This window comes from Camellia sinensis, chromosome 8, assembly GCF_055761805.1.
Source record: "Camellia sinensis isolate YWXY chromosome 8, ASM5576180v1, whole genome shotgun sequence".
NCBI lineage: Eukaryota > Viridiplantae > Streptophyta > Magnoliopsida > Ericales > Theaceae > Camellia > Camellia sinensis.
Genome location: NC_138968.1, coordinates 9,700,037 through 9,772,125, shown reverse-complemented (window position 1 = coordinate 9,772,125; position 72,089 = coordinate 9,700,037). Strand labels below are relative to the sequence as shown.

Below are 72,089 nucleotides of genomic sequence, written 5' to 3'. Positions count from 1 at the left end.
GAGCATGCAAGGCCCGACATGGGCCCAGCCCGGCCAAAATTACACCCCTAATGAAATGATATGATAAACTTTGTTTTCTGAAATACTATTTTATAAATCATGAATGAATGTCCATGTTTTTTTTGAAATGTATTTGTGGTATCCTTAATTCACATGGCCCTCACCCGGGGGAAATAATACCGTGACTTATGTGTATATGGCCCTTGTCCAGGAGAAACAATACCGTGGCTTATGATTATATGGCCCTTGCCTGGGGGAAACAATACCGTGGTCTATGTTCACATGGCCCTCGCTTGGGAGAAACAATACCATGGCTACTTGTGCACAAGATATGGACCTTTGGGGTCGTCGGTACCGACTATGCCTATAGGTCCCAGGACCAAGATGATATAATAGCTAATTGATGTACCACATATAACTACTTATGACTTTTGGTTACGTATATGAATTTGAATTTGTTTCTGATATGAACTTTGATTTCTGAATCTGTTTGGGCATCATTCATAAACCCTTTACCCTGTTATTATTCTCTGGGCTTCAGCTCATCGTATGATTATGTATGTAGGTGACCAGACACGTCTGAGCTGATTGCTTGGAGTTTCGTTCTGTTAACTAGCTACAGTGTCTCTCGAGGAGGTTCCCGTTTTGCAGCGGTCAAGTTTTTTTGAACCATGTTTCTGACATGAACTTTGATTTCTGAAACTGTTTGGGCATCATTCATAAAACCTTTACCCTGTTGTTATTTACTGGGCTCCAGCTCATCATATTATTATGTATGTAGGTGACCAGACGCATCTGAGCTGATTCTTTGGACTTTCCTTTTGTCAGCCAGCCATAGTGCCTTCCGAGGAGGTTTCTATTTTGCAGCGGTCTAGTTTTTCTGAACCATGTTAAAGATCTTTTTTTTTTTTTTTTTTCTGTTGTTAAGTTTGAACAAGCCTTTTGTTTGTCTATATGTATGGATGGTGACGTGGATATGGCGTCTTAATTATGTAACTTAAGTTTTAAATTTTCTGTCTCATGTATGTCTACACAGCTCTATGGACACTGTATGTTTGTATTTGTTTCCACTAGCCCTTGTATTTGTTTATCATGTTTAGAGGCCTTTGGTAATCCTAGGATTACTGACCGGTTATGACATTAAACCTATAGGGGCAGGTTTGGGTCGTGACAGCCTTGTACGGACAACCTTGTCGATCGCCAATATGTTGGATAAAAGTTAGAGAAACACCTCTTTTAGGGCCAGAGTTAGTTTAAGAAACTATTGAGAAGGCGAAATTAATTAGATAAAGACTTGAGACCGTTCAGAGTAGATAAAAAAGCTATGCAGATCAAAGAAGAATACGTTTAGCATTTCAAGTTAGAGATCATGTGTTTCTAAAAATATAACCTCGTTAACGAGTTTTTTGTTTCGAAAAGAAGGGAAAGCTGTCAGCTCGCTTCATTGGGTCTTTTGAAATTTTGGATAAAGTAGGAGAGGTGGTTTACCGTTTGGCTTTACCACCTCAACTGACTGGGGTACATAACGTTTTCCACATCTCTATGCTACGAAAATACGAGCCGCACCCTTCTCACATCATCGATTGAGAGGAAATGAATCTTGATGAAGATGTGACATTTAAAGAAAAGTCTATCAAAATTTTAGATTGTCGCAAGAAGAATTTACGAGGTAAAACCATACTATTAGTTCAAGTTCTCTAGAGACATCGTGGGATAGAGGAGTCAACGTGGGAACGAGAAGATATGCTACGTGCCAATTACCCCCAATGTTTCAAATCTAAAGGAATGAATTAAGTTCGAGGACGAAATTTTTTTTTAGGGGGGCAGGTTGTGAGAATCCGCATTTAATTATTCTTAGAAGAAAATAAATAAATTAATTAATTAATTTTATCCAAAGTCTATCTAAAATATATATATATATATATATATATTAGTGTATAAGTTAGTTTTAAATTAAACCATAACAAAAATATTGTTAAGAATAATAATTTTGTGGGTATTCAATATTTATTGTTTATAATTTATTTTAATAAGGATTCAACATAATAATTATCCTTACTAAATAGCTTAGTTAAAAATTTTAGTTAATTAATTTTAAGAAATCCATACAAATACACAAAAAAAAAAAAAAAAATTAGATTTTCAGTAATAGTGTTGGGTGACACTTGTATGCATGCATGTTATTGTAGGATATAGGCTCTCATTATATCTCTTGGGTTTAGAAAATTCGATGGGACTCAATAGAATGATCAGAGAGAGAGAGAGCGCCTCAGGTAAGAGCCTTTATATATACAAACAATTTGAACCTTCTCCTTAAACTGATCGGATAAAAGTTTAAAAAAAAAATAAAAAATTCCTGTGAGTTAAGCTGAGAAGAAAAATAGAAGATGGAGTTTATAATTTGTTCTACCATTTCATCATCCCATTTCAATCCTACTACTAGGTAAGAACCTCTCAAGCCTCTCATTCTTTTTAATTATTAAAATTTCAAATTTGTGTTCATAGATAAAATTTTAGATAAAATCTTGTTTATAGTTGTATGCAAATTTGTGAGTTGAATATTAAATATTTGAATGTTATTTTTATATTAGTAGTCTTAAAATCATGATATAATTGTGGAATTAGACTTGCATGTGTAGTTTATGTCATTAAAGAGATGATTGAAGAATTTATTTGGTCTGATTATATAACTCTTAAATCTACCAAAACGTTGTATAAATTTTTAGACAATTTTATACTCAAGCTTTTGAGATGATTTCTTCTACAAAGTTATTGAGAATAATGTCTAGTTCATCTAGGAATTTTTGTAACAATTATTTTAGTTTTGTATGAATTTATACAAAATTTTAATTAAATCTAGAATTGTAGACAGATTTTATTATATGTTTGAAAAATCATTAAAAATCCTATATTAAACCAAATCTAGTAATTTTTATATAAAAAAGGAAATTTGAAAAGTCTAATTTCATAATAAATTTTTAGATTATAGAATTGATTTATAAAATTTTTCAGAATTATTTATAACTCATTTTTGGGAAATGCTTTCTGAAAAATGACCAAAACATGTTTATTGAATATTCCATAGATTTTCATGAATTTTAGAATTGTGTAAATAATTTATTTATAATTTTAATTACAACAAGTATATTCTGAAAATTTCTGGACAAATTGAGAAGGAACCAAGATTATTACTTCTATTATTTATTTGGACTAAAATTATATATTGTTCTGGTCTAATTAATTAAATATTGTAAATTATTAGTCCATGCATGTGTGTGATTATGGTTCACTTTTAAGTATCTAAAATTTTATCATTTCATACCATGATTTAATTTAATTGTTTATTTTAATTTTGTACATTGATTGATTATTGTATGACATGTGTAATATTTTATGTTGGGAATTTTAATGAAATGGTATAACAATTTGGTGAGTGTAATTGTTTAATTATTTGTGATTAATACAAACATTAACAAAGATGATTAACGGCATGTACAAAATTAATGATTAAGGGTTAATATTGATAGTTCAGGATGAGCTCTGATTTTTGATAATTTTTATATAATTGTGTTGCAAAACCCTAAGATGGCACGGGACTTATTTGAATCATTATCGGTATTCGGTTCCGGGATGAGGGTGGGTGTGCGAGTGGCACGCAGGGAGGTTACATACCACTGGCAGACCGTTCCCTTGGAACAGACCACGAATGCCACGACTTGGGTATATAACTTTGGGTGTAGGCATCCTTGGTAATTCTTGAATATTTGACCAATGGGTGGTTTTCAAATTAACCATGGCCATAGCTTAGTGGTTTGTAAGAAAATCTCTTTGATGAGATTTTGAGTGTCACTTAAACTATTAAAATTATTGAAATTATTTTAATGGTTGTTATATTGTCATGTTATTAATTCCATCATTTTCATGATTATTAATCTGATTATTTTCTTTTAAAAAGAATGGTAGGTTGGTTATATTTTTTTACTGTGTTACAAAATTTATGGCATATATTTTTGTTGCCCTGGCGTTTTATGCTAGATTTTGACGAGAAAGGAATGAAAGCTGAAATTGGAGTTGCTTCTAATATAGAACGTTGGTTAACTTGAAGTCATGACTTTAGCAAAATAAAATTTTACTATCTTATGTATTAGTGACTAAGGATATTATAATGTTATTTAATGTTGGATGTGGACTTTAATTTTTTTTTTTTTTTTTTTTTGGTGTTGTTAGACGTTCAACTATGTGAGAATTTAAAATTTCATATTAAGACATTAAATTTTTAGTTTAATAAGTTATTTTTGTTATTTAAAATTCTCATGATGTTCCAAAAAAAATTTGGGGCGTCACATATGATGTGAACATTCACACTGTAAACTTTATTTAATATGAATGTTCACATCACCAAATTAGTAAGGGTTAAAAAACTATTTGTAAGAGTAAAATTGTCTATAAAATATCTTAAATATAAGAATTAAGATTTGGTAGATCAAATATTTAAAATCATAAGACTGATTAAAATATAATATCTTATTAATCAATTGAGATACAAATACTTAAAAAATGATTATTTAATAAAAACTACTAGTATAATTTGTCAAAAAATATGGTGTCACTTTTGTGTCACACATTTTTGATTTTCCTAAATTGCCCTTGTAGTTGATGGTTATGTGAAAAAGAGAGAACCAGACTTAAAACTAACATCATGAATTTGAAAAATTAAACCTTTATCACTTAAGTAACAAATACTATATATTGTGTGTGTCAATTTCCGACCACACTGCCAAACTAGTATTCAACTGGAGAGCACTGGCAGAATAGATGGCGCCTAAATGACCTGTAACAGAAAGAAGAGATTCCAGCAATGACTCGTCCACCCGGGGGCACTCCAACGATCAAGTCAGTAATATATCTCTCAAAGATAATCAATAGTGCTTAACTCACTATTCAGAATATAAATTGCGTACCTTCGACCCATTGGGGGTGCCTCTCTTTTATAGCCAACTCAATCTTAGTCCCAATAGAAGCCTAGCTTCAATGAACTTCAGCTTAGTACTTATCCTGGACTCTCCAATAGATAAAGATAAACTCCCTAAGAGCTTTATCCTTATCCAGGCTGATTTCCTTCCTCATTCTAGGACTCTTGTCCCTTATCCGCTTATCCCGGATTCCGATATCTTCGGAGATAACATCGGCCTAGCCGAGATCACTTCGGCATCACGACTAGGACACGTGGCACGTCGGCTGACACGTCGGCGTCACCTTGGCCACGTGTTGGTACTTAAAAAATATATCCCCATAACTGCCCCCTAGGTTCTATTACATCGGCATTCTGAGGTGATGAAACCTATATCGTTATATTGTATAGCATGTCGGCTATCTTGCTGTATTATCCATTTACCGAGGTCATAATATATCGGCTCAATATGACCAAGAGCTTACAATCTGTTTTCACCAATGCCTCAAAATTTTAACTAAGTCTGTTTCAAGTTTCTCAGCAGAGATCATTCTCGAAGCCGAGGTTCTACTTCGTTTAAATCAAGAATTCTAATAGCTTCAACACGCGTATAAGCTGTCGCGCATGACTACCTAACCGTTTTTGCCATGCGTCTCTCTCTCTTTAGGTCGACCCGACACGCGCCACTAAGTCGAATTGCTCTCGTGTGCGCCGTCTGACATATACGTCGTTTTAGGCATATTAATTGCCTTTTTGCCGCCGTTTCGAGTTTTGACAAAACCTTTCCCCCTCTCTTCGTCTTTTCACTTTACACCATTGTTTCTGAAGCTTTTTCTCTTTCTAACTTTTTCACCAAGATCTGCCATTGTTCAAGCTTTCCAAGCTTTACAACTTGCTTCGTTCACCTTTTCCGGCGTGATTTTCACCACTCTGTTGCTTTTACGACCATCGTCTGACTTCGGTGATCCTTACACCAGCCTCACTTTTTCTGGTAAGCCACTGTTTCTCCTGGTTTCAGTTCTTGATTTACCTCGAACTCTGTCATTTTTGCAAACTTGTTCATGTCTTCGATCATTTTAATATGTACCTTAATTTTCACTATGTGTTTGAGTATGTTTGCTTCGTGATTCTGTTTTTGCCCAATCCTTTCTTGAATATTCACACACTACTCATGAATTTGTTCACTTGTGCCACTGTTCTTGGCCTTGTACCCTTGCACACACTTTGTCACAGTGTTCTTGATGATTCACCACTATTCTTGATTCTGAATCATTGCTTTTGTGTTTTTTGTATTTTCTCCAGATTCTTGCCTTCAACCTCTGTTTGCTCAGACTTAGGTTTGAGATTTGCCCTAGAACATACGAATCTTTGGGAAAACTAAAACGAATCCCCCTCTGATCTTCACAAATTCTTACCCCAGCGTGAACTTTAGGTTTTGCCGAGGTCTTCTGAGCCTTTACAGAACACTTTATTTCCAATTTATATACCTTCCCCCTAAGCCGACGTCATGGGTATGTGGAAGCATAGGGTAGACACCCCGACCAAATTAGAATACTTTAGGCAGGAGTTTTCCATCCCTGCCGACGTCCACCTCAGGTTGGCAAGGGAGAAGGATTCCATTATGCCCGATGTAAACCTCATGCCTTTCCCAGTAGTGGCCTTTATCGAGTGTGGACTTAGGTTTCCACTTGACACATTTTTCCGAGGGATTCTTCATTACTATAAATTGAACCCAATGCAGCTTGCCATCAATTCTTACCGAGTTATCAACGGTATAATAACCTTAGCCAAACAAGAGAATGCTAGGGTTACTCTTGCCGATATCCAGTACTACTACACTATGTGTCGCCTGAAATCGGAAAAAGGCCACATCTATTACCTCAAGCTGAGGTCTACTGAATACAAGCTCATTGTCGACCTCCCAGACTCAAACAAGGGTGCTGGAGACGATTGCATCATTGTCTCGGGCAACTGGGAGTTTCAGCCAAACGATGACCTCCACTTTTATCCCCCAAGCCGAACAGTTTTCGGGGAAGGAGATGGTAAGGGCCAAGTGTCACTTTTTCTTGCTCTCTTTTTTGAAGTTTTCAATACTTTGTTCTAACGTCTGTGTTCTTCTTTTTGCAGTTCTTCCTAGCCACCAAAGGGCTTTCATAAGTCTTTCTTCCCCAACAAGGACTTGAAGAAGCTATTGGATTTTTCAGTCCACAAGCGGAGAGCCCATTTGCTGCTCAATTTCATTCCTACTTACAAGTCGGTTCTTCCCGACGTTCCAAAGAAAAAGAAGAAGAAGAGTCAGTCTCCTCCTTCTGCCACTACAACATCTCGGCCAGATCAAGGATCGACCTCTGATCCAGCAGAGTAGCCGTCAACCTCGGCTCCATATCTAATCCCACTATCTCCACGCCAACGACGACGCCGAACTATTTTTGCTGCTGAGATGGGCCGCAAGAAGGTAGTTGTTGAGGACCTCCTGGCCGACATCCCATCCTCTGTCGACGCTCAACCAGTACCAACTCAGCCTCCAAAGGCAACGGTGACTCAGGTTGATACTGAGGACACCTTGACAATTTCAAAATTGGCTTCAAGCAAGAAAACCCCCTCCATCCCCGAGAAGAGGCCTGCCGAGGTCGAACCATTCCAATCAACTCGGTCAAAGAGGCTGAGGTCCGAATCTGCCACAACCTCTGGAACCATGAAAGCAGATGCCCCCTGAGCTCCCCCAATCACCATTGAGGACAAGCCCGTGAAAACGGGTGATAGCGCGACTGACCTCAAAGTCGGTGTCGCGTTCTCTACGGCTTTGCTCCTTCCAAACGATCTCAACAGAAACACCGAGATAAGTGAGTACGAAAACTTCGCTCTAATGCTCCAGCATTCCGTTCAAGTAATTTTTTCACACTTGGCATATTTCTTTCTTTATTCCTTCATACTCAGAGAATTTTTATTAACTTTTATTATGTTCATTTTCTTTCAGGCGATCCAACATGCCCATTCCTTCTTAATGCAAGCTTTTGAGGTGAGGAAGGAATTGGCCGACAAGATTAGGAAGGTCTCTGGTTTGCAAAAGACCATCAAAAAGACTGAGGCCAAAATGAAAACTTTATCTGACCAGGCTGCGGCGGCCATTAAGCTAAGGATTAGGCCAAGGAAAATGCTGAAACTGCCGAGGCCATTGCCAAGGTCCTTACGACCGAAAAGATCGAGGTCAAAGAAAAGATGGTCGAGGCCCAAAAGGAGCTTCAAGCTGCCTTGGCCACCAAGGAGGCTGAGATCAAGGCTGCTGATGAAAAGGCGTACATTGAGGGGGCGGCCGACATCAAGGAGGACTACAAAAAGCAAGTGAGGCAGACATGCAACAAGGGTTTCACCCTTGGTTGGATGGCTGCCCTCAAAAAGCTTGATGTCCTTGAGGACTCCCCCCTCAGGAATGCCGATGTCCTTCCCTTTTTTTTCCCCCCCACACCAAGCCAATCTGAAGATGATTCTAAGTCTGAGGATGAAGCTTTGGTGAGGAAGAAGAAGGATGCTGCTGGGGCCATGCCCCCTACTCCAAATGAGCAAGTCCTAGACTTGACTCAGGACGAGGAGGGTGAGGTCTCCAAAGACACTGTTCCTGAGAAGACAACGTCGGACTCGCCTATTGCCGACAAGTGCCTTGACCAAACCCTTTGAGAAATAGATGCTGAGCTTGCGGCTGAGAAGGCTGCCGAGATGTCTTCTCAGCAGTCTTTCAAACTCCAAACCCAACCAGCCAGCAGTGCCGAAGAATCTTAGTTTGATGTTTGTCTCCTTTTTTCTGTACTTTTTTCTTTGAAACAATGTAAGCTCTTTATGTGGTCGACATTACATTTTTTGAATGTAAATACCACTTCTTCCTTTGAAGGCTTGTATGTTTGTCTTCCCTTTACTGCTCTTGTATGACTCTCATTCTTAGAATATTTTGCATATCTTCAATGTACACCTTAACTATGTAATCTTCTTGGTGTGAAATACCTCGGTTATACCCACCAACGGTTTATATAGGCAAGTACATAAGTACTTATTTTAATATAACCTTGGCCTTAACTTGTAACATTTTTTTATAAATTTCAACAAGTGTTCAGTTCAACTTCAACTTGTAAATTTGTTCACAAATTTCAACAAGTATTAAACATGTTCTTAGTTTAACTCCAACTTGTAAACTCAAGTTTCAACAAGTGTTAAACATGCTCTCAGTTTAACTTCAACTTGTAAATTTTTCTCAAATTTCAACAAGTGTTAAACATGATCCTGATTTAACTTCAACTTGTAAATTTTTCACAAATTTCAACAAGTGTTAAGCATAACCTCAGTTTAACTTCAACTTGTAAATTTTTCTCGAATTTTAACAAGTGTTAAACATAACCTTGGTTTAACTTCAACTTGTAAATTTTTTTCATATTTCAACAAGTGTTAAACATGATCCTGGTTTAACTTCAACTTGTAAATTTTTCTCAAATTTCAACAAGTGTTAAACATGATCTTGGTTTAACTTTAACTTGTAAACTTAAATTTCAACAAGTGCTAAACATAACCTCGGTTTAACTTTAACTTGTAAATTTTTCATAAATTTCAACAAGTGTTAAACATGACCTTAGTTTAACTTCAACTTGTAAATTTAAGTTTCAATAAGCGTTAAACTAATTTGTAAATTTTCCCTTTCAAAGAACCATTTTCTAGCTCTCTGCCCCCTAATGTGACCTTAAGTTCCACTTGGGTTCTCATTATGTATTTCAAAAACATCGTCAATTATCTTATCAATCATAAGTCTAGAAAAATCAAGCTAAAACTTTATTTATTACTACGGCAAATAACAAAGAACAAGAAAGTCTAATGATAGAAAAATTTCAGATTGTAAGTATTCCAGGGTCTTGGCAATTCTTTGCCTTCATTATCTTCAAGCCGATATATCCCATTGCCCAGTACCGAGATGATTCTATAGGGTCCCTCCCAATTTGAGTCAAGCTTGCCTTCTCTGGAATCCTTCTTGTTGCCGACGATTTTTCTTAAGACGAGGTCACCGACTTGAAACTCCCTTGGGTTGACCTTCTTATTATAAGCCTTGGCAAGCTGCTGTTGGTATGCTGCCAGCTGAATTATAGCTTTCTCCTTTCTTTCTTCTAGCAGATCCAGATCTCGGGCTAATAATACATCATTAGTCTCATTCTCTACTCCCTGGGTTCTGATCCCTGGGATGCCGACTTCTAGAGGAATGACTGCTTCTGTGCCATAAGCCATGGCAAATGGGGATTCCCCAGTTGATCTTCTCGGCGTAGTCTGATATGCCCAGAGTATATTTGGCAGTTCATCCACCCACTTTTCTTTTGCTGCTTGCAACCTCTTCTTAATCCCATCCAAGATGACTTTGTTGGATGCTTCTGCTTGTCCATTGCTTTGAGGAAAACTTGGGATGGAAAAATAATTCTTGATTTTGAATTTTGCACAGAAGCTCTTGATTAGCTTACTGTCAAATTGTGTTCCATTGTCTGCAACTATTGCTCTTGGGATCCTAAACCGGGTGACGATGTTCTTCCATATGAAGCTCATCACATCCACATCTCGAATCTTGGCAAGGGGTTCAGCTTCTATCCACTTGGTGAAGTAATCTGTTGCCACCAATAGGTACTTCCTTTGCCCAGTTGCTTGGGGCAGTTTTCCAACAAGATCCATGCCCCACTGGGCAAACGGCCAGGGACTGGATACTTGGTTTAGGTCTGCTGCTGGTTGGTGTATCAGTGGTGCAAACCTTTGATATTTTTCACACCTCTTGACATAGGCTTCTGTATCCTTCTACATGTAGGGCCACCAATACCCTTAGGTAATGGCCCTATGAGCAAGTGATCTGCCCCCAGCGTGGCTTCCGCATATTCCTTCATGTATTTCGTACAGAAAATCTTTGACTTGTGAAGGATGTACATACCTCAAAAGGGGTCCAGTGAAGGATCTTCTGTAGAGATGTTCTTCTGCTGTCAGACTGAATCTTGCCGACCTCAATCTGATCTTGTGTGCCTCCTCGTGATCATCTGGCAGTTTTCCTTCTTTCAGGAATGCTATTATTGCATCCATCCAGCTTGGTCCCATGTCCACACACATTGCTTCACGCTCTGTGGTCAGTGGTGCGATGCTCGGGCCCGACAAGTAGTCAATCATTATTGTCCTTGCCTTTTCAAGTTGTATTGCACTAGCCAGGTTGGCCAGGGCATCAGCGCGGCTGTTATCATCTCAGCTAATCTGCTGTAGTCGGCAATTCTGGAACATTACCACCAATCGGCCAACCTCCTTTACATAGGCTGATATCCTTTCGTCTCGGGCTGCGAACTCGCCTGTTGTCTGGTTGACTATAAGTTAAGAGTCACTGAAGACTATCACCTCATCTGCTTCTACTGCTACTGCCAGTTTCAGTCCTATAATCAGTGCTTCATACTCTACTTCATTGTTTGAGGCCTTGAACCCTAAACGAATGGACTGCTCTAGTATCTGTCCATCTGGAGATACCAGTACTACTCCTGCCCCCGCTTCTTATCGGTTTGAACTCCCATCAACAAATAGTCGAAAGGAGTCGCCGATATAAATGCTGTAAGGTCTGAGATTTTCACCATTCCTCTGTTCTGTTGCCTTGGGCTGGTTTTCTCTTTGCTCGTTTGGGCATCGTTCACCTCGGCTCCACGGAGCCCGATGTACGATGGATTCTGGGGTGAACTCGGCCACGAAGTCGGCCAAGACTTGGCCTTTGATTGTTGTTATAGGTTTGAACTCCAAGTCGTACTAGCCCAAGGCTACTGCCCATCTGGCTATTCTGCCTGTCAAATCTCCCTACTGCAATAGGGACTTCAAAGGGTGTTCAATTAGCACCACAATTTTGTGGGCTTGAAAGTAATGGTTCAGCTTCTTTGAAGCCATTACTAAAGCTAGCGCCAACTTCTCTAGGGGTAAATACCTGGTTTCTGCATCAGCCAGGGTTTTACTTATATAGTAAACAGCCCTTTGTTCCCATTTTCCTTCTCGTATTACCACTGCACTTACCACATGTTCCGAAACTGCCAAGTATAGGAACAGCTCCTCTCCAGGTTCTGGATTTGAAAGAACTGGAGCTGTGGTCAAATACCTCTTCAAGTCAGCCAAGGCGGCTTCGCACTCCTCCGTCCATAAGAAGTCTGTGGCTTTCTTCATTAAGCTGAAGAAAGGTTTGCACTTGTCTGAGCTTCTGCTTATGAACCTATTCAGGGCTGCAGCCCTTCCAGTCAACATCTGCACCTGTTTTGCAGACGTCGGGCTCTTCAGCTCTAGGATGGCTTTGATCTGATCTGGGCTAGCCTCAATGCCCCTTTTGGTCACCAAGTATCCCAAGAACTTACCAGATCCAACTCCAAATGCACACTTTGATACATTGAGTCGGAGACGATATGTTTTAAGGATATCAAAGATTGCTTTTAGGTCGGCCAGATGACCTTTAGGTTCCTTGGTTTTTACGACCATGTCGTCGATGTAAACTTCCACTGTTCGGCCAATCAGGTGTCTGAACATCTTGGTTACCAATCTCCGGTAAGTTGCTCCTGCGTTTTTCAACCCAAAAGGCATCACTCTATAGCAATACAGCCCTTTTGGGGTGATAAACGCAATCTTTTCCTCATTTGGGGGTACATGACTATCTGATGGTACCCCCTATAGGCATCTAGGAAGCTCATCCTTCTATGCCTTGAAGTGGCATCCACCAGTTGGTCAATCTTGGGTAGAGGAAAACTGTCTTTGGGACAGGCCTTGTTTAGGCTGGTAATGTCCACGCAGACCCTCCATTTACCATTCTTTTTCTTTACCAGCGCTGTGTTCGATAGCCATGTCGGGTAATTTACCTCTCAAATGGCTCTGGCCTCTAGAAGTCTGTCTACTTCCTCTTCCATTGCTTCAACGTGCATCAATGTCGGTCTTCTTGCTCGTTGGATTACAGGTTTGGCCGACCTGTCTACATTCAGTTTATGGCAAGTGACCTCGGGGTCAATGCTAGGCATTTCATAAGGCGTCCAGGCAAACACCTCAATATTTGCTCTCAAGAAAGCCTCTAACTCTTTTTCCTCTTCTTCGGCTAAGCCCGAGCCGAGAAGGAAAAAGCATTCTTTATCCCCCTCTTGGACGAGAATTTCCTTCAGTGCTTCTTCACTCTTCTCGGCTGGCTCCTTGCCGACGTCATCTAAGACCTCCACGTCCTTGTCTTCGATCTTTGCCCTTTCTAGTTCTCGTATGCTGCAGGTGGATTTCATTGCTGCCATGAAGCAGTTCTTTGCCTGCAGCTGATCTCCTCTGACCTCCTCTATCCCATGCTTTGTTGGGAACCGCAATAGTTGGTGCAATGTTGAGGGAACAACCCCCATTACATGCAACCATGGCCTTCCCAGGATAGCATTGTAAGGGGAGGGTGTGTCGATTATGGTGAACTCTGTCTTTATTTTTCTGGTGCCAGCCTGCACCTCCAAGCTTGGTGCTCCCAGTGGCCACGTCGACGTTCTATTGAACCCGATCATTGGGCCATTGGATTGCTCTATATCGTCTGGGTGAAGGCCAAGCTCCTTGTAACACCTGACATACATGATGTCACAAGAGCTGCCTTGGTCAATTAGGATGCACTTCACTTGGCACTCTCCAACCTGGAGGGATACTACCAAGGCATCGTTATGCGGATGTTGGACCATCTCCAGGTCGGCTTCAGTAAAGGACACTACTGGTCCCTGGCACTCCTCGGTTCGAGGTCTCTTCTTCTAGACCTGGTACCCATGCTGCAAGTGCTTTACCTTCTGGGTTTCTCCCCGTATTTCGTTTTCGTTGACCTTCGAGTGAATTACATTAATTACCCGAGGTCCTCCTACCTATGGTTGTTGTGCTAGGGGAGGCGGAGCTGCTGGTGCCTGAGGCAGTATTGCCTACTCTTCCCTTGTCCTGGCCTTATCTACAAGGTCCCTCAAATGGCCTTGCCTTACTAGGTCTTCCAAGTGTGCCTTCAGGGCTCGACAACCCTGAGTCATATGCCCATCTTCGTTATGGTAAGCACAATGCTTACCAAGGTTTCTTCCCATAAACTCTCCTGGTACCCTTGCTGGTGGTCTGAAATAGGGTTGGGTTCGGATTTTATCCAGGACTTTCTGAATTGGGATTCGGAACATAGTTGTGACTGCCTATGCAGCCCTCAGTCCTATCTCTTGCTTGTTGGATCCATTGTTACCTCGACCTCGCTTCGGCGAGCCGTTTCCTTTCTCTTGCTTTGTCGCCTTGGTTCCTGGCGTGTCCTTCTCGGCTCTGGCATATTTCTCAATTCTGGCCATGAGCTCCTCTATACTTTTTGGCAATGTCTTTGCTAGTGATTGATTTTCGGAGTAGGCAACCATCTTTCAGGCCATTTTTAAATGATACGACGGCCACTTCTTGGTTGCATTCTGGTATTCGGTTGAATACCTCGTAATACCTCTTGGCGTAGGCCCTCAGGCTTTCGTCCTCGCCAATCTTCAGAGCCATCAGGGCGTCTACCCTCAAGGGCTATAATTTGTTTGTCACGAACCTGGCCACGAACATCTCGGCCAGGTCTTCACACTTCCTTTCGGCAATTTGTGAAACCAATCCGATGTAATCTCTCCGAAGGATGAGGGGAACACTTTACAGAGCAACGGCTCATTCCCAGTGTACAATGCCATCGAGTTTAGGTATAATCCGACGTGAAAGTTGGTGTCCGACTAACCATCGTATATCTGGAACCTCGGCATACTGAATCTTTTCGGAGCCTCAAATTTGTCCAACTCCACCGAGCATGGTGTTCTCGGCTTAACAGGGGAAGTTATCTCAGTATTTTGTTGCTTCCTCTTGAGGTAATCTCTCAAGTCCTCTTTGGTCCGCCCAGGAGCTCGGCTATCTCCTGACTTCAGTCTTTTCGGTGCACTACTCTCAACATCATTGTGAGCCCTTTTCGACCTTTCTCCATTAGTTGTGTCGAAGCGCAGCTCCTGCCTTTGAATATGCCGATGTTCTCTGGCGTTTGCTTCCTTGGTGCGATGTGTCCTTCGAGATTCTTCCCTCCTCGACTCTCCTAGCCCGACCTCCCTTGAAAGCCGGTGAGAGTGTTTTTCGCTCCTGGTGTGCTGGGGGGCTACAGGGATAGTTTTTTGTCCTCCCTTCTAGGCATTGGCCGCTGGAATCGGCGTGTCCTGCAGCGGGAACGGTGGCTGCATGACGTTGTTTTGCATCATGAAATTGACGACCGATTGCAGGTCTGCCAATTTGTTCGCCATCTCTTTCACCTCTTTGTCCCTCCAGAAGCATCTATCTTTCCATACCTGGAGGTTGTCCTCGTTGTAATACCCGCTCCGATCCGATTTCTTTGGTACGTCGCCCTCTTGGCCGACGTCTTTCTTGCCGTGGTTCTGGTCCTGAGTCTTCTCGTTGCAACCATCTTCCTCCATGTTAGGGTCAACGTGTTTACCGTTCCCAGCAGGAGTTTCGTTCCCAACCTTATCCTTCTGTTCGTCGCTGGCCATCTATTCTCATTTCTTTCCCACAGAAGGCGTCAAATTGTGTGTGTCAATTTCCGACCACACTGTCAAACTAGTATTCAACTGGAGAGCACTGGCAGAATAGATGGCGCCTAAATGACCTGTAACAGAAAGAAGAGATTCCAGCGGTGGCTAGTCCACCCGGGAGCACTCCGACGATCAAGTCAGTAAAATATCTCTCAAAGATAATCAATAGTGCTTAACTCACTATTCAGAATATAAATTGCATACCTTCGACCCATTGAGGGTGCCTCTCTTTTATAGCCAACTCAATCCTAGTCTCAATAGAAGCCTAACTTCAATGGACTTCAGCTCAGTGCTTATCCTGGACTCTCCAATAGATAAAGATAAACTCCCTAAAAGCTTTATTCTTATCCAGGCTGAGTTCCTTCCTCATTCTAGGACTCTTGTCCCTTATCAGTTTATCCTGAATTCTGATATTTTCGGAGATAACTTTGGCCTAGCCAAGATCACGTCGGAGTCACAACTAGGACACGTGGCACCTCGGCTTACACGTCGGCGTCACCTTAACCACGTATTGGTACTCAGAAAATATATCCCCACACATGTATTTTTTTTATCATTATTTTTATATTATTATATATATATATATATTTTTAAATTACACATGTATTGTATACGTGATTCGTTAATATATATATATATATATATATATATAATTCAAGACCTACACATGAATAGGTCTAATTATTTGAGAGGATTGTGTCTAATTTTATAATAGAATTCTATGTGCCTGTGATTTTTCTATATATATTTGGGCATCTTGAACACAACTTGCAAGTTGAGTGATCAGCTTCATTAACAGGTTACATACCGCATAAGCTCATAGCCCAATCTTTTCTCTCTGGTGATCTGCCGGAATCCATGGATACAAAGGTCATCTCCACTGGAATCAGGTACACGAGCTTGCCTGAAAGTTATGTCAGGCCGGAGTCAGAGAGGCCGAAACTGTCCGAAGTGGAAGACTGCCAAAACGTTCCGATAATTGACTTGGGTTGTGAAGATAGAAGCTTAATAGTCCACCAAATAGGCCAGGCTTGTCGATTCTATGGATTTTTCCAGGTTTTTATTCATCCCCTTTTGTTTTAAGTTATTTAACTCATATAAAAATTAATTATAGAATTAGACAATCATTTTCTATAGACGTGTCACCTACAAAAGAGAAAAATTTTATATAAATAAAGTCTGATTTTATAATCGATTTATATGTTATTAGACATTTTCTTTTCTTTTCTTTCTTCTTCTTTTTTTTTTTATTTTTTATAAAGTATATATTAGTGAATTAATAATTTAATTATTGCACAAATCGATATCTCTTCATATACTCAAATTTAGGACTTTACACATCAAAATACCCTCTCAAAATTTAGTGAATTGGTTTTTAATTACATATACATATATATTGTACTTGTTTTTTTCTTTTCTTTTTTTATAAAATGGTGGAGACGTCGATAAGATCCTTTGGACCTATTGATTGAGAGTTTACTGAATCGAGTGAACGAGATGAGATCGAACGCAACAATGACAATTCTTAAGCCTAAACTCTAATTGTTGTAGGTGATAAATCATGGAGTATCAATGGAAGTAGTGGAGAAAATGCTACAAGTCTCGAATGAGTTTTTCAATTTATCAGTGGAGGAGAAGATGAAGCTCTACTCGGACGACCCGTCGAAGACGATGAGACTATCAACGAGTTTTAATGTGAAGAAGGAAAAGGTTCACAATTGGAGAGACTATCTCAGACTCCATTGTTATCCTCTTGATCAGTATGTGCCTGAGTGGCCTTCCAATCCCCCTTCCTTCAAGTAACACCTCTCTCTCTCTCTCTCTCTCTCTCTCTCTCTCTCTCTCTCACATATTTACAATTAATTTATTCAATTTTTATTTTTTTCTCGACATAAAAGGGACATAATAAAAAATTAAAAAGAAAGACAATTTCAAAATAGGGATGGCTCCTAAGAGGGTAATTATAGTCCGGATTAAGGTAAAATTAAGATTAATCTGTCATTTATGATTTTTGAAAAATTAAAATTAATTTAATTGGTTTAAATTACGGAATTAATCCGAACCAATTCATTTAAATACTGATTGGATCGGTTTAGGACTATTGATTCATATAATTAAATAACAAAAAAATATATATAACATTTTAATTTCATAAAATCATAAACATAGTATCACATTAATTCCACAATAGTAGCATGTCTTTCCATAATAACAACATAGAGTTTTAGAATTTAAACAATCATAAGAAAACTACTTCTACCATAAGTATTTAGACCATTATAAATTAAAACTAAAAACTAACAAACAAAACAATAAAAAAGATACTAGACGAAAGGGTATATAACATAAACATAAGTTATTTGTATATTGTTTGGATCGATTCTAATCCGTAACTATAAGGTTGAATCCAGAATCAATCCGTAAACTATGAATTTATAATTTTTCAATTCAAAATTAAATCACGAATTCAAAAATTAATCCAAATTTATCAAATTAGACTGGATCAAATTAAATTACGAATTTTACGTATTCGATCCTCAACCTAACACCTAATAATAGGACAAATAGTAAGCCGCACTTTTGCCGTAAAAAAGATTACGTATCATTTGTGAATTCAGATTACTTTTAATATTTTTTCTGTAGTGTTTTTTTTAAATATTTATTTATTGATTTACTGAGTTATTTATGTAAAAAATTTTGAAAAAAAAATGATCTTATATCATCTACGGAATACAGAAGTGAGAATTGGAGACAACTATCCTCTTTTTCTGGTTTACAGTGATTTTTCTCTCATAAATATAAGCTTTTTGGTTGGGAGAATTTGATCCTAATAGATTTCACATGTAACTTTACTTTCACACGTGCTAATTCAGATTCAGATGTAACAATGCTATAGCATCTTTTTGAAAGATAGTAAAAAGTTATTTTTTAATTTTTAATTTATTTTGACTTATACATTTTTTACATTATTTTTAAAAAAAATTAAAAAATTAATTTTTAATTAATTTCTCAAAACAACCTATTAGTAAAATAAATAAATAAATAAAACTTTTTGTAGTGGACAAATTAGGTCCGCCCAAATGTGTCAAAATGTGCTTTTAATTGAGACCCCACCTTTTTTATTTGCATTTTTTAAACATGGAACATGAATTCGGTTTGCACTTTCATTATAGCATTTCGACTGTGCACACTCAAAGTTTAATTTAATTGTGGCCTAAATTTAAAGAAAAATTGTTGAGAAGGTCATTGTTTTGTATTGATTGTAATGATATGGTTAATAAGATAGTTTGATAAAAATGAAAAATTATTATTTTGAAAGATAATTTTATTATGTTTTTACCCACTATTTCTAGATTGTTAGTCACCAGCAGGCAGTAGTTAATGGTGACAGTAATATGCACAAATAGCAAATACATAGATAGATATGTTATGTAAACATATAGGTGACGTAAACAAATAAGTAAAAGGAAAAATTACAGTTCATTGGAAAGTTCAAAAAAAACTACAAATTAATGGTAAAACTTATTAACTTTAATAATTAACACTATACTATATAAGAGTTTTGGAGATTAAATTTTTTGGTTCCTAAAATGGAAATTTTTATTGTAAAAGACATTTAGGGACTAATTTTTGTCGATATGAGGATAGTCGTTAAAAAGTCGTCCCGAAAAATAAAAAATAAGGTTTTTAGTGACAAAATTTTTAAAAATGTCACTAATAAATACATTTTTAGGGACAAAATAATCTGGTCTAAAAAAAGTTTATTTTTTAAGACAAAAAATTTGGTCCTAAAAGATAATAATTCATCACTAATGTCAAATTTTCGTTGCTAAAAATATAATAACAACACTTTTTACAAAAAAAAATATTTGCTCCCTAAAAAATAATTTTGTTCATAAATTTTGGTCCCTAAAATTTTAATTTTTTTGTAGGTAAAGTGATAATTTTTTTCATGATTTTTCAAATTGTTTTTATCTTTCCTTTTTAATTTCATTCAATAAAGCTTCGTTTAGCATTGGTTACAGTAACTAACTTTTTTGTGTTGAGACTTTTTTAGCCTAACTTTTTAGTGTCGTTTGGTTTTTATTTTTGGACTTTTTTATATTTTGTGAGAGAAAAATTATAACAATTATGATTTGAATGTGACATTTTATTTTATTAATTTATATAATTTATTTTATCTTTTTATACTTTTTTTTAACCTCAAAATATTTACTAAACGGGGACTAAATCAATCAACACATCAATAGAGCTATACTTTATATATATATATATATATATATATATTTTAACAAAGTTAGTAGTACTGTACTACATCGATATAATATATCAAACGTGCTACGTAGCCCGAATGTTAAGGGGCTCGACTGCCCCAAAATTTCAAACGACGTCGTTTGAGATTTTTTTTTTCCCCCATTTTCTTCTTCCTTCACCCTCTTCTTCTTTCCTCCATCTCTGCTCTGCTGCTCCGGAAATTCAACAAACAAACTCAAAAAAAATTATAGGTTTTTTCACCAAATCTAAGAAATAGAGAAGAACAGATCACCAATACTCAAGAATAGATCACCAATTTGCAGAGAAATTGAGAAGAACAGATCACCAAAATCAAAATCAAAATAAAAAAAAAAAAAGAAGAACAAAGAAAGGAGAGGAGGAAGAAGCCACCACCGTCGCCCATCGCCATTGCTCTGTATGTATACACAAATCTGTGTATACACACACACAGGCCGTCGTCCCGTCGTCGCCATCACTCCATCACGCCATTGCTCCGTCGTCCCGTCGTCTCCATTACGCCGTTGCTCTTCTCTCTTCCTCCCTCTTCTCTCTCTCTTCTCCCTTCTCCTTTCTTCTTTCTCCCTTCTCTCTTTTCTGTTCTCCCTGTTTAAGGAGAGGGAAAAAAAAATGATAATAGCGTCGTTTTCAATTTCGGGCCAATCGAGCCCTGAAATTTTCGAGCCCTCAAGCTTTATTGATAATATATTAGGATTTAACTTTTCTTAAGTTATTAAGTTAATTTAGTATTAGTATTTATATGTTTGAATTATATTTATTTAAAAAAAATAGATAACAAATTTAATTTCAAGAATAGTCATCTGTATTTAGTAGTATAAATTTAATTCAAACATATAATTATATATCTAATTATTTTAATTTTTTATATAAATATTTTATTTAACAAGTTTTAAAAAATGAATAATTTGAATTATCAAAATTAATTCTAAAATAACTTTACCAAACTCAAACACTCTCTCATGTTGAGATATAGTTAACATGAGAGAACTCAATCCGTACTAATCATAAAAAGAAATCTCTCTTTATGCTTTGTTTTATTGAAAATCATAATTCATTGTAAGTTTAATATATATATATATATATATATATATTATAGTGATAAATTTTATAACTATTAATAATTAAAATCACAAATATTTTTATAAATTTATAATTATTTTTGTAAACACTATCATTAAATTGTTATTTTTCATTTTTTTTGATGTGATAATTTCCAAGAGTGTGCTTTGGCCTGCCTATCTTCAGCAGCGTTAGTTTCTTTGTTTTGCTAGTTTGTTTTTATTGGTTTTACAATCATCAGTACACTTAAGTGTACATATCAATTTTTACAAAAACGAGACATAAATATAAACTAAGACGTAGATTTTGTTTCTTTGTTTTGCTAGTTTGATTTTATTGGTTTTGCAATCATCAGTACATTTAAGTGTACATATTAATTTTTACAGAATGAGATGTAAATATAAACTAAGTCGTAGGTTTTGTACATGATAGAGTGTAGGACTTATAGTTTCTCTTACATTTATATTGTATTTTGTAAAATTATTTTGTATTTGTAACACAATTGTACAAAAATTCTACTTGGACATAAAAGGAGACAAAAACAGTATCAGAAGTGCCAATTCTTCTAAAATTAAAACCATTTAAAAAAGCATTGTCGAGAAAAATAGGCAGCTCAATAGAACAAAGCCGGCTATGACGCGGTCTGTAAATGTTTTTAAATAAAAAGTGGTATCATCATTTTGTCCGAAGTTCAAGATTTCAAGGCTGAAGAATCAAACACTTCCAAAGTAATAATTTTAAAAAATAATGGTATCATAAAGGTTCAAGATTTCAAGATTCAACAATCAAACACTTCCAAAATCGAACAGTAAAATTTGACCGGTGTTTTATCCCACCTATGAAACTCAAGTTGTGACCAATTATATGTTACTTCTTGTCCGTTATGACTTTTTCCGATACTTCGTCTCGTGTAAAAACATGTTATTTTAATAATTTTTTAATTTTTTATAAAAATATGTACATAAAAATAGAGAGAGTGACGTAATAACTTATATTAACTTTTTAATTAGAATGTGTAGTTGACAAACAAGACCCTCATTTTTCTAATTATTAAACGACAAGTTATTATAAATTTTATACCGGAGGCGGTAATTGACAATTTTATAATGAAAAATTAACTTTATAAGTTATGAAAATTTTATTTTCATTCTACTTTTTTTTTTATTAAATATACTTTAAAATTTATTGCATGGAGAATTGACTTATGGGTAATTTTGAACATTAAAAATAAATGTAAAATATATTTAATTAAAAATTACTCTTCACTAATTTATTTTTATTTTATTTTTTTGAAATTAAAAAAAAAAGTTAGTCAGATTGAGCTATATTCAAATATTGTACATAATTTATTCTGATGTACCGAAATATTTTACATAACTATGTTGAATATGTTTTTGGAAAAATTATAGAATACTTGTGTTGGTATTTTTAATTAATCATTATTTAATATATTTTTTTATATTTCACAATCATTTAATACAATACAACATTTATTTAACTTTTTTATTAATTATAATATTATAAAATATTACGTATTTATATTCGAAATTACTGGATAAGCCTTCGTATGGAATATGAGTTATTTTTTTGACTTTTTAACCATTGTAGTCTGAGATTAAAAAATTTCATTTATGATGAATTTTTTTAATTTTTTTAACTTTTATAAAAAATAAAATAAAATAATTATTAAAAACTTTATTATATTTTTTTTGTAATTAAAATAATCTCAACCCAACCCAAACTTTCATTCCTAATTATCCCTTCGTCGTACCTACAAATCCGTGCGGGTCATGTGCCATCATCACTCAAATATCTTTCTCCACTCTTGAGTTATTGGCCATGACGCAATCTAGTGACGTAAACCAATGATGTCACTATGGGTAAAAAAATATCACGCAAAAAAAAAAAAAAAAAAGACTTGGTCATATAAAAATTAAATTGGGTTTGAAATTTTTTTATAATAACTTTTTTTTTTTGAAAAAAAAAATGATTTTGACAAATGTTAAAAGGTCTTTTTTATTTAGTTACAAGTTGAGTGGATTATTTAATTTTTTTTTTCATTTTTCAGCAATATAAATAATTACTAAAACCACAAATTTTTTTGGCTGGAACTGAAACTAAGTGTTAAAATTGTATCATTTTATGTAGGTTATGTATTAGTCAAAATTTTTGAAATTAAGTATTAAGATTTGATACATTTTTTAAACTAGTAATTCAATATCAATATTTGACAAACACTTCTACATATTCAATTTACAATTCTTTGCTTACTTAATAAATGAACAATAATGTTATAAAAATCATAGAACATGTATAAGTGATAAGACACATTAAACAAATATAGTCGTTGACACGTCAGACTTCTCTGGAAAAAAATAATTGGACCGACTAATTTTATTTTATGGATCCCACCTCGATGACCGAATTTATGCTAAAAGCTAAAATAATTAAATATCGATAGTTATTTAATTCGGTTTTATTTATTTAGAAGCAAAATGAATATACTATTTTTAAAATCATACTATTTATTTACTATTTTTAGACATATATAATTTAATTAAATAAGCCTTAATATTTAATTAATTTAATTTTTTTATATAAATAATTTGTTTAATTATTAAACAAAATGAACGGTTCAATTATGACCATCAAAGGCCGACCAAGCCGTTCATTTGGGTGCAATATCAGTGGTGGTGACAACTCTTATAGTACATGAAAATGATGTGAATTACATTATTGACATGAATTCCATCTTTGACTAATTGGTAGTGATACTGTGGGATGCACCTGTACGAAACTACACGCTTTTGCCGTTTTATTATTGACATCAGATGGCTAGTACGCGTTGACGTAAGCAAAACTGAATCACGTGATGCATTATTTATTTGGTACGTGTCAAACTATCGCATTATCTGTAACACGAAATAGTTTTAATACGGTAGCTTGCAGTGTTGCATAGCTTTACTACTTCTAGAAAATGCAATAATATTTGTTAGAAAAATAAAATTTTATAAGCTAGACACCCACCCAACCCAGGTAAAATATCTTTTATTGAAAAAAATTTATCTCATGATCTTACGACAAATTTACATGGTATCTTGGTTTAATAATTATTAATTATAATAGTAAGAATTGATACTTTTTATTAAGATTTTAAAAAATAATTTGACACATTAAATGACAAATGATATAGGATAATATTCCGAACTCACCAAATAATCACTAGTTCAAAGGTTTGAACATTACACCCACTGTATGAGGCAAAAGTCACCCATCACAAAAATTAGGAAAGTTTATATATTTTAAAATTCGATCCTTGTGATAAGTTGAACTTTAAATTTAAAATTTTAATTTTTTTTAAATTTAAAAATTTTAATATAATATCAATCTCAGTAATTCATTTTTTAATAATTAGCTTAAAGGTAACATTCACAGTAGTCTCATTGTATTGGAATCTAAGGAGCATGCTTTGAGATTTCATAGAGTTGTGTTTCAATTAATTTGATGAGTTGAACAGTTTATATTACAGGTTCGTCAAGCCTATTAGTTATAATAAAAAAAAAATTAGTTAATTGGACATGTTTTCTCATGATTAAGTTCTAATTGTTTTAAAATAAATTATCAAAATTATGTTAATCGTTTATTTTTTTTAAAAAAAAAAACAAATATGATCTTATTATGGGGTTATAAATATCTAATTAATTATTTTTTTATAAATGATTTATTCAAAAAATTGTACAATATAAATAATTCGAATTATCAATATGAGCTCAAAACAAAACCCTATGAAACACAATGTTATGCGCTTCCCATTTAGGATGTGTTTGGTTCAAAGATTTAGAGAGGGGTTTGAAAAAGAAAAAGAAAAATATATGTAGGTAAAATGTAAGTATATTTTATTTAAATTTCACCGATATTTTTTCTTTATGTTTTCCTTTTCAAATTCCTTCTCATATATTTGAACTAAATACAACCTTAGTTACTTCGCGTAACTTAAGGCTGTGTTTAATTCAAAAATTTAAAGAAAGATTTAGAGAGAAAAAGGAAATAATAATAAAATATGAACAAAATATACTTATATTTTACTTAATTTTATACATATTTTTTTCTTTCCAAATTCCCATCAAAATTCATAAACTAAACCCAACCTAAAACACATAACTCCAGCGATCATGGTTTTTTTTAAAAACTCCAGCGGTCTTGCTCAAGGTCCTTCTCAAGCATGCACAAGTGGTTTAGTGCTATAATAACTTGTCAAGAAAAACTAAGGACTGCGTCATCCATTTAGCTATTTAAAAACAGACTTTATGTATCGATATTTGTACTGAGGTGCACACGAATACTATCGACGTGATTGACGTCAAATTCAATTTATTTATTTATGGGGATTTTATGTCAATTTATTCATGTCAAATTCAATTTATGAAATTATAATATAAAAAAAATAAATTATAAATACATTTCTTAAGATTTACTTAATATAAATTGTCTTTTATAGTTTTAAAAATTATAAATATCTTTTTATCAGAATTTTTTATTTAACAGAATTAATTGAAAAACAAATGAAATTCTTAACTATTTTTTTAGATAATGATAAAATTACTTAAATTATTAATTGAAATAAATTTTTGACATCATTAAAAATTGTTAATTGACTTGATGATTTTATTAAAAATAAAATTTTGACATCATTAAAAATCGTTGATTTACTTGATGATTTATTAATAAAATGAGTCAACTGTTATGAAATTATAAATTTCAAGAGGCAAGATGTTATTTTCCAAACTACATGGGATAAATCGTATTTTAGCAAATTTAAGGGAGTATTTATAATTTACCAAAAAAAAGAGGAGGAGTAATTACATGAGATTTTTTTGTAATAAACAAATTTCTCAAATATTTTTGAAAACACAAGTCATTTTTTAAATTATTGAATTTCTAAAAATTGTCTTGCACAAAAAATAAAATAGAAAACTATGGGTGGTTCTATTCCATCACTTTCCATTGAGCAATCAACGGAACTTTGAAAACAATTGATCAAATTATCATTTCTCTTCTCTCAAATAATAGATACTACAAGCACACTCAAATTTCACAATCAACATGATGGATTCTTTTTACTCTTGCATTTCTCATCGCAAACAGTTTATCTCATACTTGACTTCACTTCCATTACTAAAAAACAAGGGTTTCTATGAAATTTATCCAAAGTGTCAATGATCAGAGGTAAAGGTGTATGTAAGAAAATAAAATAATACGTTTTCATTGTTTGTGTTTCTATATACATGAAAAAACAGAAGAGAAAAAAAACTAAAACAAAAACACAAGAGTTATATGGTCTATCCATGCATGAGTCAGTTTTTATGTAATTTCTTCTAATACTTTTTGCCAATGATGTGGCCTGTGAGAAAAGTCATATGGTACTCATGGTGGAGCTTACTCTGGCTATAAATTGAATAGGTGTTCTTGGATTTGGTGCGCACATTTTGTGATCTACTTTGATGATTTGAATTGTTGATCTTGTAGGGTTTAATGAGTTGATCATCCATACAAAAAATTTAAATTAATTAGATATTAATTGTTGCATGATCATACTATATTTATTTTAATAAAATGAATGGCAAATTTTAATTTTAAAACTAGATCGTCTATTTAAAATATATACATATATTTTTTATTATATGACCGATCCCATTTGATGGAACTTAATGCTAGGCTTGGTTTGGTTTGTTTTGGTTTGACTATTGATATCAAATCATTTTAATTTTTTTGTATAAAAATTTTATTATGTTTACAAGATAAAGAATTTAAATCACTAAGATGTATCATGATATAGGCTCAGTGAGCCCAATAGCACCTCTTCATTTAGATGCCAACTATAAAGAGTCCATCCCCGTATTGTATTTGATTATGAATATTATATGTAATCATTTACTTATTTTTTGGGTAGAGGTTGACATTCAAGTAATTTGAATTAAATATTATACATATTCAGAGTGTGACACATTAAAATTAATTACATTTTTTTATTGAAGAAGATACGCTGCGTACGCCTAACATAATATATGACGTATTATTTTCATTCGTGGTATGTTTTTTAATTTATGAAGTAATAACCTCAAAACCACTATTATAGATGTCATCATCGTATCCTAATTTCAACCCACTACCGTAAGCACCATCGTCACCACAAGAAAAACACTTTGAGTTTATAAAATATTTTTATTATGAAAAGCATTTCTTCATTGTCATGGGCCCTGTGACCAAATAAAAATATTGAAAACTAGGACCAATAATTCATTATTTAAATGAGAAATTTCAAATAATTTTGCAATAATGTCAATAGTACACAGTAAAAAAGAATAAAATAGAGCTTCCAACCCTTGGCTATAGAGAGAATTTCTTAATTATAATAATTTGTTTGTTGTTTGCAAGAGTTGTCTCAAATTCACTTTGATTGATTCTCAATATACTAATGTTGTGTTTGGTTGAGAAATTTAAAGAGGGATTTGAAAATGAAAAGCGAAAAGGTGTGTGAAACTAGATGAAATATAGGTATATTTTATTCTCATTTCACCTCTCTTTTCTCTTTTTCTTTCCAAATCTCTTCCCAAATCTTTTAACCAAACACAACGTAAGTAATTATTTGGTAAGGCAAGAGATTATTACAGTTGGTGTTGAACTTTATTTACCCTTAAAGTTGTATTTAAATTATAAATTTCTATAGAGGTTTGTGGAGTAAAAGAAATGGGAAGGGTAAAGTAAAAAAATATGAACTAATTTTTTCACTTTTTCCTTATGAAATTGCTGAATATTCTGTGGTGCTGAGCAATCTGTCCAGGGCTTTAAGTTGGGCCTAAACAGGGTGGGGAAGGTTTGATTGAATAAAACTTAGGCCCAGTTATCATCTGGGCTCATACTAGCCTATTTAAAGTTGGGCCTAAACATGTGGAGATTGTTTAATTGAACTGCACTTAGGCCCAGTTATCCTTTGGGCTCATACTAGCCCATTTAAATTTGGGCCTATACAGATGTAGATTGTTTGATTGAATTGCACTTAGGCCCAGTTATTGTTGTCGTCTCTCACAGACATAGGCCTATGTTTGGATAGTAGGGAATGAAAGCGAAGTAATATTGGTCTGTTTGGTTTGAAGGGGGAAAAAAAAAACAAAACCTAATTTGACGGAAATAAATATCAAAAATATATTTTCACCCTCAAAAACTAAAAATTTTATGTGAAATTGACAAGTGTTTTCTTAATTTGCGGTGAACTATTAGTGTGGACAAAATCGATAATCATCAACATTTGTAAAAAGGCCGCAATGACAATTTTGTAATTAAAAGTTAATAGTTACAGTTTTTTTTTTTTTTAATTTATTATTAAACTAGAGATTTTTTTTTTAATTTATTATTAAACTAGAGATTCAAGTTTGCCTAGATCATTATGCCTTTGTTGGGGAAGAGCTAATTAGCTTGGTTTTTTTTGTTTTTTTGCTAATTTAACTTGATTAAATTAGTTCCGTTTAAAAAGAATTTTTGGCTTGGATGTGATGGTTGTGAGAGAAAAAATGACATGATTATGATTTGAAATGTGATATTTTATTTTATTTTATTGACTAAATTAGCCTATTTTGTTATTTTGTGCTTATTTAGGCATTTTAACTCTTTCCAATCTCTCTCTCTCTCTCTCTCTCTCTCTCTCTCTCTCTCTCTATATATATATATATATATATATATCAATTTCCTTAATTAGAATTAATCTAATGTGATTTTGTGTCACACTGATAATAGGGATATTGTCAGCAATTACTGCTCACAAGTTAGGGACCTAGGGTTCAGATTACAAGAAGCAATAGCAGAGAGCCTAGGGCTTGACAAAGAACACATAAAGAAGGCGTTGGGAGAGCAAGGACAACACATGGCAGTGAACTATTACCCACCATGCCCAGAACCAGAGTTGACATATGGATTGCCAGGGCATACAGACCCAAATGCACTAACAATACTACTGCAAGACCTTGAAGTTGCAGGGCTTCAAGTCCTCAAGGATGGCAAGTGGATGGCTGTCAAACCCTACCCTAATGCTTTTGTGATTAACCTTGGTGATCAACTGCAGGTAACCTATACTTCTTAGATTCTTCAAACATGCAATCCATTGCTTAACTATATGTATATATATTTTTTAATTTGGGTAAGTGAGTGTTTTATTATCAAAAAGAAAAGAAATATAATATAACTCAATACAAGTGTTTAAGGACAAATTGCTTAAAAGCCAAGGCCTCTAGCTTCACAATATATCAGATAAAAAAAGGCCAAAAAAAGCCAGGCTTCAAAAGAAAGGAGCACTTTCCCAAAAATGAATTTGTTCACATAATAATACACAATTTATGATTGATCTAAAATAGTGAACTCCATATCTAAAATGCATAAGTTATATTATTTTTTAACAATCACAAAGTGTATATTGCTCACACACATTTTCAGTGTGAAGAAAATTGAATTCCAGTATCTATTAAGACTTCACTTTGTTACAACAGTGATTCGAATCGTTCACCTTGTAAACTTCGTAAAGAAAAACATTGTACAAAAAATTAGCTTAATTGGGAGTTAAGGAATATTGTTGCATAGAATGCGCACCAGTTACTGCTACGCACCAAAACAGCATCGTTTTGATGTCAAAGATGCTAAATCAGAATTAAAAAATTGATTTCAAAGATGCAAAACATCGGTATTAAAAAATTTGCGGTTCAGAGGACTTGAACCGCATACCTTGTGAAGTGAAAGAAAATTATAAACCACTTTGCTGCAAGTTCTTTTTTATGAAGATATCTATTTTACTTATTACCTTATTAAACCAGTACATCATATATATAAATATCATTAAAAGTAATATTTTTTTCATACTTAGTTGGTACATTATAAGGGTTTACTTTTTTCTAAGAGGGCTACATTAGCCTCTTTTTTATTTATATTGTTTTTTATTTTTTATAGGTTTTTATCTCTTTTGAACAACCTACACAAATCTCAATTTCAATTACACAATACTTCTCTCTTTTCACAAATTCAGACAAACTCAAAAACCCAATTTATGTGTTGCATAAAATCTATGCAGATTATACCGTGAAAATCTTCCTTATATCATTTTATACAATCACAACTCACCAATTATATTTTGAAAATCTTCACTGTATCATTTTATACAATTAGAAACCTATACAAATTATGGGATTATCTCTCTCACTCCCTCTACCACCGCCCAAACTCTTCTTCCTCTCTCTCTCTCTCTCGAAGATCTGTATTGTTCGATTTTTAAATTTCTCATTCGAATGTAGACAGAGTGTCTCTCTTCCTCGTAAGTCTTATTTCTTTCACTATTTGCTTCTTGGTGTATTTTTTTTATATGTTTTTTTAAAGCAAGAAAAAATATATATTATATATAAAGCTGTGGGTTTTTACTTTTTTTCTGTGAATTCCTTTACTTCTGTTTAGGGCTCAAACCTATAATTTAATATCATGTAAATTTATTATATATATTTATTTAAGCTATATTTTTGTAGCACGAAAGGTTAAAGTTATCAGATGAATGTTTCTTTTTTGTGTTATAATTTAAAATTACTATATATATTTATTTGATTTATATTTTTGTGTTATATTTTTATATGTTTATTATTTCGTGTTATCGTGTCATGTCATTTTCGATTCGTATCCAGTTTGTGTTATAATTAGCACAAAAGGTTAAAATTATCAAATAAATGTTTCTTTTTTGTGTTAGAATTTAAAATTATTATATATATTTATTTAATTTATACTTTTGTGTTATATTTTTATATTTTTATTATTGCGTGTTATCCTACCGTGTCATTTTTTATCTATGTCTAGTTCATGTCGTGTAAACGTGTCATGTCAAAAAAAATTACAATTAACTAAAAATATAATAACCAATTTTAGATGAACTTTATTTGAAAAATACTTATTTTCTATATATTTTTCATTGTGTATTCAGTTTTATCGTTATCAAATTTATTTTGTATATAATTTAATTATTATAATATTTAAAAAAATTATCTTGTTATACAAATAAATAAAACAGAATATGCTTAATTATGTACATAACACTGATCAAATTAATTTTCTTTTATATTATATATTTTTTGTCTATATTATTGGTATCTTAATATTAATTTTTTATTTAACATGAAATTATTTATTACAAAAAATTTATATTTAATTTAAATTTTATATTTTTTTTTTTCTCGCCTACGAATTTTAATACCAATTTTGTATCTTGTATATTAAAATGACAACGTTTTGGTGTATAGAAGTAATTGTTGCGGGGAATGTGTAGCATTATCCCCAAACCCCTTAATTGGACATTGACAGGCACAAACTAATTGTACTAATTGTTTTTGTTTTTGGCGCATAGAGGGAACTGTTGTGCGGAATGCACAACAGTATCTCCAAACCCCTTAATTGGACATTGACAGTCACACAAACTAACCTTTTTGGTTTTATAAAATGGACTCATATTTATAGTTGATTTTATAAAACAAAACGTAACTACTTATACCGTAGTTTATTTTAGAACGAATTATATTAAAGGTTTCTATAATTTAGGGTTTATATTACTTTAATTTTTGACTTTTTAATTCTGTCACATTTGATCTTGAATTTTAAATGTTATTCTAAATAAGGACAATTAAATATATCATTACTCAATTTCAAGGACAAAATTGTCAATTTGATAAAATATAAATTAATTTGATAAAAATAAATGTCAAAAAATATTTTTAAATTTTTAAAAATTATTTCTACCCACTAATGATAAAATTATGTAAAATTGATAAATCGTTTGCACATTCATTTATTTATTATTTTTTTACCAAATTAATTTTTATTATATGTTTGAATGATGATTATGTAATAGGTGATTGTTTTTATTTTCATTAAATTAGTTTCTATTTTTTTAAAAGTCAATATGGCGACAACTTTAATATAATTATTAAACCAATCCATTAAATCAAAAAATCTAAAATTAAAAACATTTCATATATTAAGGCCTGGTTTGGGTACCCACAAAAAATCCAAAAAATTAATCCAAAAATTAAAAAATTATCACTATTCACTCAAAAAAAAAATATTAAAAAATTAATTTTACACATTATCACTTTTCAAACAACTCTGCGGCAAAGCAGTGGAGCTGACATTTGGGAAAAATTACACTTATTTTGGGATACAAATAGTATGGTGCTATTCGCCTCATGGGAACCTATCACGGGTCTCTTTTTAATAATCTGAACGGTAGAATGTGTAGAACCCGTCGAGTACTATATGCATGTAAAAAATCACACTGATTAGATAGCTGTAACTATATGATCACATCAGTTAAAATTTATAAAATGGATGGTATTATAGTTAACGGTTGAAAACAAACTAATCCGATCAAATAGCTATCGATATCTAATCAATGTGATTTTTTACAACAATATAGTACTCGACGATTTCTACATATTGAACGGTTTTGATTAGCAAAACGGGACCCGTGGTGGGCCCCATGGGCCGGACAGCACCTCTAATTTAATGCCCAAAACGCAGGGAATCATCTCCCCAGCTTCTATACTGCCAACGCTGTCCCTCAATTCAACCTATGGTGTAGCTTATTCCCTCCAATCTTCTCCTATACACTAATTTATATAATTTTTTAATACATATTTTTTTTATAAAAAGTCAAAAAGTTATCCCAAACAATCATATTTTTTTCCTCAATTTTTTAGTCCAAAAAGTCAAAAAGTGAACTTATTTAGGACACCCCAAATAACCCCTAAATATATCGACTATACATTAAAAGTCTAGTAACCACCCATTACATGATCATCATTCAAACACATAATACAAATTAATTTGATAAAAAAAATAAATATGTAAATGATTTATTAATTTTATATAATTTTATCTTTGGTGTGTAGAAATAATTTTTAAAAATTTAAAAATATTTTTTTGACATTTAATTTTGTCAAATTAGTTTTTATTTTATCAAATTGACAACTTTGCCCTTGAAATTGAGCAATAGTATTTTCAATTATCCTTATTTGGAATAAGATTCAAAATTTAGGATTACATGTGTTACAATTGAAAATACAAGAAACAAAGTGGTACAAGCCTTAAACTATAGAAACTATTAGTGTAATTCGCTCTTTATTTTATAACCCCAAAGCTGGTGTAAATGCAGACGAAATAAATGAATGAGATGCATATGTATCAATCAACATATTAACAATAGAATTGCATAACAAGAAAGTACCTCTCACTACCGAAGGCGCTGATACTAGGTCTAGCATGGTAACAGCATACACACACCCTGAAAGTCTCTACTCTACCTGCTCACCCCTCAGAGCATAAGTCTGATGTATTGACTGAGCCGAAGAGATTTCTTGATCGGCCATCGAGACCTGAGCTGACTGTATAGGTTGGTGACTCGGTGTCTGCCTCGAACCAGAAGCATCAGGTATGTTGCCTGACTGAGGGTAAAACCTCTTCATGTGCCCTGCTTGCTTACACTGATAACAAGTGAGCAGCTCCCCTAACTCTGGCTCTGAGAACGAGCTAAAAATGATGCAGATCGCTGTCCTCCTCCTCTCTGCGGGCAAGCTGGAGACTTGTGGCCCAATTGACCACACTTAAAATAAGTGAAATCTTCCTGACCACCTCTTCTAGGACCCAAACTCGGTATTGGAAAAGTGGACCTCGACTGGGCTTCCTGGGACTGTTATGGGTTAGAACCCCTCTACTTCTCACTGTCCCTTTGAATATCCTAACTTCTCCTAGAGCCTCTTATCCGCTCTTCCTCTGTCTGTATCATGGTCTCAAGATGAGTCGTTGCCTCCACAAAACGTCCATAATCTCTAATCATTGACCTGACCACTTTGAACATGAGCCCGATCCTCAACCTTTTCTCGAACTCTAAACAACGGTGCTCCTCAGTCGTCACGAGTTCTTGTGCAAATATCGACAAACTAGTAAATGCAACCTCAAACTCAGCCACAGGTGTGCTCAACTGCTTGAGCTGAGAAAACTGATCCTTTAACTTCTCCTTCATAGTGGGAGGCAAAAACTTGTCCTTGAAGGCATCGATGAAAGCCTCCCAAGTCACCCAAATTCACCCACTCGCAAACTTCTACCATTAACCAGCATCTCCCTTCAACTGGAAGGATGCTAAGGTCACTCTCAAACCACCGTCTTTGATGCCAAGCATTTCAATCGTCTTCACCATTTGTTTGAGCCATTCATCTGCTTTTAAAGGCTCTTTGGGATTGGACCAAAAGAACTCTCTCTTCAAGAATGATGGCCCTGCCTCAGTTACTTGGGCCTGGAGTTGATTCTCAGTCCTGAAAATGTCCATGGATTCCCACAATGTTCTGGCCATTTTGTGGGCTAAGGCACCCATGGCTTGCTAACCAACTAGTTCTGCCACATTGGCCTGACTAACTCTTTCCTCTTGCGCCAGAACATCATTCGATAATGGCACCTCATGCCTACCAGGCCTACCACGCCTACCACTACCACGTCCACATCCTGACATCCTAATGAAGGTAACAAAAGAGATTAGCACATTCACTCCACATAAGCACATAGTCAGATAAATACATACGAATTTCCTTCCTAGATAATGATCGTCCTGTGGCTTTGTTAAAGTTTCAATTAGAAACAATTGTGATCAAGTGCTCTTTTAATAGGACTTCTAGAAACCCGTAAACCTAATCAATATCTTAGGAATTAAATCCTATACCCATATAACCATATAAGCATTTCATCACGTAAGCATATTATACATATAAACATCTCTGCTAAGCGAGACAAACCCATTGTGATAATAACCATTTCCCATGTACACAAAGTATTCAAACCTGGTACGCTCTAATACCAAGTTGTAACGCCCCAAAATTTAATACAATAAACCACCCATAACGACTATTAAATGACAATATAAATCAGAGTATAATATCTTTCCTTTATATGAGACGCAGTTGTACAAAAGTAGAGACACATGAGAATATACATTCATAAGTCCTAACCCTGAATCTATAGCATGTGCCAACAACAAAGATATGAGATAGTAGTTAAACAGATAATATAAATGCTCTGAAGGCTACAACTTTCCAAGATTGTACTTGGTTACATCAAAATGGATTTAAATCCAATACAAGTAAAGCTCTAGACTTGAACAAAATACTAACAACAAGTAAACAAAATGAAGCTCCAACTGCAATCCTTCCAAGTTACTGCCTTGGTGGAGGCATCTCTCCAACACTTGAAAATGGTTTTCTCATATAGGGTGAGCCAAAGCCTGGTAGAAATAATCTAACACAATATATGAATCTTAACAAAGATATAAGGTATTATGCACATGCAATGCCTTTGTCAAAATGTTTTACATTTTCTTTCCAAAAACGATGTCATGCTCAGTTGAATTCATAATTCTCAAGTCATGCTCTTCATAATAGAAAACAAAGAGGAAAATCTCAAACCAGTATAACCTTTCATGGATATTTCGTCTGCAGGAAACCGTCAAACAACACCCATGTAAACATAGTCTTTACAAGCACTGCTATTGCCATTTTACAGATATTTCGTTTGCGGGAATTGACACCCATGTATATACACATTTTTTGAGACTTTCACCCTGGACACACAGTCCAACTTAATTTGGTGATACACACTTCTTTCTAACATTCACCTATTTTTCTCAAATTCATATACATATGCAATGTATTAAATGAGCAACAATGTTCAATGCACATGGATGAGAAATTAGTTTCAATTCACCTAATCCTCCTATAATTTCTACAACAATCATAGCTATCCTTGACCGATAGCCCAAAACAAATATTTCTAAACAGATATAAAATCTCCAATACAGATAAACTTTTCAAATTTCAAGGTGAATGATAATACATATCCAACACTACCATCCATATCAATATCCATTCAATTTCACATTTCCAATATTAATTTCATTTATTTATACAAAATAAATATTTGAAACATTTAGGGCAAAATTTCTTTTTTCTTCCAAAATCCAATCCAAGTATCAAAATCAATAATCTTATCACAACTCAACCTAATTTTCACTCCCACAACCATTTTCCATACATCCATTTGAAAACCCTTTTTTTTATTTTAAACCAAAACCCTAGGTTTATTCAAAATCCTCCAAAAATCACAAGATTGTTTATGAAAAACAAATAGCAAAGTTAAAAATCATAAAAGAGTGTAGAAAATCCTTACCTCAAAACTAGAAGACTAAGGAGAGAGTGGACAAACCTCAAGGAAGCCGAAATCCAACTCTATTCAGATGAAAACGAAGCTCTAGGTGAGCTCTACCTTTTTAACAAAGGGAGCATGGTGGAGAAATGGGTAAATCTTGGCGTATTTGTAGAGAGAGAGTAAGTTATAGAGAGAGAAGCTCTAGGTTTTGGATTTTGAAATGTTTAGAGAGAGAGAGAGAGATAAAAAGTGATGTAAAAAGTGACTTTTACAAACTGATATACGCATAGTCCGCTCGAGCGCAAGAAGTGACGCTCGAGGGTCCAGACACAAAAATAATTACCACTCGAGCGCAGGAAGTGACGCTTGAGCGTAGAATACACACTCTCAGTAGTTTTACAGATGGAAGGTTAACGCTTGATCGCAATAAAGGCCACTCGAGCCAAGACCGCTTGAGCACAATAAGTTCCGCTCAAGCATAGAATATCACTTCCTACTAGTTTTGCGGACCTGCAAAAGTACTGAGAGTTTATAAAGCTCGCTTGAGCGCAAGAAGTGACGCTCGAGCGAAGGAGCAAAATGCTAGGCAACAAAAGTTTGAAAACTAAGCTACCAACCTGTTCCAAATGCAATTAATACAACTCAATAGCCAAACTTAAGGAGGTATAAGGGAAATAAGACATGAACAACAATATGAAATCATGAAACCCGAGTCCATAATAACAAATGGGTCGGGTCTAAACTAGAATCGCTATAAAAAGAAAAAAAATGTGTAGCTTTTGGATATGTGTTTATTAATTTTGTTTTGTGAACATAAACAACTAATGTTTAAAAAATTAAAAAGTAAAAAAAAAATAGATTGATTTTTTAGGGATAAAAAAAAACCATCTAACTCCTATATATACTATTTAAGATGGACTATTTAATCACATAAAAAAAATAAAATTTTTATTTAGAAATTATTCCTATATATTATGCTATTATATACAACTATAGTGGTAACAAATTAACTATAATATATATAAAAAGTTATTCTAAACATTCATTTTCAATTAATTGAATTATAATTAACAAACTAGCAAATAGAAATAATGGTATAATGAGATAGAAAGAGGATAAAAATAAATAACACAATAATATTTAAAAGTTATAAATTTACCTAGTTAGACAAAAATCTAATGTTATAGTAAAATTTTGAATTCCCACCAATTTTGCACATTTTCTATAAAATAAAATGACAATAGAAAATTAAAAAATTCGATACCTATTTATTTTTATTTTTATTTTTTTTATAATCTTCATTGAAGAAAACAAATCCAATCAAAATCCTTGGCACAGAATGGACATAGATACTTCGATTGCAATTATCATCACTAATAGTTCTTCTCTACCATGCAAACCTGTAAACAAACACATAAACCTCACTAAAACAGAAACCATAATCAAACCAACAACAGAGAAAGAGAATCACAGAGGGAAAAAAATAAAATTAAAAAACAAATAAATTTATAGAGTGGTAGGATGTTACCTCCAACAACTTAGACCTCGTTTAGCCCAATCGGTTAGCTCTTCCGTCAATGCCCGCGAAGTCTAAGAGTTGGGATGACTAATCAGATTATTCTTTAAATTAGACTTGAAAATTAATTAATTTGTCTCATTAAGTAATTTAAAATTTTGATAGATATACATAAAATAAAATAAAAAGATAATTATATTACTAAATCATAATTCAAATTTAAACATTGTTATATCTTTTTGAGATCCATATATAAATTATTATCTTCTTTATTTTTGTGTGATTTCTTTTTTTTTTCCCAATTTATTTAAGATGGAGTTGTGGGTTTCTATTTTTTTTTTAATTTAATTGATCTATGGTTACTATTTGTTTTTAATTATTATTTAGGTAAGTTATGATGTGAGTTAGATATGTAATAGACATGCGAGGTTTATTGATTTAAAGTATGATGGTATGAGATATTTTCAAATTAGATTTGTTTAAATAGACTTTAAAGATTTTTAAAATTTAAAATTGGATATTGAGAGGCAAAAGAAAGATTTTAACTAAATAAATAAAATTAAATTTATTAATTTTATCTATTTATATATCTAATTTTTAAATTTTTATTTTTTTGTTATCTTATAATATAATATATAACATATGGATAGATACTCATAACTCTCATGAAAAATATTATCTGATTTTTTGGGGAGAGAGAAGGAACAAGTTTTAATATTTTATGTTGGAAATCGGTAAGAGAGATTAGGCTGGAGAGATTATAAAATATTTTTATTATCTTTCCATTTGAAATTCATAAATTAAAGAATAATTATTATTTTTAAAATAATTAAATAAAAAAATCAGCCAATAGTTTTTTTTAATCTATTTTATAAATTAAAAAATCAATAATTTTATAATGAGAGTTTGAAATGTTCTCATTGGAAACTCTCTTTTGCTTATATAATATATAGATAGATAATATATAATAAATATATAAAATTATATATTTCATTCGTATCACTCACATGTCGTGTCCTATATTTTTAAAAATTAGTCTATTAGCATGTTTATGTCGTATTCATATCATATCATGAGTCTGTTTCCATGTTTCTTACGTTCAAAATAAAAGCAAAAGTACTTTCACGGGAGATTCTGAAAATGTGCATTGACAACATGAAAGACAAAATCTGTAATGTTTTGGTACAACAATGAATTCAGAAATCAAAAATTACTTGGCCAAAGTTCAAAATAAAAGTAGAAATACTTTCACAAGAGATTCTGTAAATGTGCATTAACAACATGAAAAACAAAATCTGCAGCATTTTCATAATGTGAAACTGAAAACATTGTAATACATAGTACCTTGCTTCTGTTTTCTCACCTCTAAAGGGACTAAAATCAACCATATGAGTAAAATTGCAGGCTTTGAGTAACAGCAGATATAGAAGTGTATGGCACCGAGCCATTGTCAATGCCGATAAACCAAGGATGTCCATAGCCTCTTTCCTCTGCCCGTGTGATGACGCCTTAATTAGCTCCCCAAACGAGCTCACCGATGATGGAACTGGAGCGGTATACAGGAATTTCACATACGCAGAGTATTACAAGAAGTTTTGGAGTAGAAATCTAGACGAAGAACATTGTTTGGAACTGTTCAAGAACTAATTAACGGTCCAACTGTGTCCTTTGGCTTGAACCAACTCACAAACCATTGACCAATAAGGTGTTGTAGTGCAAATTCACAAGAAGTGGGGATGCTGCTACACGGGCTGTGCAGCAGTGGCTGCTATGCGGCAAAATGGGCCCATTTTGGGGCCTATTTTGATAATTCAAACCGTTCACATTTTAGAATATATCAAGTAGAATATGCTTGCAAAAAATCAAGTTAATCGGATATCGTTTACTGATTCATCCACTCACATTTGTATTTACTTTAATACTTTAAATCACAATTATTATTTATTTTTGTAGATACAAATGTGTGTGGATGAATAGGTAAACGATATCCGATTAATTTGATTTTTTTACAGGTATCTTCTATTTGATGTATTCTAAAATGTGAACGGTTCGGATTATCAAAATGGACCCATTTTGCCGCACAACAGCCGCTGTTGTGCAGCCTGCGCAGCAACATCTCCACTGCCAAATTCACGCACCCATCTCCTAGTTCACGAGGAGGGTATGGTAAGAACTAGTTGTATTGTTTTTTTCAAAGGACAGTCGTAGTTGAGTTTTTACAATGTCCATTTTTATCAAATAAAATCATCAAAACTTCACTTTTTTAAGCCTTTTTTTGTGACTTACTTGGTTTTTTCTCTCTTTTTTTTTCTCTCTGTCTTTTTTTTTTTTTTTTTTTTTTTTGGTCAGTTGATTGTAAAAGACTTCAGTTCATTGTTGTAATTGTGGCAGAACACTACATAATTTATGAAATGGTTGATGCTTGCAGGGTCATCTTATTTTTTTTGTTTTGTTGTTTTTATTTTTTGTTGGAAATATGTTGATGAAATGTTCATTTGTCCATGGAATGGCCTCATGCAATTGTTGATACAGTTGTAGGGGAAGTATTAAACATTTGCCCAGAGTCTATAAGCATAAATGGTTTTCTAATAAGGGTTTGATTGGTACAACATCTAGTAAATTGAATTAGAAAGCAGAAATTAAAAATATTTTTTCCTCAGCTTTTTAATAATTAGTTTTCTTTTATTAAAAAATTTATTTAAGTTAATTCTATCTCATAAATGGTAAGAAAAAACTATACCAAAGAATCTCATACAAATTTTCAAAATAAAGAAAGTTTTAAGTATCTCTGTAAACTAGGAATGGCAACGAGGCGGGGCGGGGCCGGGGATCACACTCCCCGTCCCCGATCCCCGATGGTCAGATTTCCCCCGTCCCCGGCCCCGATCCCCGACGGGGAACCTATCACCGCCCCCATCCCCGTCCCCTAACGGGGATCGGGTTTCCCCGCCCCCGAACATTCCCCGACTACAAAAAAAAAAAAAAAATAAATCTGCAGAAAATACAACCATTCATCAACAATATCAACATCATCATCAACAACAACATCATCCAGCACAAAACGAAAAAACCTTCAACAACAACAACATCGACATCATCATCTTCATCAAGAACATCTTCATCTTTAGCATTTTCAGATCTGAAGAACATCTTCATCTTCATCTTCAACACATGAGAAGCCGACGTCAATGAGAGAGGAGCGGCGGTCGTGTGTGAGAGAGAGAAAGTGAGAGGCGATAGAGAGAGGAAATAGAGAGAGGGAGGTGAATCACTGTTAGAGAGACAGAGAGGAACGATAGAGATGGAGGCGATACAGAGAGATGAGACTCTGTTTGCATTTGACTTATGGTCACCACACCAAACCTAAACATATATATATATATTATATATAAATTGGGTGTTTGACAGATGGTCACCACCAAACCTAAACATATATATATTATATATAAATTGGAGTCTTTGACCGATGGTCAACAAACCTAAACATATATATATATATATATATATTATATAAATTTGGGGCTAAACACTAAACACACACAGTATATATATATATATATATACATAGATAGATCGGGGCCTAAACGGGGACGGGGACGGGGCCGGGGCCGGGGCCGGGGCCGGGGACGGGCCGGGGCTAGAAAATGTATCACCGTCCCCGGCCCGAATAGCATCGGGGATTTATTTTTGATCACCATCCCCGGCCCATCGGGAGTATTTTTCGGGAAAAAACCACTCAATTCGGGGTCGGGGGATCGGGTCCCCGTCGGGCCGGGTTTAAATTGCCATCTCTACTGTAAACACACTAAAATATAAAGTAGGTTATAATGTGTCGATACATTATCACTTTGCCTTATTTTTCAAATAGATAATCATGTGTCTTATTGGTGAAGGAAATCAAATTCCCACTCATCATCACCATCACCGCTGGTACTGTAGACGTCCTCGAACGCCCCGGGAGGAACGAGCTCCCGTTCTGTTCGATATTGGGGTCACTACAGCTCAGGACTCTCAAATTGTCACTGTTCTAAGTCTGAACCAAAGAGTCCAAATCCGGCAAATCGTTTTGAGAAAACAGATTTTGAAAGAAGTGCCAAACATGGACTGCTTTGCCAGATACAGAGTCGCAACCTAAATGTTTTTTAATGGGAAATTTAGGAAACCCTGACTCGGTGCCAAAGGCCACGTGTCCGTCATCACCAAAGTTGCCTCGACTCGGGAACTTGGGTACGATTGGGGAAGGTCACTTCGTGAGCACCCCCGCTCGCCCGATCAAAGATCGGCCTCTACTAACCATGATATCTATTTTTGAAAACATTGTATGTTCTTATTCTGGTTTATTAGCCTAGGTTACTATGTGATGCACACAGCATATAAGTATAGACTGAGTCGCCTGAATTGGAACAAAACATTTCATGTTTGTTTGTTTGAAAGATGGTTTGCTACTCACAGGTAGGCTTAAAATGCAGATTTTGCCACCCTCAGGTGGGCTTTAGAAAAAATGGTTTTGCCACTATCTAGTGGGCTTAAAACAAACAGTTGATGATTTATTCCAATCCAACTACCCCAACCTTCACCCACAGGCATTCAGGCAGTTATATCACATAAGCAATTAGCCTCATGGTAAGCATGCTATTCATGGCAGTCACTCACACGCATGCAAGGATGCTAAAGCATAAAACTCACCGAGTACTCCAAGCCAAAAACATAAACTACATAAGAAATCATGCATGATCCTATGTATACAGAAATGCCTAATGCAACACATGCAAAAATGTAACTATGGCAGGCTCGGCTATTCTAAGATGGCATATGAAATGCTACAACTATCATGTATTCAATTTGGAATTAAAAATACGATGCAGTTAGTATGATGCGCCGAGCCCGGTGCATGCAATACAGATGAATGAATGCAAACATGCTGTCATACTGTATGTTAATTGAAATATGCCCTAATCTAACCACCATAAGCGGATAAATAAAAGGGAGAAAGACGTGGGGTTGGAAGACATACAACACACACACGCACACTTATTACAGCTATGCCCTCGCTCGGAGGGTCCGAATAAATATACAGTCCCAAATGAAAGAATATTACAGTCCAAATATTACAGTCCAAATAATATACAAATTCCTACTTAATTAATGAATTAACTAAGAAAGCAAATAAAACTGGCGTGCAAGCCCGGGACTACCTTGCTTCTGATGGATGATGTACATTTGGGCTGCCTTGCGCGGAAATCCACCGGGATGCCCCAATTAGCCTCTGTTTAGCAGTTATTCTTGAAATGCGCGCCAAGCCCCGAAAATTTCCTGATTCTTCATTTTGCTGCAACAGAGAGCAGGAAAGGGGCATAGCAATGTATTTTCACAAATATATGCATGTCTCGATCCTCGTACCACCAATCACGCATACCGAGGCATGATGGCCGAGGAGTCGAATTGCACAATTCAATATAGGATGAATGCACATAAAAACGCACATGAAAACACAGCTAAAACCTAACTCCATCATGGATAATCCGGAGTGTCGGTGACTGGGGAATTGAGACGCATTCCGTCACTCGGAGTACGAAATACACCTCGTTTCTCGTGCCCGGGCTAACTCCTATTCCGAACACGATGAAATATGCATGATATGCATGAAATGCAACTAAGATACAATCCTAACATACACAATGCTATGGAATGACATGCCTCGAAGTGCGTGCACACGGGCACGCAAACTGAAAAAATGACAGAATGCGATCTAAGATACAACCTAGTATGCACTATGCTGTAAAAATGAGATGCCTTGAAATGCGTGCACACGGGCACGCAAACCGAGGCAATGGCATACGCAATGCAATATGGCAGAAATGACATATAGAATGCAACATGGACTTATACTAACATGAGAGAGCCTCAGCCACACTCACATAAGAGGCCGATGGATGAAAATGAAGTGCCTCGAAATGCGTGCACACGGGCACGCAAACCGAGGCAATGGTATATGCAATGCAAATATGGAAAAAATGGTATGCAAGCATGCGAATGGATTTTCAGCAATGAAATATGGGGTAAAACAGCCCCGAAACGAGTCGAAAGTACACCCGATGCATGGAATAGTCCCGAAATATGAATTTTGCCGCCCGAAATGGCCTATAGCTATACCAAACATGCACAATATGGACATGGAATGTAAATACAGAAGCAAGGCAGCCCCAAAATTAGCATTTTACCAGTACAAAACATGGCCAAACAGCAAACCAAGATAGGGCAAAACTAGCATGCAAGAAATGGCCCTAAACATGAGATTAAGAAGAAACTCATAGCTGCTGGCCCCAAACAGGTTAGGGTCCTTCAACAATGTTGAAGAGGGACCCAAAATATGGTGTTTTACAGTTTATGGAAGCCCCAAAAACAGTATAAAAATATGCTAGAAATGCAATGCAAAAATGAGGCTCAAAAGTGGCTATAACATGAGGTATACAAAACATTCACCAAACAAGAAAATACCCTTAATAAAACATGTTCAGGAGGTCAAAATAAAGCCACTTTTAGTTCGGACTAAGGTCCAAAAACAGCAACATCAGGGGCTGCCAAGGCATACAAAAATGGGACCAAAAAGAGGATATAAAGGGAAGTGCAACATGGAAGTCTCAAACAGTGTTGAGCCCTTCTTCAATGTTGAAGAGGGGCTCAAAATAAGCCTACTTACAGTTCATGATAAACTCCAAAATAGATCACACATAGGCTAGAAAAAGCATGCAAAATATTGACATACAAAGAGGGTATTGAAGCAAGTGCAAGATGGAGGGCTCAAACAGGATTGAGCCCTTAATGAGACATGAAAATGAGCTCAAAAAAATGACCTTTTCAGTTTTGGTCGGAGCTCAAATATTCAAGAAAGAGAGGCTAAGAAATGTTGCAAAAATGAGCTCAAAAAAGAGGGAAATGGACTCACCCTTGAAGATCAACACTTTTGTTGCTTCTTGGACCAAATTTGTTGCCTCTTAGCTGCTGGAATTCCTCTCCTTGCTGCTGAGATGGAGTGGTGGTGGTAGAGCTTGGTGGTGATGAAGAAAACAAGGTGTAGGACTTGGAGTTTTCAAGCAAAATGAGAGGGATGGAGTGAGAATTATGTATCTAGCCTTGAAGATCAAATTTTCTAACCCCTAAATGTGATGCCACCAGCTGGTTATATGGACAAGAAGAGAGGAGTAAAAGAGGGGCAAAAGGTGGGGGAAAATAGGCAAGTTTTCCCCCACAAAATATCCCCCGGATTGGGATATTTTCTGGGGGAAACAGCTACACAGCTGTAAAGTTGATGTTGCAAGGAACATGGCCGGCCCCTTATTTTTGTTGCAGGTGGCCGGACGGCCACCCCCCCTAGCCGGCCGGCTAGGGGTCAAAAGGGTCAAGTTGAAATAGTGGCCGGCCACCACAAAAAGGTGGCCTCCCAGGTTTCCTCTTCACAACTCTGTGGTTCGAATTTGGAAATTCTAAAACATGAGGGAGAACAAGCCATTTTGAGGAGGGGTTCAAAAGGTTCAAATGGAATTAATGGCCGGCCATAAACTTTTAGGGTCCTCCCATGTGTGTACATCACAAATATGTGGTTTGTGGTTGAAGAAAGTGGCTCCAAGGTGCTCAACATTGGCTCGGAAGGAGGGGTTCAAAAGGGTCAAGCAACATTAGTGGCCGGCCATGAACTTTTAGGGTCCTCCCATGTGTGTACATCACAAATATGTGGTTGAAAGTTCAAGAATGTGGCCCCAAGGTGTTCAACATTAGCCCGGAAGTGTGAAAAACGGGCATCGGAGGGCGTCGGAGGATATATAACTGGTTGCTGCAACAATTACTGGCCTCCCACCCTTCTACGGCCTTCCCAGTGATAAAACAGAGGTACCTGCCAAAAATGAACGAAAACCGTTGCAAAACGAATGTTCGAGGGCCAAAACGCGCAGTTCGGGGTCCCGAAAATGGGCTGTTAAGCACCGAAAGTGGCATTCGGCCACGAAGTGGGTTTCTCAGACCCCAGTGTCCCTCAAAAGGGAGTAAATAAGATGTATGCCAAAATTTAGAGCAAACGGAGATGGTTAAGCGATCCCGAACCGAGGCACACGGCCAACGGTCCCGAAAAATCGGAAACCGGACTTCGAAATGGGCAAAATGGCGTGCGGCCACAAAATGTAGCCCACGGCCACTGAGAGATGGTCTACGGGACCTCTCCCTCCCCTCGAGAAAAGAAACAGAGAAAACTGAGTCTGGTTCGCAAACCGAGACAAGGCACAGAAGAGGGTTCGGAAATCCGGAGGCGGGGCTCGCAGCCAAGACTCTGAAACTTCTGAACAAGCACATTATGCCAGATCACCAAGTGCTCAACTGGTGACGTCTGAGTCTCAAGGTCGGTCAAAAATGGGGTGTCTACAGGTACCAAGTTACATTATGCCATTTGCAAAAACACAGATATATATATATATATATATATTGGAATACATAAGCATTGTTAAGTCATTTGTGGGTTAGATTCATACTTTCATAGTAGTTAGATTCATACTTTCATAGTACTTCCAAAATAATCCACATACTTCCACATCGTCAAAACTTAAACTTGGTAGAAGTAGAGAGTTTATTGCACATTTTTATTTCCTTCAATGAGAAAAAAAAAAGTTACATAGATTAGAAAACAACCCTGACCAACTCACAAACTAAAATACTCAAATGTTTTTGAGAAATTCTAGGACATTAGTATTGAAAGCGGAGCACATAACGCGGGAACCTGCAAATCCAGACCCCCTTGCCAAGGCCTCAAACTCCTTCTCCGTCCTTTCTTTCCCACTTGGGATGTGAGCCAACATGATAGCATCGACATGGATGACATTTTGAGTTGCGATTTTGGTGTCTGGGACTTCAAGGAGAATGAACTCGGCAATAATCACCTTCTCATTGTTCGGAAAATGCTTTATAGCAGTTTTCAAAAGTTTCAAGCAGTGTTCATCATTCTAATCATGGCATGTCCATTGTTTGGAAATGCAGTGTTCACCAAGCCTCAATTAAAGCAACACAGGAAAGAATCAAGTAAACCTTTGATGATAGATTTGCAAAGGCAGTCTAAGCAAGATATAACAGTGGTTGGAGGTTAGAAATCTTATGCCGAAGCAGTAATAAGTAGAGCTATTGATGGGAAGCATTATCTAATGGGAAAAGCTTTTGAGTTAGATAATGAATGGCTCTCTGTGAATTTAATAGTGAAGCTCAAAAACTTCTATTTTTTGGCATTTAGAGATGAATTTTGCAAGAAAGGTTTGGGTCAAATATTAGTCAAAAAAGGGGAAGGTAGAGATGCAGTCCTAACTTTCAACTCATTACAAGCTATGAAGGAGGGGTATGACCAACTGAAGGGGTGGATCTATGATTGATGAGTTTTAGTAACAGAATGGAAAAAAGGGGTAAATCTCGATCAGGAGAGATGTGTTTGGCTGTGCTATTATGGACTTCCATTTAACTAACACATTCAAAAGCCTTGGTAGCTTATGGGGTGAGGTAATCTAGTTTGATAAAGTTATCAATACAGATTCTCTCGAGTACGGCAGGGTCATATTGATAACGAATAGCATGAAGCCTATAAATTCGGTGATAAGTTTGAAGTACAAAGGAAACATATATGCACTATAAGAAAATTGGGTTATAACGGCGTTCATAGTATGAATTTTTAAAAAATGCCACTTTTTAGTGCCTACATACAGAGACACCCTGTTTCCATGTTTTACTTTAAAAAAAAAAGTCACTGTGAATGATACTCTATTATGATCCGTCTCTCTCCTTCTCATAGATCTCACTCTCTCACAAAATACATGAAATACAGCGATCTATGAGATCTCGCACTTCACACATCGCTATTTTCTCTCGTAATCGAACTCTCTCAAGCCTTTACTCTTCATCTATCTTATCAATCTTTGTTCTTCATCGATCTCGAGGCTAATCGAACTCGATCTCGATCTCTTCCCATCTTGAGTTTGCAAATCGTAGATCCAAAATTGATATCATAGTAAGTGTTAATCGGTGTTTGAGTTTGAACTATCATCTTCTCTACTTTCTCATTGTCAAATTAGATCTGCTGATTAACTCTCTGATTTTTTCATTCTCAAATCAGATCAGATTGTTATCATTCTTGAACTAGATCAATCTATCTTGCTCTTCATCTCAGGTACATTTTTCAGAAAATTTAATAAATTCATGTATTGTCTTTCATATATTTTTTCTTATATTTAATTTGCTAATAAACAAGAAAAAATATATATATGGTGATTGCAAAAAAAAAAAAAATTGTTAGATTTCATTTGCTAATAAATTCATGTCCATATGTTGGGAGATTCATTCTCTCCTCTTTGTCCTGACACTATTTGAGTTGTAAACTGGTTTATATCCAGATTTTGAAGCCTTTTTGTTTTTTTTTTGGGGGGGGGGGGTTAAAGAATGTATACATTGGAACTGATTTTGTTTTAAAAATAAATTAATGGGATCAATTTGGATTCAATTATGAAAACTGATTGTTATTTGTTGAATTCATCTCTTTAGATTGAGCAGAGAGAAGTTTTGAGAATGATGTTGTGTGAAAAGTTTTGAATAGAAGTAGAACACCACAGAAGAGATTCACATTTTAATCCTATCAATAAAATAAAATAAAAAAGTCCATGGAATATCCCATTCTTACTCTAACCACATTATATTCTTTTTTTATTGAGTAATTTGTTAAATTTTATGCCAAATTTGACATAGGGTATAGCATTATGATTTTTTTTTTTACACAAGTTACTATATATAACTACGGCACCGCTTATTGCTAATACATTGGAGAAGCTCTTCTTTAACTCCCATGAAGAAGGTTTTGATTGGATGAATGTTTTCCAATAAAATAAGACTATTCTTTTTTCTTTTTTCTTTTTGTAGCTTTTATTTTTTGGTGGTGGCAAAATAAGACAAACTCATAACGGGATTAGAATTATATGATATAATTGCTTCCTTTTTTTTAATATCATAATAATGTGCTAGGCTTTAGAAGCTTAGGTTGCTGGTAGAGAGAAGAGTTGTATTAAGACGTGATGTATTAAGTTTTTTTACTACATATCATATATATATATATATATATATAAAAGAGCTAGTGGATTGAGAATTGGATTCACAAAATGAACTGTTTGCTTTAAATGAACTCTCCACACTCTCTTCCTTGGATTCTCTACTAGTGGTCTTGTAACAATCCGACGTCTGATTAACATGCAATCCATGATTATGAACTCTTAATAAGTAATTAAAGTGAAATTTTGCATTCATCACGTGTGTTATTTGTTATGAATTTCTATTTATTCTGTGTAGGAATATCTGTCTCTAATTTTGTTCTATTCTGTAAATTGAAGGCCCTATCGGCATCCGATCATGAAATTGACTTGGTTTTTGTGTTAATTAGAATTTTTAGAATTTTATGGTAGGTTTAATTAAAATTCAGCTCGGAACGATTAAATTAGAATAAATTAATACTTATTAGATTAGTGGTAAACTCGATAATTAATTTCTTTAATCAAGCCTATTTAAGGCCACCTCAATATCCCTTATAGGCTTTTGCACTCTCATTTCCTCTTGCTTGACCCCAAAAACATGAGAGAGAGTGAGAGAAGGAAGAAGTTGAGATCAAAGCTAGGAGATAGGAGAATTGCTAGGAATAATTGGAGAATTAAAGAGAATTGGGAGGTAAAACTTCTACACTTGTGCAATTAAGACTCTAGGTAAGAATTCTAGCCTTTGGCTTTGTAATGTAGTTGATTAATGCATGGAAACAAGTGAGTTAGGTGAATTCATATGAGAATTGAGCTAGAATTGAAGAAAGTTAAGTCATTCCATACATGCATGCATATATCATAGCATCTTGAGTTTGAAATAAAAGAATTACCACATGCATGTGTCTATCTTGACTTGGTGTTGAGAATTCATCACATTTCTTACCATTTGACCTTAATTAATCATGTTTTGAAAAGCCTTAGCTCAAAGTAGTTCATGCATGTCATGTTCATGGCATATTCATAAATTACAAGTTGAATTTTTGATCAATTAGCATGCTTTTGAGCATTAATCTAGCGAAATGATTTTCAAACCATGGTGTTTTGCAAGTTTCTAATGTTTTCTGGAAATTTGGCCCAAAAAGATGAGTTTTGAAGGGTGTAATTCGAGTTTGGAGCTTGGGAGTGTAATTTGAAAATTCCAGATTCTGCACTTTTGCTCGAGTGGCATAATCTGTGCTCGAGCAATCACTCTGCGATCTTACACTTTCGTTCGAGCGACCTGAGGTCCGCTCGAGAGTGAAATATGAGCTCCTAGAAGTTTCATGTTTTTGTAGACCGCTCGAGCGACAGAAGTTGTGCTCAAGCGGGGACCTTAGTCTCACGCTTAAGCGACCGTCGAGCGGCCATCGAGCAAAGCTTTCACACAATCAGTACTTTTTCAGAGTTTACAAACCACTCAAGTGGCCCCTCACATGTTTGCATGTCCGCTCGAGCGAAGGAAGCTGTGCTCAAGCAGGACCTTGTTTTCAGCAAGTTTTATTAAGGGTTCCAAAGTGCATTTTAACATCCACATTGCATCCTAGACATTCTTAGGCCATGAATAAGACTCAATAAGAGGTTAAGACTTAGAAACACACTAAAAATGAAACGAAAGAAGTTAAGTACCAACTGAGTGTTTGTTTCATTATGTGTTTCTGCTATGTGTGTGTAGGTCACGCACCACAAGTTATCTGATTTGTCTGTTTTACAAGTGGAGCTATCTGTGAGTAATAACTTTGTAAAGCTATGTTTACATCTAAGTAATTTCTTATATGATATGATATGACAAGAAATGCTCTGTTTTATGAAATGTTATATTTTTTCCAATGAATGATTGTTTAATTTCCGACAAGTATTCGTAGTATCCTTAGCACAAGGCCCTTGCCGGGGGGTAACAATACCGTAGTTTATAAGCAAGGCCCTTGCCTGGGGGTAATAATACCATGGTCTCATGGCTCTTGCCGAGGGGTAACAATACCTTGGCTCAAGTATATTACAAGTTCCTGGTACCGAAGGTTCCTTATGGAACTAACAAGCATGAAAACGCTATTGGATGTACCATATATGTTGAAGCATGAACTTTAATTTCTGTATGATGTTGAACAAGAAAATGAATATAAATCTGTTTCCGCTATGAATTTTGATTTCTGAATCTGTTATGGACATCATTCATTTAAACCTTTACTCCGTTATTATTTATTGGGCTTTCGCTCACTATTTATATTATGTATGTAGGTGAGTAGGCGCGTGACCAGGCCTAAGCTGCTGCCTGGAGTTTTGAGTTAGTTAGCTACTATGCCTCCCGGGGAGGTTCCCTTTTTGAAATGTTTAGTTTTGTAACCTTGCTACAAATACTTTTGTTTTGTTTTGCTTATCTGTACATTAGGCTAAGCCCCCTTTTGGCTTCATTTGAATTAGTGGGTGACATATGACTAATGTATTCATGACATCACGTATTTATATATAAGTTTGTTTTGAAGATTTCTGTCTTATATACTTTAACACAATTCTATGGACATTGTATACTTTTTATATTTGCTTCTGTAGCCCCTTATTATATGTCATTCTGATAAAAGGCCTTTGATAATCTAAGGATTACTGGGCGATTACGACGCTAAACCTATAGGGGCGGGTTCGGGTCGTGACAGGTCTGGTCTCTTGCATTTACAATGAAAATGATCTTCATAGACATATACATAGACTAAATTGTTGGAATTTGAGCATGGGAGTTAAATTTGAATAAATTTGTCAAATTAATTGGTTTTAAATTTTGTTGACGAAATTGTTGGAATTTGGTGATGTTAATGCTTGCAAATTAATTTGTGTTATGAAATTTTCATCCGACGCCACATGGCATTCCTATTAAGTACTCGACATTGTAATGTGTTATGAACTACAATCATGAAATTTTTTGCTTTGTGATCAATTAGGATAATCTAGTTGTTCTTGTAGAATCTTCATTAGAGATACCTAGTCATCTTTGATGAAGCTTTATATCATAATCTATCAAGAGCATTGTAGAAACTTTTAGTTTCTTCGTTAATATGCTTCATGCTAGAAATGCTTCTAGTATGCTTGATAGTTCTGATTCATATTGCACCACCAGGATGCAAAAATCATGACAGTTATTAATTTAGCAAGTAATTATCCATGCATGCATAAACAGCCTTAGACCCATCCAAGAATCTTCATTAGAGATATCTAGTCATCTTTGATTAAGCTCTTATTGGATTGTCTAGTTTGGACAGTTCAGGAGCACAAGTCTATGTTGTAATTAGTAGTTCTACCGCTTAAATGTAGTCCATCTCGTAGAGATTTCATGTAGTAGCTCCTCATGTTCTCCAGGTGCATACTAGGTAAGGTGTAGCTGTCACGACCCCAAACCCGGCCCTATGGGTTTAGCACCGTAACCGGCCAGTAATCCGAGATTACCGAAGGCCTGCTTAACAGTAATACAGTAAAACAGAGTACAGGGCCTGGCGGAAGCCAATACAGTAATTAAACAATGTCCAATGAGCTGTGACAGTCTGTATGCCAAAAAGATTTTTCATGCATTAATACATAAACAGTACAGAACAGTATGCACAATATTTACATTCATTCAAACTAGGGACTCTACCCTAGATAGCGGTACAGTGGACAGTCAGTCTATACAAAACAGTACGGTCTATACAGAATTTACAGTCACTCAGTACAGGGACCTAATCCCTTTATAACAGTACAGTAGTCCAAACAGTATGGAAACAGGCGGGGGAAAACAAACAAAACACCCCCAAGCCATAGCATGGCAACTCGGAACCTCGCAGTGAGGCACATAGGCTGGCTTGACAAAACTGGAGTTACCCTGACGCTCCTAGCTCCGATCTGGTGCCTGTACACCTACATATATATATAAGCAGTGAGCTAAAGCCCAGTGAATAACATAATGCGTAAAGGGGTTTAGAATGAATGTCCTTACAGTGATGAAAACAGTTCAATTCAATCAGTATTTCAGTTGTTCAGTACAGTAAACAGTCATATGTGGTACATCCATTAGCATAACAGTAACAGTAGGTCTTAAAAGACCGAACAGTAATGATGGCCATCAGTCAGTAAACAGTAGTGGTTCCACGAGGGAACCGACAGAGAATTCTGTCGCAGTAACAGTAACAGTAAACAGTAAGTACTAAGGATGCCACAGTACAGTTCAGAAATAAAGGACATACATTCATTCAGTAAATAATACCAGTTCAGTAAACAGTTCAGTTCAGTATTCAAAAGATATCAGTTGAACATATCTTTACACAATTGTTACTCACAGAGTTCTGGGCTACAGTATGCTAGAGCGTGTCTCCCCAGTTGCCAACCCTACACAGTTCACAGGTTGAACACACACTAAGCTACACAGTTGGGAAATATCATAACTTAATCCCTAATTTGCCTTGGTGTGTTCTACAACGATATCCTCATCTAAATGCCTTAAACTAGGCCTAAGAATACCTAGGATGGGATGAGGATGCAAAAATGCACATTTAAAAGCATTTTCAGGATTTTTAGAAAAACAGAGTCCCGCTCGAGCTCAGGTTTCCCCGCTCGAGCGTACAGGCAAACAAAGGTACTCGCTCGAGCGCAAACTTTCCCGCTCGAGCGTACTGTAAAGGTACTGGATGGGTGAAATCCCCGCTCGACGCCCGCTCGAGCTTGAGACATGACTCCGCTCGAGCGCCCAATCCTCCGCTCGAGCGGACTGTAAAACAGTGCAAGATGCTGGAAGCTCGATTTTCCCGCTCGAGCGGCACTTCCCCCGCTCGAGCGGACGACGGAAATCTGGAAATCCCAGATTCGAGCTCCAGGTCCAAAACCAAGCTCAAAAGCATCAAAACCAATCCTCTTGGGCCCATTTTCTGGAAAACATTTATAAACACATAGGATATCATGTTTCAAAGCTCAATTTTAAGAAATCAAAGCCCAAGGGTGTTTAATTCAAACCCAATTTAAACCATTTTTCAAGCACAAGATGAACATGCAAACATGCATGAATTCAAACCATTTTGAAGCTTCAATTTGATGCTCTCAGGAGCCAATTCTTTTCAAAACATGGTGAAATCATGGACTTAAACATGATTATGAACATGCATGTAACCCTTTGCCATGAAAACAACTCAAACATCTACAATACAAACATGCATGCATGAAATGAGCTTCAAATCAACAACAATGAACCAAAATATGACTTAGTTCTACAATGAAGCATGACTCATGCAAGAACTAGCTCAAACACATCAATAAAGGTTGAGTTCTCTTACCTAGAGCCTCAATTACAAGTGTAGGACCACAAAGCAACAATCAACCTTCAATTCTCTTCAAATTCTAAGCAATATAGAAATGAACTCAAGACTCTCACTTCCTCTCTCTCTAAATTCGGCTAGAACAAGAAGAAATGGCTGAGCAAATGTGTTTGGCTCAAGTATAATGAGCTCAAAGTGTAGAGGTAGTGGCCCACTCAAGGGCAAAACGGTAATTAAGTCCAACTCTTTAATTAGCATATTTTAATCTAATTTAATCATACCTAATCAGTTTTCAGGTAAATACACCACAAAATCACATAAATTATGATGATCATTAAACATCAATCAGTTTCTAATTCGGCCGCCGATAAGGCCTTCAATTAGCAGTTTAAACATATAAGTATGAACAGATAATCATACAATCAAACAGATAGAATGCAATTTAACTAACATATACTCAATCAATTCGGTTTCCAGTTTCAGTCAGTCAGTTCAGTACTTTTAATCAGTTCAATTATCAGTCAGTTATCAGTCATTATCAGTCTCGTTTAACAGTAATCGGTGATCAATCGGCCATTAATCAGTAAACAGTATGAGGGTTGTTACAGTCTCCCCTCCTTATAAAGAGTTTAGTCCTCTAAACTCGAGTTACCTTCATTCTGGAAGAAAACAGGATTCAGTGGAAACAGTTCAGGATATCTTTTGGCCATGTCCTCTTCCCTTTCCCAAGTGGCATACACGTCACCGTGGTTTTGCCAGTCAACTTTCACTAACGGGATCTCTTTGTTCCTCAGTTTCTTGATTCGTCTGTTTACAATCTGTATAGGCCGCTCCTCGTAAGTGTAGTCATCACTCAACACTATCCGAGCAGGCTCAATCACATGGAAGGGATCCCGGAGGTAGTCTCTCAACATGGAAATGTAGAAGACGTTATGCATATGCTCCATTTCAGGAGGAAGCGCAACTTGATACGCCACTGGATTGATTTTCTCAATGATCTCATATGGTCCGACGTATCTCGGTGCTAACTTGCCTTTGACTCCAAAACGAGTCTGGCCTTTCATTGGTGTCACTTTCACAAAAACGTGATCACCCACTTCATACTCTCTGTCCCGTCTTCTGACATCTGCATAACTTTTCTGTCTACTCTGTGCAGTTTTCAGTCTTTGCTGTATCAGTTTCACTTTTTCAGTTGTTTCATACACAATCTCGGGCCCAAGCAAAGGCCCATCTCCAACTTCTGCCCAGCAAATTGGAGATCTACATTTTCTGCCATACAATGCCTCAAAAGGCGCCATACCAATACTCGAATGGTAGCTGTTGTTGTAGGCGAATTCAGCTAAGGGCAAATGACTTTCCCAGTCTCCCTGAAAATCAAGGACACACATTCTCAGTAAATCCTCCAGAGTTTGGATGGTCCTTTCTGACTGGCCATCTGTCTGAGGATGATAGGCACTACTCAGCCTCAATTCAGTACCCAATGCAGTCTGTAGACTTTGCCAAAACCTCGATGTAAACTTCGAATCCCTGTCAGAAACAATAGACACGGGCACTCCGTGCAGTCTCACAATTTCATCAATATAGATAACAGCCAATTTATCCGCATTATAGATTGTCTTGACAGGTAAGAAGTGAGCAGATTTGGTTAGTCTATCAACAATAACCCAAATTGAATCCATACCTTTTCTGGAGCGAGGTAATCCAACGATAAAATCCATCGTGATATGCTCCCATTTCCACTCTGGTATGGGTAGAGGTTGCAATAGTCCGGCAGGTCGTTGATGTTCAGCTTTGACCTGTTGGCAATGAAGACATTTAGATACAAAATCAGCAATTTCTTTCTTCACTCCCGGCCACCAGAAATTCTGTTTCAGATCTTGGTACATTTTCGTATTCCCCGGGTGGATAGAAAATCTTGAGTTGTGGCCCTCTTGCAGAACTCTTCTTTTCAGTTCAGTATCATTTGGTACACACAGTCTTTCTTGAAATTTCAGTACATTATTCTTAAATTTGAATCCCGGTCTCTGTTTGGATTCTCTTTCCTCGATGATCTTCTTCAAGAAATCATCCAGTTGTTGTTTTTCTTTAACCTCTTCAATCAGTGCCGGTTGAGCAGAAATAGCAGCTAAGGTTCCACCTTGTTCTCTCAAAACAATTTCAATTTCAGATTTTTCAAGGTCACAAAGCAACTCTTTCTGTCCTGTAAGCAAACAGGCTAAGTTTCCAATCGATTTCCGGCTCAATGCATCGGCAACGGTATTGGCTTTTCCCGGATGGTACAATATCTGTAGGTCATAATCCTTAATCAGTTCCAGCCATCTCCGCTGTCTCATGTTCAGTTCTTTCTGTGTGAAGAAATACTTTAAACTCTAGTGGTCGGTGTATACTTCACATGTCACCCCGTACAGATAGTGACGCCAGATTTTCAGTGCAAATACTACTGCAGCAAGTTCCAGATCATGGGTCGGGTAGTTCTTTTCATGTGGTCTCAACTGTCGGGAAGCATAAGCAATAACTCTCCCATTCTGCATTAAAACACACCCCAGACCCTTATGAGAAGCATCACTAAATACAGTATAACCATCCGTACCTGAAGGTAAGGTAAGAACTGGTGCAGTCACTAATCGAGTTTTCAACTCCTGAAAAGCAGATTCTCTTTGGTCAGTCCAGTCAAATGATGTCCCCTTCTGAGTTAACTGAGTCAATGGTAGGGCAATTTTGGAGAAATCCTTGACAAATCTTCTGTAATATCCAGCCAGTCCCAAAAAGCTTCGGACTTCAGTCACATTGGTCGGTCTAGGCCAGTTCACTACAGCTTCAATTTTCTGCGGATCAACAGAAATTCCATTTTTGCTAACAACATGCCCCAGAAACATAACATGGTCAAGCCAAAATTCACATTTAGACAGTTTAGCATACAGTTTCTGTTCTCTTAAGGTTTGTAGGGCAAGTCTCAGATGATGTTCATGCTGTTCTATACTTTTGGAGTAAATCAATATGTCATCGATAAATACAACAATAAAGTCATCAAGGTATGGTTTAAAAATTCTGTTCATGAGGTCCATAAAAGCAGCTGGTGCATTCGTGACTCCAAAAGGCATAACTAAAAATTCGTAATGTCCATACCTCGTTCTAAAAGCAGTTCTATCAATGTCTTCCGGTTTAACCTTCAGTTGATGATATCCGGATCTAAGATCAATCTTGGAAAATACTTTAGCACCCTGTAACTGATCAAACAGGTCATCAATACGCGGTAATGGGTATTTATTCTTTACAGTTACCTTGTTCAATTCACGGTAGTCAATGCACAGTCTCAGTGAGCCATCTTTCTTCTTTACAAACAAAACAGGAGCACCCCATGGCGAAGTGCTGGGTCTGATGAACTTTTTGTCTAACAGTTCTTGCAGTTGCACTTTCAACTCCTTCAGTTCAGTTGGAGCCATTCGGTAAGGAGCTTTCGAAACTGGCTGTGTTCCGGGAATCACATCAACGGTAAATTCAATCTCCCTATCAGTCAAATCTCCTGGAAGATTATCTGGAAAAACATCTGGAAATTCTCTGACTATAGGAATACAATTCACACCAGTTTTAATACTATCATCAGTCGACACAGTCAGTACAGAACACAGATATCCTTTACACCCCTTTCTAATTAATTTAACAGCTTTCACTGACGAAATCAAATACGGAGGAGGTACTACTCCACTCCCATTAAACACAAATTCAGGCAGACCAGGTGGACGGAAAACAACTTGCTTGGTCACACAGTCAATAGTGGCATGATATTTTGTTAACCAGTCCATTCCCAATATGACATCAAAATGATCAATGTTCAATGGCAGTAAATCAATAAACAGATGCATATCCCCAACAATAATTTCACATGTGGGGTACATATATGCACAGGTCATAGATCCTCCTACGGGTGATGATACGGCTAGCAAATAGTTCATAGGTTCTAAGGGTCTATTCAATTTTCGTGAGAAAGCATGCGATACATAAGAATGTGTAGACCCCGAATCAATTAATACATATGCATTTTGTGCACAAATAGAAAGAATACCTGACACAACGGTCTCGGTATTCTGCACATCTCCCGGTACTAGTGCGAACACTCGGCCTTGCCTCACAGGCTCTTTCCCGGTAGCTTTAGGGTTAGGCTTTGGTGGAGCATTTGATGCTGCGTCGCTGGCTGCAGCTTTGCTATTGCCTTGAGGAGCAGAAGGGCAATCTTTAACCATGTGGCCCACCTTGCCACACCTGTAACAGGCTCCAGATAATTTGTGACAAACCCCTTTATGCTTGTTACCACATACAGAGCAGGGTGGAATGAACCCACTCCCTTGGCTGGGGCTAGTCATTGATCCCGTGTTCTGTTTCTTATTGGCTGGGTTGTGCTTGCCTTTCTTGAATTTGAAACCCTGCCTTTTACCATGCCATTCAGTTGTTGGTGTTTCAGATTGTTTCACTGCTGCAATGTTCGACTCGGCCATCAATGCCCGGTCGAGAACACCTACAAAAGTCGGTAATTTCAAAACATTTATCCGGTCAAGTATTGCCACATTAAGGCCACCTTCAAATTTTCTGGCCTTCTTATATTCAGTATCCACCATGTGCGGTGCATAACGGGCAAGTTCAGTAAATTTGGTTTCATACTCTGCAACGGACATTGTGCCCTGCTTCAGCTGTTCAAATTCAGTCACTTTTCTATCCCTGACACACTGAGGGAAATACTTTTCAAAGAAGGACTCCTTGAACTGAGCCCAAGTCATAACAGTGCTTGTATCGCGGATCAACATCCACCACCTTCTAGCTTCTTCTTGTAGGGTGAAGGTAGCTAGCAATACCTTATTCGCTTCCGAGCACGGAAACACTTCAAATAATTTTTCTGTTTCAAGCACCCAAGCTTCAGCCTTTAGCGGTTCAAGGCCTCCCTGAAAGGATGGCGGTTTCATTTTGCTGAACTTCTGGGTAAGAGCAATTATATCCCCATCATTCACATTCACATTAGGTTCCGGCTGAACCGGAGGAGGAGGAGGTGGGGCGGTTGGTTCTGTTGTTGCTCAAGTCTAGCAGTTATCAGTTCTATCATTCTTTCCATTCTTTCCATTCTTGCCTCAGTAGATGAGGACTCAGGTTCATTTGCATTGTCCATTTCACTATAAGCAGTTATAACAGTTTTAAACATAAGCAGTCATTTGTTTAACAGTTTACCACATTAGTATGTATTCAGTCATAACATAACCACACACTTATCATGCTCATGAGATGCCCTAATAACTTTTCTAGGACACCCTATAGCTCATTTGGACACGTGTGTGCGGTATAACTCGTGGTAAGTATCGCTCTGATACCACTCTGTCACGACCCCAAACCCGGCCCTATGGGTTTAGCACCGTAACCGGCCAGTAATCCGAGATTACCGAAGGCCTGCTTAACAGTAATACAGTAAAACAGAGTACAGGGCCTGGCGGAAGCCAATACAGTAATTAAACAATGTCCAATGAGCTGTGACAGTCTGTATGCCAAAAAGATTTTTCATGCATTAATACATAAACAGTACAGAACAGTATGCACAATATTTACATTCATTCAAACTAGGGACTCTACCCTAGATAGCGGTACAGTGGACAGTCAGTCTATACAAAACAGTACGGTCTATACAGAATTTACAGTCACTCAGTACAGGGACCTAATCCCTTTATAACAGTACAGTAGTCCAAACAGTATGGAAACAGGCGGGGGAAAACAAACAAAACACCCCCAAGCCATAGCATGGCAACTCGGAACCTCGCAGTGAGGCACATAGGCTGGCTTGACAAAACTGGAGTTACCCTGACGCTCCTAGCTCCGATCTGGTGCCTGTACACCTACATATATATATAAGCAGTGAGCTAAAGCCCAGTGAATAACATAATGCGTAAAGGGGTTTAGAATGAATGTCCTTACAGTGATGAAAACAGTTCAATTCAATCAGTATTTCAGTTGTTCAGTACAGTAAACAGTCATATGTGGTACATCCATTAGCATAACAGTAACAGTAGGTCTTAAAAGACCGAACAGTAATGATGGCCATCAGTCAGTAAACAGTAGTGGTTCCACGAGGGAACCGACAGAGAATTCTGTCGCAGTAACAGTAACAGTAAACAGTAAGTACTAAGGATGCCACAGTACAGTTCAGAAATAAAGGACATACATTCATTCAGTAAATAATACCAGTTCAGTAAACAGTTCAGTTCAGTATTCAAAAGATATCAGTTGAACATATCTTTACACAATTGTTACTCACAGAGTTCTGGGCTACAGTATGCTAGAGCGTGTCTCCCCAGTTGCCAACCCTACACAGTTCACAGGTTGAACACACACTAAGCTACACAGTTGGGAAATATCATAACTTAATCCCTAATTTGCCTTGGTGTGTTCTACAACGATATCCTCATCTAAATGCCTTAAACTAGGCCTAAGAATACCTAGGATGGGATGAGGATGCAAAAATGCACATTTAAAAGCATTTTCAGGATTTTTAGAAAAACAGAGTCCCGCTCGAGCTCAGGTTTCCCCGCTCGAGCGTACAGGCAAACAAAGGTACTCGCTCGAGCGCAAACTTTCCCGCTCGAGCGTACTGTAAAGGTACTGGATGGGTGAAATCCCCGCTCAACGCCCGCTCGAGCTTGAGACATGACTCCGCTCGAGCGCCCAATCCTCCGCTCGAGCGGACTGTAAAACAGTGCAAGATGCTGGAAGCTCGATTTTCCCGCTCGAGCGGCACTTCCCCCGCTCGAGCGGACGACGGAAATCTGGAAATCCCAGATTCGAGCTCCAGGTCCAAAACCAAGCTCAAAAGCATCAAAACCAATCCTCTTGGGCCCATTTTCTGGAAAACATTTATAAACACATAGGATATCATGTTTCAAAGCTCAATTTTAAGAAATCAAAGCCCAAGGGTGTTTAATTCAAACCCAATTTAAACCATTTTTCAAGCACAAGATGAACATGCAAACATGCATGAATTCAAACCATTTTGAAGCTTCAATTTGATGCTCTCAGGAGCCAATTCTTTTCAAAACATGGTGAAATCATGGACTTAAACATGATTATGAACATGCATGTAACCCTTTGCCATGAAAACAACTCAAACATCTACAATACAAACATGCATGCATGAAATGAGCTTCAAATCAACAACAATGAACCAAAATATGACTTAGTTCTACAATGAAGCATGACTCATGCAAGAACTAGCTCAAACACATCAATAAAGGTTGAGTTCTCTTACCTAGAGCCTCAATTACAAGTGTAGGACCACAAAGCAACAATCAACCTTCAATTCTCTTCAAATTCTAAGCAATATAGAAATGAACTCAAGACTCTCACTTCCTCTCTCTAAATTCGGCTAGAACAAGAAGAAATGGCTGAGCAAATGTGTTTGGCTCAAGTATAATGAGCTCAAAGTGTAGAGGTAGTGGCCCACTCAAGGGCAAAACGGTAATTAAGTCCAACTCTTTAATTAGCATATTTTAATCTAATTTAATCATACCTAATCAGTTTTCAGGTAAATACACCACAAAATCACATAAATTATGATGATCATTAAACATCAATCAGTTTCTAATTCGGCCGCCGATAAGGCCTTCAATTAGCAGTTTAAACATATAAGTATGAACAGATAATCATACAATCAAACAGATAGAATGCAATTTAACTAACATATACTCAATCAATTCGGTTTCCAGTTTCAGTCAGTCAGTTCAGTACTTTTAATCAGTTCAATTATCAGTCAGTTATCAGTCATTATCAGTCTCGTTTAACAGTAATCGGTGATCAATCGGTCATTAATCAGTAAACAGTATGAGGGTTGTTACAGTAGCAGTACACCCAGTCTATGTCGTGTGCTTGGAGAACTATGGGAAGATGCTACCGAAATTTCGTTAGAGATGGATAGAGCGGTATGAGCTACTTTTTACAATACAGATTGTGCATTCCTAAATGGTAAAGTAGGACGAACCAACCTATTAGAGAAGAGTTAGAGGTGAATGGTGTCATGTCACATGCATTATAAGGTACGTAATTGAGGTTAAGAATAATCAAAATGAAATGATAATTTTGAACTTTGTTAATTTGGCAGTGACATTTGTAGTGTAAGATAAAGTCAGATGGATAAAAGTTGGATAAATCAGCATAGGTTGCACCCAGAATATATAGAAGGGGTTAATGAATATGTTAAACTTGTATGCCAAAACAATCCTTTATCAAATGAAGCCACATGTCCACGTAAACGGTGTTAGAATGTCAAACTAGTAAAGAAAGACCTTTTGGGGGAATATTTAATGGTCAATGGGTTTCTTCCAAGCTATACTAGATGAATTTTTCACAGGAAAGATTTACTAGCGTCTGTGTCATTGAATAAGAATATCAGTGATTCGAATGATGGAAATGAAGTCAATGAAATGATATATGAGGGGTTCGAACTTCCTCCACCAAGCTTGGTTCATCTTGCTAGTAATAAGACAAGAAGTTCTAACATCGAACTAGGCTCGGATAAGAAAATTGAAAGATTTTTCAGTTTATTGAAGGAGGCCGAAAGAGAGCTGTATCCAGAGTGTCACAAGTTTTCAATGCTCTTATTTGTTGTTCGATTATTGCATATCAAGTGTTTTAGTGGATAGAGTGACAAGTCTTTCACGATGTTGGTTAAACTTTTGAAGGATACATTCCCAAAAAGTGAAACTTTGCCAAAGTCATTCTATACAACAAGGGTACTCCTTATGGAATTGGGCCTCAATTATCATAAGGTACATGCATACCCAAAAGATTCCTCACTGTATTGGACGGAGACAACTAGTAGAGATGGCTGCATAGTGTGTCAGACACCTAGATACAAACAGTTTGAGGGTGAGAAGAATGATTATAAAAAGAAGCAAACAAAGAATTCCCCAGAAGATTGTGAGATACTTTCCTTTGATTCCAATGCTTCAAAGATTGTTCATGTCATCCAAAACTGCTTCATAATTAAGATGGCCTGCAGAGGGCCGAATTGATGACAACAAAATGAGACATCCTGCTGACTCTCCTGTCTGGAAAAATGTTGATACTTTGTATCCCAAGTTTGCGAGTGAGCCTTGCATTGTCAGACTAGGTTTAGCAGCGGATGAATTTAATCCATTCAAGACAATAAATGTTGCTCATAGCAGTGGCCAGTTATTGTGATCCCTTATAATTTGCCACCATGGTTGTACATGAAGCAACCTCATATGATGATGATATTGCTCATTGATGGTCCTTCTTCACCTGGTAATAACACATCATTTTGCTTATTGATGGTCTTTCTTCTTGTGCACAGGTGATGTCTTAATCTATTTTGCCGTGTGCTCTCCAGCTAAGTTCCCCATTTGGTTGTAACGTCAAAAATCGACGCCCCTAGTAACCAAATTTTTTTCCTGGTGGAGTAGGTCTTGTTGATTTGGATTATGTTAGTAATCCTAACCAATGTGTCTAATTTATTGACCAAAATACTTGTCCCTAAAATTTAATATATAATTTTTTTAAAAAATATATTTGCACCATCAACCTACTTATAATAATAATCCCAGCTTCTTCATTAAGTTTTGTGATTTAAAAACAATAATTACCCCAAAGGACAAAAGTACAAGAACTAAGATGAAATCATCCCTCTCACTCAACTCAATAATTTCTCCTTAAAAATAGAAATAAACAAATAAATAAATAAGTTCACCAATTATTAGACACTGTCAACTTGACCAATTATTGGCACGGTTGGAACCAAAAATTATGTCTAGGGATAAAAAAAAAAATTATACAATTTTAAAATTCTAATATAATTTTTCAAAATCTAACTAGAATCGATACAAAAAATATAGTTGAACGAATTTTTCAATGACAGCTTCATCGACTTATATATATGGTCAGTATTTTCTGGTAATCTCATATTTTATTTTAACTCTAAGAGATCGGTTAAATATTAAAAACTTGATGATAAGATTTAAAGTTTTGAGTTCAAATCATCCTAAGAGGCCACAAGAAGTTTGCTCAGTGGTTCATTTTAGGATTTCGAAATTAGTCAATGACACTCGATTATCCAAAAAAAAAGATGATCAAAATGTCAAATGTTGAGAAATCAGCTCCTACAATATATATGTTATTTTTGTAACAGGATATAATTTTTACTGTGTGTGTTGATTTCTGACCTCATAACTAAACTAGATCTCCTAGCCGAGATTTAAGGAACTTAGTTGTAGAGCACACAAAAGAATGAAAGAGCCCAACACCTGCACACAAGAAGACAAGTAACACCGGTGGCTTGTCCACCCGGGAGCACTCCGACGATCAAGTTATTCAACTTATCTCTCAAAGATATCGGAATAAATGGACAATGCACAAGTAAAAGCGTACCTTAGACGTACGAGGTGCCTAACTTTCATAGCCAGCAATGCCCTCGTTCTCTAGACATATCACTTCATGGGACTCTATCCCTTCACAAGGATCACACCTATCCCAGACTCCTTTATTCAGATAATAATGAACTCCTTTAAGTGTCTCATCTCTATCCAAACAGAGAGTCTCAAACTATTAAGGACTTTTTTGAAAAGAGTAAACAATAGGACCTTATAATGGAAAAGTTATTGGTTGGTGCTAGCGCAACATGTGGTTATGTCTCAGGTCAATCACAAACTTTCACATCCTTTCATATTCTATAATCACCTAACACAAAATTGTGAGGCTTACCCTTTTCACCAATCACAATGTATGTAGAGCGCCACATAGCATTGCCTCTAGACCAACCAATAACTTCTCCTTATAATGGCAAGCAGTCCCTGGCTTTTACAAGTAGGGCTGTGCAAAATATCGCATAACCTGCTAAAATCGCACTAATCTGCACCGTTCAATCTGCTAACTGCGAATTAAATTTTAAATTTTATAATTTGCTTTCAAAATCGCTCCGCTTCGTTATAGTTAATATATACATATTTTTTAACCTCTAATGAAATATTAAAGTAAAAAGGAGAATGAGAGAGATTTAAGATGTGAAATTTGTTACAAATTAATAGTTATACGTATGAAAAATATTATGCAAATTAATATTATGTATTATGCAAATGCTTGACAATTGATTAGAATATTCTTCAATCCGTCAATTCTTCCAAAACTACCCAAACCATGATTTGCCAATCTGCCTATCTACCATTCGATTTATAATTTTATTCTCAAACCACCCAAACCACACCGCACGATTCAGTCATTTGATCCTTGTAGAGTAAATATTGAATTTAAGTCTTGTTTGGAAACAAATTATTTTAATATTTTTTATAAATTTTTTACAAAAAGATATTTAAAAAAATAGAAAGAATGATGTAATAATTTATAATTACTTTTTTGGTTAAAATATTTAGTTCTTGAATGAAATATTGCATTGTCCACTTAATTTTCTTACTATTTCTTATTAATTGATGACATCATATAAAATAGTGTTACCACAACACTCAAATTTATTTAAATTTTTTTGACAAATTATACTTAGTAGTCCTTTAACTTTTCCTCTTGTATCTTTTAATCTCTGTTATTTCAATTGTACCATATTTTTCAATATGTGTCAAATAAGGACTTAAGGGTTGGTTTTTTAAGGGTTATTTGGGATATCCTAAATAAGATAGTGACTTTTTGACTTTAAATAAGATGATGTGACTTAGTACATGCCAAACTAGCCCTAAGATGGTCATATGCACTGCACACAGGACATTTTTTTAAGGGTAATACTGTATTTTACTTCTTTTTTTCAATCCAACCCACTGAGTTAACTCGACATTGCCTCAACTCATATTTATTACGTTCATCCATCCACCCGATCCTAGCCACCACCATTGCCGCCAACCATCACCAGTAGACACCACCAATTGTCAGTCTACCATTTATGTCCCTCTCTCTGTTAATGTACACTAAACCTAACCCACTAACCTAACCCACTACATCCACCCCACTAAACCTAACACACTTACCATCTCCACTACCACCCACCACCTCCACTACCATCCACTACCACCACTCACTTACCTCACACCTCTCCTATATAATAGCTTGTAACGTACAAATCAATACACATCAATCTTGTAATATATACACATCAATCAATAATACATACATTTAATGTATCAGAGCAAGGTTAAGAACCTATTCATTCTGCTTCACCGGCGGGCGGCAGCCTCAACTTGGCCGCCCGCCGGACCTCTACACATACCCAGACTGTAACTTCATCTTCCTCTCTCTAGCCATCTCTCTCTCTCTCTAGAGACCAAAGAACACACACCACTCAACAGAGGGACATCACACACATATTCAGACATGCAACGCCACCTTTGCCACGTCGATGGTGCCGCCGCTGCACCCGAGTTCGTCCCTCGCAGCAACTCATCTTCTTCCTCCTCTTCTTCTTCGCCTCGGGCCACCGAGGTGACTTGGTCCCAACCCTGCTTTCCATGTATGCAACGCCACCTTTGCCACGTCGATGGTGCCGCCGCTGCACCCGAGTTCGTCCCTCGCAGCAACTCATCTTCTTCCTCCTCTTCTTCTTCGCCTCGGGCCACCGAGGTGACTTGGTCCCAACCCTGCTTTCCATGTCCCGATTGCGGTGCCGGTTCAGTACCCTCATCATGTTCCGGTTCAGTATCGTCCTCATCATCACCGCCGTTTGCTCTCCACCGGGAGCTCCATCAGAGACTGCGTCGCCGCTTTCATCTCCGCCATCAACTCCGGTGGGACGCCGTGGTTGATGATCCTGCAACATCCCCACTCCCTGCATGCTTCTACTATTTTCTCTGATTTTCCTACAGAATCTTCTTTCATATCAAATACCGGGATACAAATACTACCCATATTTGAGAGCCATGTTTGTTCTTTCTCTCTCTCTATGAGAGCCATGTTTGTTTAAAAGCAAAAACACAAAAACAAGTGTGAGTGGATCTGACACTCCACTTCCTTTTCCTTTCCTCACCAAACCAGCTTTCTCACTCTCGGCACCAACCCACACACCATACATTCACACCCCCAAAACAAAGACATAATCATCATGCTGCCATACCCCATCCTCTAAAATAATAATTCTCCACACACTCCCACTTTGTCCCATTCTTTTTATTATTATTATTATTATTATATATATATATATATATATATTTTTTTTTTTTTTCTTTTTCATCCCACTATTTCAGAACCATTAACCGTCTGTTCCCACTCCGACCTTTATTCTTTTTCTTCATCATTATATATTCATCATCCCCACACTCATCATTTCATCACCATCCCCTTATTTATTTATTTCTTTTTATTTTTTCGAATCCCTTCTTTTCACAACCAAAAAAAAAAAACAAACAAACATTTACAAATTTGCACAACAACCCCTATTTTATTCATCTCAGGGATCCACCCCGATCACAATTTTACTTAGAAAAAAAAAAAAAAAAAAAAAAAACAAACAACAACACAAGCTTTGTTTTCTTTTCTGCAGCGGCCATACATCGACCTCACTTCTTCTCTACTCTGCCGCCGGTCTTTTCTTTTTGCCTCCGTCCTGGGCGACCCTTGACGGTGTTGCCTCCGTGTTTCCCACTCCACTGGGCACGATCACTACTCCCTGCTCCTCCACTGCAGCATATGGCGGCCCTCCAAATCGGAACATCACGGTAGCCTTCCGCTTCAACTCCTTGTTTTCTGCCCTTAGCACGCTTATCTCTGCTCGCGCATCCTTATACATGCGTTGGAGCAGAGCCAGCTGGGAGTTTAATTGCTGCACCTCATTTGTCCTACTCTGCAGCCGGTGCGACAAGTTTGTGACCGCCGTCATGGACTCCACACATGCCTTCAAAGTATACTGATTAGCCTCCACATCCGTTTGCACTGCCATTTTTTGCTCCACCGACTGCATCGGAAAGTTCAACGGAGCAAACCCAGTGGTGTTTGGTTGAGGTTCACGGGACACCGCACCAGTTCTCTCTCCTGTGGACTCGTTGAGATCGGGAAAGAGAGTGAGCAGCCCACGGGACGACGAAGCCATTTTCTCTCGCAACAGAGTGTTACAGACTCTCTCTCTCAGCACAACCGTGTTACAGCCTCTCTCTCTCAGCACAACGCAGAATTCTTCAGAGGTTTCTCTCAGTTTTTTGTCTCAGCCTCTGCCTCGGCCTCAGCTCCGTCTTGGTTAAATAGCCGAGGCAGCCACGCGCTTCGCGCGCCTCTTCTCGCCGACAAACTGGCACGCCTTTTCATGGCACGCCTTTTGATGCATTCGGGCATGCCTTTTGATGGCACGCCTTTTGAGGGTGCGGGCACACCTTTTGAGAGCACGACTTTTGAGGGCTCGATATCTACATCCATGTATATTTTTTGGGCAGCCTATATACACACTCATACAGTGTCTTTTACACCGGTCAGCTTTATCAATCCCTTTGTTTCAACCTCAAATAGGTTTCTATCTTCACACCTATTTGAGTTTGAGGGGGGGTTATACCAGTATCATGTATAAGTCGCTCATGGCGCACTCCCTAAGTCGCCTCCTCGGTGCACCACCACAGCTTCTACAACGGTCCGGCATGACCTCGTAAACTGTCCTGCTACATCGGTCCGACATGACCTCGTAAACTGTCTTCTACAACGGTCCGACATGACCTCATAAACTGTCTTCTACAACGGTCCGACATGACCCCGTAAACTGTCTTCTACATCGGTCTGACACGACCACACAGTGTCTGCTACAACGGTCCGACATGACCCCGTAAACTGTCCTGCTCCAACGGTCTGACATGACCCCATAAACTGTCTTCTACATCGGTCTGACACGACCACACAGTGTCTTCTACAACGGTCCGACATGACCCCGTAAACTGTCTGCTACAACGGTCCGACATGACCCCGTAAACTGTCTGCTACAACGGTCCGACACGACCATATCGTGTCTCCTATCCTGTTTTGTTTTTTATTTATCAGTTTACTTTTCTGTTTTGTTACTCTCTTCAAACTCAAGTTGGTTAGTTCCTATCCTCCTTGAGTTTGAGGGGGGCTGTTAATGTACACTAAACCTAACCCACTAACCTAACCCACTACATCCACCCCACTAAACCTAACACACTTACCATCTCCACTACCACCCACCACCTCCACTACCATCCACTACCACCACTCACTTACCTCACACCTCTCCTATATAATAGCTTGTAACATACAAATCAATACACATCAATCTTGTAATATATACACATCAATCAATAATACATACATTTAACATCCATTCATTTCTCTCTCAATTTGGCAGGGGTGTAAGATTTGCAACAGGCAAAGAAAATATATATATATATATAGACCCAATCTGCAAACTCAAAAAATTCATTAACGGGTGTTTTGTATGTATGTAATAGGCATTTATATAATAATGGATCACCGTGATTTGTTTTTCATTTGCCTACATATACATGTATATTAATAGGTTAACAGAGACATTAACCTTTGAATTGGTGGAACTCATTTGTTGGTTTGTTTTAATGGTAGAACTCATGATTAGGAGACTAGAGGTAAACGATGAATAGTGGATTTAATTTGCAGACAAATTTACTGCTTGCTAGTGATTTGGTTTTCTTGGTCTAATATGTAATAGAGAGAGGTAGCATGGGTATAATTTTTTGAAAGGAGATTTGGAGAGAGAAAGGACAGTCAACACCGGAGACGGAGGCCGGAAGTGATGGAGAGAGGGAACAAGCAGGGTAGGCAACGGTGAGGAGGAAGGGGGAGATACAGAGGGGGTGTAGGGGGATTCAATGTGGTCAAGTACATGGATGCATTTGGATAAGTGATTGTAATTCGTTGATGGTAAAAAATTATGTTGATTGTCTATTTTGCCCTCAAAAGAGTGTTATGTGCACTGCCTGTGATCAGTTTTCGTCTAAAAGTTGGATGGAGTTAACTAATTGTTCTTATTTGACACAAATTAAAAAATTGAGGGAGTGAATATGTTGCAATTGAAATGATAGGGATTAAACTGATATAAAAAAGAAAATTCATAAACTATTAGTGTAATTTATCCAACTTTTTTTTTTTTTTTTTTTTTTTTTTTTTTTTTTTTTTTCAGGATGCCCTCACGAGACTCACTCGAAAGGTCTCTACTAATACTTGGGAGAGTTTTAGGAAATGCATTTTTTTGTCTTTAGTGAAATTTTTTAAAAAGTTTTCAAAAAAAGTTTTAGATTTTGACAAAACAAATCGAAAAATTTTAATTTTTTAAAAAAAATAGAAAAAAAATCCAGGAAAGACAAAAAAAAAAAAAATTGTCTTATTTTCATCTTTAGTTTTTTTTTTTGAATTTTTTTTTTAAAAAATATACTTTTTAGATTCGTCTCGATAAGACAGATCAAAAAAGAAAAAAAAAATTGACATAATTTTGAAAAAAAATCACTGGAAAAAAAAATGTGACTATTTTTTTTTAAAACCAAAATGGGCCTTGGTATTTGCCTACCAAACTTGTCTACTTTTGTTTGCCTGCAGAATTTTTAACTCTGGTTGGTTTATCTTTCAAATCACAATTTGATAGTTCAAAACCCGAAAACTTATTTGATTTTGAGTTTTCAAACCTATACTTAGCTCAATCATTTAAAAAAAAAATTAAAAATTCATAACCAAACAAGTTTTAAATTTAACTTTATTTGGTTTGTGTTTTGAGATATTATTTTAAAAATAATTTTTTAAAGAGAGTTTAGAAAATTTAAAATTTTGTTTGATTATATATTTTAAAAATAGTTTTAAAATTCGGGATGATTTAATATTTTTTGTAATTGAATAAATGGGCGTGAGAGAAAAAACGATTGAAAAAGAGAGAGGAAAGTGAAAAAATAATTGATTGATGTGTAGTAGAATGAAAAGTAATTTTGCAATCTTTTTCTATTTTTTTTTTTAAATATTGGCCAAATAATTTGTTATGTTTTATATATATATATATATATATATATGCACGATCCAAAAAATATACCTAAACAGTAAACAAAATATGAAGAAATAAAAAAACAAATGTAATAAATATGAAACATTTTAAATTATGTAGATTAAGTGGATTTAAATTGTGAAGAAATAAATATGAAAATTTTCCAAACTCCTTTCAAAAACTTATTTTCCAAAATAAATTTCAAAACTAAACCAAACCAAATGGATGGGGCAAAGTGGCAAAGTGACCACTTTAAGGGTCAAAGTGGCAAAGTAACCAAAGATAAAAGGGGCAAAGTGTAATTTACCCTTATTTTTAGGACAAAAAATGAAAAAGTTGAACACCGCAAAAGAGGTGTATAATATATATAAGTTATGATATTTAAGAAATGTTTGAGAGCCCTACAAATGTCCCACAATTCAACCCACACTGATCTGATTTGATAAGTATTGATTTTTGATTGATTACACACTCAATAGTATGAGACTCATCACCTTTGTCACATTATCGTGAATGTATTTATAGGTGTAAAATGTGGGTCTGCAGTATTGTTGTGATATTCGTAGTGTTAATTATCAAAAGTATCATAATTAAGTTATTTTGACCTAATATTTATTTTTTATTATCTTATGTTGGGATTTATTTTTTTATTTTATTTTTGGAGAAATTTTAGTGCAGTGTACATTTCCAAAAAATATATATATATATATATATATACATATATAAATGATATACACATTAATAATTATAATTATAATTTTTTTTTATGAATTTGTAGTAGGTTTTTGAAAGAACAACTTAGGGGTAATTTTCCTTTTATTTTTGGGAAGAATTACTTAACTGTGAAGCAGAGGAAAACAAAAACTGCAAAAACATGTCGTTTGGTAACACTTACGTTTTCAGTTTTCTATTTATATTTACAAAAATTTTAAAAAACTCAAATAAAAACTTGTTTGGTAAAATTTTTGATTTATAAATCAGTAGTCTCAGTTTATAAATTTGGCCAAAAAATGAAAACACAAAAAATATGTTTCCGTTTTGAGTTTTGAGTTTTTTTTTTTTTACCACCCAACACTAGCCACCACCCGTCACCATTTTTCGTCACCGTCTTCCAC

At 36.0% G+C, this 72,089-nt stretch overlaps 1 protein-coding gene and 1 long non-coding RNA gene across 2 annotated transcripts; both read left to right on the top strand.

Annotated features, from left to right (window-relative positions):
• Positions 1 to 16,186: 16,186 nt before the first annotated feature.
• Positions 16,187 to 40,090, top strand: LOC114259217 (protein DOWNY MILDEW RESISTANCE 6). Its single transcript, XM_028199226.2, has 4 exons — positions 16,187 to 16,584; positions 17,080 to 17,327; positions 28,672 to 28,996; positions 39,062 to 40,090. Exons 1-4 carry the CDS (start codon positions 16,387 to 16,389, stop codon positions 39,302 to 39,304), a joined length of 1,014 nt encoding a protein of 337 aa, XP_028055027.2. The 5' UTR covers positions 16,187 to 16,386; the 3' UTR covers positions 39,305 to 40,090.
• Positions 40,091 to 47,393: 7,303 nt separating this feature from the next.
• On the top strand, positions 47,394 to 51,214 carry LOC145797492 (uncharacterized). The gene is made up of 3 exons (XR_014339025.1): positions 47,394 to 47,690; positions 47,796 to 47,849; positions 50,971 to 51,214. It is a non-coding gene; the product is annotated as an uncharacterized LOC145797492 (long non-coding RNA).
• Positions 51,215 to 72,089: the final 20,875 nt, after the last annotated feature.

Coding starts and splice junctions, on each gene's coding strand:
- LOC114259217 (XM_028199226.2), top strand. CDS start 16,387: ATGGATACAAAGGTCATCTCCACTGGAATCAGGTACACGAGCTTGCCT. Junction 16,585..17,079: donor GATTCTATGGATTTTTCCAG/GTTTTTATTCAT, acceptor TAATTGTTGTAG/GTGATAAATCATGGAGTATC. Junction 17,328..28,671: donor TCCAATCCCCCTTCCTTCAA/GTAACACCTCTC, acceptor CACTGATAATAG/GGATATTGTCAGCAATTACT.